This window comes from Ornithodoros turicata, chromosome 3 (genome assembly GCF_037126465.1).
Source record: "Ornithodoros turicata isolate Travis chromosome 3, ASM3712646v1, whole genome shotgun sequence".
NCBI classification, from domain to species: Eukaryota; Metazoa; Arthropoda; class Arachnida; order Ixodida; family Argasidae; genus Ornithodoros; species Ornithodoros turicata.
In genome coordinates this window covers 5,703,868-5,760,659 of record NC_088203.1, presented here as the reverse complement: position 1 = coordinate 5,760,659, position 56,792 = coordinate 5,703,868, and the positions used below count along the sequence as shown (strand labels likewise).

The 56,792-nt window shown below is 47.4% G+C and overlaps 1 protein-coding gene across 2 annotated transcripts; it reads left to right on the top strand.

Moving 5' to 3' along the window:
* Nucleotides 1-5,365: 5,365 nt before the first annotated feature.
* LOC135387886 (uncharacterized) lies at nt 5,366-56,276 on the top strand. Of its 2 annotated transcripts, none has more exons than XM_064617082.1 (14): nt 5,366-5,420; nt 7,464-7,581; nt 7,714-7,823; nt 13,232-13,261; nt 13,321-13,365; nt 14,432-14,470; nt 20,556-21,089; nt 21,153-21,173; nt 31,349-31,770; nt 33,305-33,402; nt 35,545-35,677; nt 50,475-50,648; nt 50,706-50,834; nt 56,020-56,276. In XM_064617082.1, exons 1-14 carry the CDS (start codon nt 5,414-5,416, stop codon nt 56,212-56,214), a joined length of 2,055 nt encoding a protein of 684 aa, XP_064473152.1. In that variant the 5' UTR covers nt 5,366-5,413; the 3' UTR covers nt 56,215-56,276. The 2 variants fall into 2 exon arrangements, with proteins under 2 accessions (XP_064473152.1, XP_064473151.1); XM_064617081.1 differs by having other exon boundaries at nt 33,293-33,402.
* Nucleotides 56,277-56,792: the final 516 nt, after the last annotated feature.

Sequence of the window (56,792 nt, the reverse complement as noted above, 5' to 3'; positions counted from 1 at the left end):
ATCATTTTACACCCATATTCGCTCAACATAGGCGTAGTAAAGCTGGCGTAGGGAAGCTCTGGTAAAGCTGTGCTGTAGAAGGTGCATTACTAAAGGTGCAATATCGAAGCCACTGAAAAGGTTAGCCAGCTGTAGGACTCGAACCCACATCTTCTGGATTACCGGGCCAGGGCTCTACCTTGGGAGGCCTTGTATGTGATTGTCCCTTCTATGTTGTTCCAGCCTCAGAACATCAGTTATCCCATGTTCAACAACGTTTTATCCCATGACGATCACCTCCCTCCCCGCACTCTATTGTTGTCCAGTCGTCAGCCGATCGCCGACGCCATATTGATGCAAAGCGTTGCTCACGATGCAAGCAGTAAGACACGTCCGTACCGCGTGCTTCGAAAACCCTTCGTCCTTGAATTCTTTCTGTTTGGTGACACACAGGTCCCCCAAGGTCGCCATTTTCCCATGTATTTGTTCCTATCCCGATGCGTGCAATGCCGGAGGCCGCCCTTAGATACCCCATTGTTACCAGACGTTGGCTTGCGTTTGATTGTAGCGCGCTAAAGATCCAGTTGAAGCACAATCCAAGCCAGGCCAAGTCACCGAAGGAGAAATGGACGACTGCGCCTGCGGCGCCTGGTGTACGACAGGTACGCTATGTGATGCACGCAGCCGTGCACTAGATCCTTCCGATCGCTCAACACGTTCAAAAACGGGACCAAAAAGTGAAACACGACACAGAAAGTTGTTATACGCGTTGTATTTGGACATATAAAGACTAGATTCATTCGCAGAAACAACAAAATCATTTTGCCGCTAAACTTAGCGCGCTGAAGTGATCCGGAACGGCAACAGTGGGGTATCTAGTGGCGGCCTTCTTCATTGCACGCTTTTCCGAGGTGAGTTTGGGGGACCTGGTGACACAGGCCCCCTTACCACAGGCGCCTGTGTGTCATAAGCCGGCGATTGTGTTACGTTCGTTGTGCACGACAAAAGCATCTGTCGACTAGCCGATGGACTGCATCAAAATGGCGCATATCTGCTAGCTGGTAAGCGGATTCGGCTTGAATTCAGGCTTTTTGGGGGTGAACATGATGGTAGCGCGCCAAACAGTAGACGTGGTACAGAACAACAGAAGGGGACAGAGCAACACTCAGCGCACTTCCTGGAGAGGGTGTTTGTAGGGGGCGCGGTTGTTCCTGTTCTTTTGTGTTCTGGTTTTCCTGGTTTATGCTCTTCATAAATAAAAGTGAGTTGTGAGCGTGCGCTGTCCCCTTCTGTTGTTCTGTTCCACGTCTACTCTTTGGCGCGCTACCACCATGTTTAGTACGTACAGCTTGGGACAAAAGTTTACGGAACACGGCAATGGCACATTTCTTCATCTGAGCGACCCCCTGTTAGATATTAGGAAGAGATCGAACAAGAAACGGGTGACCGGCTATTCTGTTAACCTTTCAGTATGTGTGTGTGCTCCTTTTGGATGCTAGGGTGTCGTCTCAACAGCGAAATGCGACACTCCGGTGTTCCGTAAACTTTTGTCCCAAGCTGTACCAACTAGTCTAACTTGCTGTTCTTGTTTTTGGAGGGTGCAACGGCGATTCTGACGTCAAAACAGGCTTCGATCGTGAAGCGACAACAGATCAAGGGATGGCCAAACTCTCTCTATACACGGCTCTGCCTTTTTACATTCGCGTCGTAACCTAGCGGCTCTCCAGCGAACCACACTCGGAGCGCGTCAAAACAAATCCACGTGTGTAGCACAAAGGACCCAAAAACCGGTCCGGAGTGGGACCGACGAGCTCGCGCCATTCGCGCGGTCTCCACTGGTCCCCACTTCTGCCGTCCGCAGACTGCGCCATCTAGTCATGACGAAGGTAACCCTCTCCGGAGCCTCAAGGTTATGCGCATGCGCATAAGCCGTTGTGAAAAAGTCCGTTACGTGCCTTTATTTGTCGGCGATAGTCGCGGCCCTGGCATTCTTACTTTTCGTGCTTCGAAATCGCCCTTATTTCCAACCAGAGAGCGAAGTAGCCCATAAGGGTTCCCACACTTGCTTACATAAAGCGCCGAGCTCGGAAACAAATCGATTCCGCAAAGCGCATGTGAAGAGACTTTCATGCGAGACCTAGCCTGTCCTCACGTGCAGTTTCACCTTGAGGTGGCTTACCTTCAAAGGCTGGCTTACCTCATCCCCCTTTCACTCTAACATTTTTCTGACTCAAGGTGTATGAGTGAGAGAGTGGTTGGTTGTCCCTTCAGATGACGCGCCCTTGGAAGTCGCTGGGGACGTGTGTTAGCCCTGGACCGGTAATCCAGAAGATGTGGGTTCGAGTCCTACAGCTGACTAACCTTTTCAGTGACTTCCATCTTTCATCTTTAATTTCTTAGGCACTTTGAGGCTTTGTGTGTATTTGTCCTCTCTATGTGTTCCAGCCTCAGAACATCAATTTCTCATGTTCAGCTAACGGATATTCAACGTAATTCGCATGCGGGCTAAACATAGATAGAACATGCTGTAACGTCGATGAGAGGTGAATATTTACACCAACAAAGTAAACGTTACTTTTACAATGCCATGAAGCATGAAATTTACGCTATTTTGCTGTTCCTTGAATTGTCACATCTGAGTTGCGTTTCCGCTACTGCAACTGCGCTTGGGTATCCTAGAGTCACTAAATAAGCTACGCTTCAGAGTATCGACACTGAGCTCCAAGAGCGAGCATGCGCCATCTTGTTTTGGCACCACGCTACCCACACGCACGCGCGATGCGCACTTTAGCGCACGATGCCATCTATCGTGCGCGAGTGAAATGTTCCTTTCGTTTGCAAGCACGAGTTCGCGGCCTTGAGGTCACCTTGACATCCTCGGGACGCTCTGGTTGACAATACATGAATTATCGCACAACAATCATACACGCTTCTCTGTCCCATGGGGAGCATAATGTTAGCCGTCTTTGATCCTCAAATGGGGATGATACCGGTGTGGTGCCGAAACAAGATGGCGGTCCTACTCTCCCTTGGACCTCAGTGTCGATACTCTGAAGCGAAGCTTATTCAGTGACTCTAGGGTATCCCGCTTGGCAGTACAGGTACTGTCATCAAGCACTAGCCTCTATTTGCGAACAGGATGGAGCACAGTCTATTAAAATGCAACCAGTTGAGGGCATGCTGATGAAGTGTAGTGGGGCGTACAACGTTTGTGACCAGGATCTGTCTTTGAAGTCAACCCTTGCATTTGCAAGAGTATAAAGTGTGCTCAACAACATCCCTGACATCCCTTCCTGTCATATATTGTGTTTCTAATTCAACCTTGCGTCTCTAACGTGATTTCCTGCTGAAACTAATTGTAAAACCAGCAGGTTTCTGCAGGTTTCTGTTGGTAGAAGAGTGTTACAGTGATGTTGAGTGTGTCACACAGTGTTATGTTTCTGGAGAGCACATGAACAATGTTTCGGAAATGTAGATCCGGAATGTTCCTGCAATGTTGCTCTGCAACGTCGCGCACCATCAACCATTCAAAATGCCGGACGCTTATACATCGATTTTGTTGTAATATCGGGAAGTTAGACGAATTCTAAACGTGTTGCCACTTGTCAATCCCAAGGTAGCCAGATCAAACGGTACCAAAAGCCCGCAATGCTGCATTTCATGTGCGCACTATGTTTTCAGTGTTGTATTGCTCCGCGAGGTCACCGAGATGATCCCGCAACTCCTTCCTTCTCGAGCTGCCGCTTGTCTCAGTGGGGCCTGTCATTGGCTGGGAGATCGAAATCTCCCCTATCTCCAGCACCTGGAGTGCCGTGTCGATATAAATGCTGTGTAAATGTCACGTCGAGACTGGGAGGTACCCGGGTTCGAATCCCGGTGCCGGCTGTGCTGTCTGGGGTTTTTCCTGGGTTTTCCTCAGACGCTTTCAGACATATGTCGGCACAGTTCCCTTAGAAGTCGGCCCAGGACGCACATTCCCCCAGGGCGTCAGTCGTGACGTTGCCCACCTACGTGAGGCCGACAACGGCAAGCCCTTTCACCACCCACCACGTGTCGATATACGCTAGAAACTGGTGACGTGTCCCCGTTCCAAGGATGAAGGAGATGCTCACGAGGATTATGAATGGCATTGTTTCGTGGTAAAGACGCTCCCTAGAAGTAAATGAATTTCATATTTTGATATCGTGAGCCACGTTTTTTCATAGAGCATAATAACTGGAGAAATGTTTGTCGAGCTGTTTAGTTAGCTGTAGTGAGCTGTTGTTGTGTCGACTGGCTGTTTTCCCGTATTCTTGACAAAACTGGTCCATGAAGACGACTGGGAGACAGTGACACATAAGGAGGGGGGGACGACAACGCTGTGTCCGTGTCTCCCGGTGTGCTCCATGGATCTATACCGGCTAGCCTGCACCCTTTCCCTTGTTTCATTGACAAGACTGGCCTCGTCGGCGATGCCCACGGTCATCGCGAGGTATGAGGACGACTGTTGACCAATGCGTAATGTAACACCAGCAATGCTGTGACTGTTCATTGAGGCAGGAGGTTCGCTCTTTCTAACGTAGAAAAGTTCCAAAACGATATTGAACAACACTCTCGTTGCAACAACCTGCGACTAACCCATCTGTGAAAACCACGTCTAAGAAGCCCTCATAATTCTGTCATAAAATTGTGTAAAGAATGAAAAACGAAATATATTGTGCCCCCCCCCCCTTTTTTTTTTTTTTCTTGTAAGAGTAGGGTTTACTGTCGAGGTCCATGAACAATGCCCGCATCCAACCGCATTGTATGGTATGGAACCATACAATGGTATGGTTCCATTACCATATATTGAATCTACAGGGTGAGTGTTCTAAAAGGTCAGTCACATTTTCGTGCAAGACGTGATACCGCCTTGACGCACAGACTTCCTCCGCCTCGGAGTAAAGAATATTATGACAGAGAAACCTACGAAAAAAATTTCGCAAACTTTCGCCTCCATACATCGGTATGGTGGATAGGAAATACATGTAGACGCAAGTTTTGCGTGGCCGTATTTATTTTGTTACGCAGTGACTGGTAACGACAATTTTTTTTCGTGCGTTTTCTCTCGCATAAAGTATTCACTATGTGGCACGAGAAATCTGTCTGTCAAGTAGGTAAAGTGTCATGCGCGAAAATGTGACTGACGTTTTATAACACCTACCCTGTACTTCCGAAAAAACCCACAATAATCTTTTGGTTGCTTGTTACTCACGTAATTTTGTCCTGAAAACATCTCCAATATTAACGACTTGAAACACAGGTTGTGATCGCACGCTGGCTGCATTTCTTGTCCGCCTTGATTACCGACGAAGAGGAAGCGACCACCTGCATTCTGCCCAACCTGCAGATTGGAAGAGGAAGAAGAAGAAGAACCTGCAGTTTGTCAGTTCTACAGGCTTCTCGAACCTTCGCCATGGGAGGTAGGTTGATTCACAACTTGTTGACAGATAGCATTTCTTTCGTTTTGGGTATTGTTCCGTACCGGGACCACTGGTAGGGTGTGGTTCGTTGCCAGGACCGTTGATTTTTCAAAATTTGTGAAAACGTTCTAAACGCGTGTATGGTATGAGAAAATGAGAGATGGTATGCAGATATGATAATGTAAACGCGGTACGAGAAAATATATTCTGCATTGCTAGCTGACGTGCGCTATATTTTATTGGGTGTAGTTCCGTATCGGGACCACTGGTTTTTAAAAATTAGTTAATAAGGGTTAGGAAGGCAAATATTGCATAAAAGCGGAAGAAGGTCATATACTGAATCTAAAAACGCAAGAATTATAAAATTCTGTGGACTAGAAGCCTTTTTATATGCATTTCAACAACCCCATCTGATCAGCTTTTAGCGCAGGAGAAATACGGGAATGCTAAGCCTAACGGATTCGAAACTTGCCATTTTGCAAGAGGTAGGGTCGTTGAATTGGGCTCGATCACCTCACTTTAGTAAGGTTAGTCTAGGTTAGGTTCTACAGATTGGGGGGGGGGGGGGTCCTCAGAAGGTCCTCAGTAAAGATGGCGGATCGCCTTCAAGGAACCGGCGATAAAATTCAATTTTTATACGTTTCGCGCAATATACGAGGGTCATTCCTGTTTAATTTCGTTACTAATTAGCTCCTCTTTCACGTAAAAGCGTTTGACTTTTGCTTTTATTCTTTTCCCGATACGGAACTACATTCATTTTATGTATGGAATATTTGAAAAAGTAAATTCGGAAAAGTGACACATATAGGGAAACGAGAACTTATGGCAGCTCTTAAGCTTTGCGCAGTAGGAAATCTCAATAAAAAAAAAGAGAAACAAGAAGATAATGTGTGTTTCTTTCTTGCACTTGGACGAGGAGGAAAATGCGGCAAGATACCGTGGTGCGGGATGTGATTGCCAGGTTGATATGTAGAGCATGGATTGTAGAATGTGTAGAATATATGCGTAGCGGAGACAGACCAAGGTTGGGTTAGGTGGGGTTTTTAGGTATTTCACATGTTGAAGAATCATTCAGTTCGCGTAGAATATGCACATGTGGAGACTGACCAATGTTGGGTGTGGTTGGCTTTTTACGTAGTTTACACGCTGGAGGGGTCAGTGAGTCACTGCAGAATATGGGTCAGTGTAACTGCGTTCACGTAGGATGTGCATCTGTAAATGTTTGCCTAGAGGCATCGTCAGTGATTGAAAGACTGCAAAAGAAAAATATGGCCAGTGTGGCACTTGACGGCTTATGGTGTACAATATATACAAGATTTCATACTGGCATGAGTGTGTTTGAAATGAAGTACTCCCTCTTGCTCTGGTATCGGGAAATGAAATGAGCAGGTTTTCAAGGTAGTGATTTTAGTCCAAACCTGAATATCCTTGCCATGTTTCTTACTCGTGATCAAACATGGCGGACTGTCTTAAGGAAACCAGCGACAAAAATTTTTATATGTTTCACTGGACAATACGCTTTTTTGTTCCTTATTTTTGTTCTTTGTGGTAAAAGCAGTTGTTTTTGTTGTTTTGTTTTTCTTTCAAAAAAGCCCGTGGTCCCGATACGGAACCAGGTTTGCTTCTACTCGTCTGGAGCAAACATACCCTCATTGGATCAGCGATAGAGGTTGAACACCCTTTTCCTCGCGCTGCGATGATGCATTGGTTAAGTAGACAGGTAAAAGTGGTGATGGACTCAACAATGGTGAACAATAGGTGAAAACAATGAAGGAAACGTTTGCAATGCCGGTGGTAACCATTTCCAAAAACAGTTCCTTTGCAGTGGATTAATGTACGACATTTAATGTGTATGAAATGGAAGTAAGGAATTGATACATGTATATTAAATGGAAGTAATGGAATGTAAAACATTTAATGTATATTAAATTGAAGTGAAATTGACAATCATTGCCCTTGACTTTGTTCTGGTCTAACAGTCAATTCCAACTGTCAATTGCGTCAGCGTGGGTAACAAGCCCATTGTGCATTAATTCTCTGCAGATTCCGAAGACGACCTCGCATCCGAAATGAGCACCATGCAGAGCAGCGTCCAGCAAAGCGGGTTTCAGAGCGGGTTTCAGAGCGGGTTTCAGAGCGGGATCGAGGATCCCAACAAACCGTAAGCCTTGGAAGGTTGAGGGACCGCCAAAGCTAGTGTGTGACTAGTGCGAATAGGATAAAATGATGACACTATCAAATCACTTTCAGTCCAATGTGGTGCACTGATTCCCCTGCATTCTCGATTTTTCAGCGACGAGGATAGCATTCCGGATTCCGTGGTCACCATCATCATCTGCACGATCATCGTCCTTTTCATTATCTTTATTATCCTTCTTATTCTGGTGCTGAACATCTACTTATGTAAGTAACATATCGCTCGATTTGAACGTTCAGCTGAATGGACCCACTCACGGAATGCCTCAAATGGTCTCACGGCCGTTAGCTGAACTCTTGTTAGCTGAACTCCTGTTAGCTGAACTCATGGGTGTAAAGTAAGTAAAGTCCTAGATATTCGAAAGTACCGGCACTTTTAGATCTTTGACGAAAACAGCGCAACCTTCTACTCTCGCCTCCTCGATCTCTCCATTCACCCGCGGTATTTTGAACGATTATTGGCTCTCCGCGTCGTATGGCCCAGGTAACGGGCGCGAAGCCCAAGTTTCACTCGCGTCTTCGTATTTCGTTGGCGCCATTTTTTCGCTTCCAATATGCTTGAATGCAGTTTCGCTGTGCATTTCGGTACAGCACCCGGTTCGAAATAAGATTTGCGCTAAAGGGGCGCTAAAATGCAAAAAAAAAAAAAGTTCACTTCAAATTACGTTACACGCTATGTTCATTGCGTACTTGTTATCGTAATCCAAAACTTACGGTTCCGTTACGAAGCTACAATCAAAATTAAATAACTCTTTCCCCCGTACGAAAATTCCAGATCGACCGGACACGAGCCCGGATTCAGGCCAGATCGGGTCAGATCTGAAAGCGAGCATGGTATATCCGGTTTTATCTGGTTTTAACCGACAGGTGCCGGACGCAGATCCGGAAACCAGTCTGTGTCAGTCCGGATTCATCAGTATTATCCGGACACCTGTCCAGATCAACTGGAACCAGATCCGACCAGACAAGGTCCGATCCGGATTGACGACCATATAAGGTCCGGACAGGCCGGATCCGGAACTCATCGGAATGATCGTGCTCTTTACGAGCATGTCCTGTGTGATGCAATTCACGTTGGACGAATCTTTCGTGATAATTAACCGTCGCAATTAATGTCCGGTGCGAACGACTAGTATCTAGAAAGAATAATGGAGAAGAGAGACAGACCCGGTCGTCAAACAGCAACGACAAATATCAGTGTACGACTGTTCACGTTTATTTTACATGCTAACCAGTAAAAGTGGAGTTCATTACAAATTCAGTTCTGTAAAGTTGGGCGATAAGCAGACACAGTCAAGGGCCCTCACACATTTCTTTAGATCCTGCGGCAAAGCAATTATTTCCAATGCACAAGTTCTGGCCCTTAATGCACAAGTTCATGTGTTAGCTGGTATGTCTCTCCAAATTAAATAATGAGGTATAAGAGAAAAGTACTGCGACCTACCACACAACTGCAATAACTATATAAGGCCAGATCTGGCCGCACACAGTGTGTCCTACTGAAATGCACAATGGTTTCAAAAAGTGGTACCACACTGCAAAAGTAGAAAACATACATATGCTGTTTTCTACCTTTGTGGTGTGATATCCATTTTCTTTACATCTTTGTGAATATTTTATGTGGGACACTGTTTGCAGTCAGATCTGGCCTGATATACAAGTAGATCTAGTCAGGCCAGATACCAGACAGATCAGGAATTGGGACATTTCCAGATCTGGCATATTAATCAGGCCAGATACCAGACAGATCAGGAATTGGGACATTTCCAGATCTGGCCTGACACACAACAGATCTGGCATATTAATCAGGCCAGATACCAGACAGATCAGGAATGGGGACATTTCCAGATCTGGCCTGACAAGAAAGCCAGATCTGGAAATGTCCCAATTCCTGATCAAAAACAGATCTGGAAGTTGTGATCAGGTCAGATAAAAATCAGACCTGACTTTTTCGTAAGGGTCGCTTCGATGAGGCTAAGCAGAGAACGTCTTTTTAACTCGTGCATCCGTGTTTTTAGTCCATGCTGCGCGTGCACCTGCGTGCCACGCGGTGAAAAGCATAGTGCGCAGTTGCGAAGCGAACTGGCGTTGCTCTCCGAAGGTCGTGAAGATAAATGTTGTAAGTGGAACATTCGCGCCAACTGTTATGGGCTACAATTCAGTGAATCGGTATTGGAAAACGCAGCAGTGTGCATCATGTTTATGAAGCGCAATCTGCAAGAAAGCTTTCTCGATGTCTTCCACCATGGCACGCATTCGATACCTTAAGAGCAGAGAAAGGGCGTCAGAGTTCAAATCTGGACCGGCATGCGGAACGTGGTTCAGGGATAGAAAACCCGGAGCTCTCGATGAGGCGTCGAATACAAGTCTGACTTTCACAGTCTGATAACTGCATCATGTGGCATTTAATATACTACTGGGCAACTACTGGGCAACTACTATACTACTAGGCAACAGGTACTGGTGACGCTACGTCAACACGCTCGGGATGACCGTTAATGAGATTCTGTCGTGTTACCTGATCGTATTCGTTCATGACCTCTTGATCCCTCAAAAGTGCACGGGTGGCGCTGCGTAAACGCTGCTCTGCTACAGCCTTGTTTCCCAGTCGCGAGACGAGGTCTTCATTTCAGGTCAGGCGCTCTGTATAACGATCATCTTCAAATCTGGTTGTGTCCTGAAACCTCTGGGAAACTTCTTGTCAGCAATGCCAAGGTGCTCCAACTCCCAGAAAGTCTGCAGCGCATTCGAGACATCGTCGTTGGTAACGCTGGACACCTGCACATGTTGGGCGTTAGCCTCGTAACCTGACTGCTTTCACGTAGGGCGTTGTAGCGTCCATCCGAAGGTGGTTTCCATGCCGATGAAATTGTCCCGAACACGCGCTTGTCTCCCTGCGACAACTGACCCATAGAGGTCGGCCCCTAGGAATATCAGTATTTCGGGTGACGCGTCAGCGAACGTAGCGTCATCTGCCAAAGGCATTCTTCGGACCGACATGAAGACCGATGATTCCCTCGGTCTTCAGCTGAGCGAGAGATTTCCGGTCAATATTAGGAAAATTGCCGATGCAGGTTTCTGGTATCTCAAGAACTTCAATGCAAACTTCCTCGGAAGTGTACTGCGAACGAAGCCTGACTTTCTCCCTACGATGCAACGATTCGATTCCTCCCTTGCCTACCGTATTGATTACGAAATGCTCTTTCTCAACAGCCGGTAATTGCAACTTCTTGGACAGTGCTCGTTTGACGAGACTTCTTTGATTGCCCCCATCTATGAGGATACGGACATACTTCTCTCTTCCTCCGGCCGCGCAAACGACTACGTGCGCAGTCCTCCGTAGGACTATGTCCTGTCGAACCTGTTCGTTGCCCTGTGCTACTTACGAGTACCCTTCCTCCAGACCTTGGTACCGTACTCTTCTGCTTGTACACAGCACAGTGTCGCCAGTTGCATTCGCTGCATTTGAGGCTACGAGATGATCGGCAAACCTTTGCTGTATGATATTGCTTGCAGCAGCGGAATCATGGCTGCTACGAAGTCTTTCTTCAAGCTCTGCCGCATCTGCAATTCAGAATCTCGTGATCTTTCCCGCAAAAGAAGCAAGGCTCCACCTTCTTGTCACGAGCTGCATTCGGTTTGCTGGCTTCGACGCCAAGCGCGGAGGTGGACAACATTCCTTCAGCAGAAGTTTGCGTTAATTTGCTCTGGTTCGTCGAAATAGTCCTCCTCGATTCATGGACCCTGTCTCCTGCAGCCCGCAGTTGCTCCCTGTAGTCAGCTTCCATCTTAATAAAGCGTAGCCACCTCGTGAGAAGTGTGTCATACCGATCCTCTGCCGATGCAGAACTAAGATTGTTCGACGCCGTGAAGCTTCCTTTGGAAGCTAAGAATCATATCCTCCGGGACAGCTTGTTGCAAAACAGGAAACACTAGAGAGCAGAACGACTTTGAGGTAGTACCCATCGCTTCTAGACTCCTCATGTGAGTGAGGCGTCTTGAGTCCGGGAACACTGCAGGAGGAGCGGACTGGCTGAGGACCTGGCAACCGCTTCAGGTGAAACTGCATCAGCGTGTTTAGATTTCCAAATCTACCCTTGGCCATCTTAGCCGTCATACATATCTCCCGTTAACTGTAGGCCCGTTATTGAAGCTGCAGCCTCGCCTGTAAGAACAGCCGTCAGGTAAGACATATTCTTGTTGTTGGCCAAGGAAGCATTGCTGTCTACCAGGGACTCGACCGAAATTCCTGCCACTGCTCTTGACTGCCATTATATTTAAGGAGTTCCAACTTCGGTAACTGCGGTCTGTGACGGCCATCTCCTGCAGTTCGGTGTTGATTTGGGTGACCCCGACTACGTTCTCCAGCGGCTCCAGCAGGAACCAACTCCAACCAGCTCCAATAGGAACCAGCTCTCGAAGACTTCGCGACGATGTGTTTCTTGGGCAAGCAGGTGATGGTCATTACTTGGTCTTGATAGTCGATCATTCTCTCAAGTTCTGCTTCAGCCTCCTCGATCGTAAAGATAGGCTCCAAATTGCAATTGCTCTTTCATCATCTTTCATCCAAATTGCTGTCCACGTCATCCAGACTGGCGGAGAATTTGACGACGCGCTCAAGCAGTACCTCACGACGAGTGGTTTGATCCTGAGAGCTGTGGACGACCTGCATCGCTTGTTCGGCTTCATTCAGTACCGTGGTCACTCTCTGTCGAAAAGACTTCCTCTTTCGCAGGAGGAAAACCCTCGAAGTCGATTCCTGTGACGTCTCCGTCATCGTGCTGGCCTGTGAATATCCTCCACTCTCGAGTCCCTAGCAGGGGTCCCCGGGTTTCGGCACCAAATTGTGTAGAGGATGCAGACGAACGGAGCCACAACAAAATGGCCACAAGCCCAAAAGAATAAGAATGCACGACCTCTTAGATCCGGGATAAGCACGAGCCAATCTGTTTATCCACATCTTCCTTAACATATGCCTTCCGAATTTTCATGAATGTACCTATGGAATCAATGTACGCCTGGTTATACACATATCAGTTGTATCAAGAGATGATTATATCACTCTTTTTATTGTTTGTTATCATTTTAATGATATCACCTGAGTTTTTTGAGCCCAAAAGGATGTTTCGATACTCAACCCAACCCAACCCAAATTTCCCAACAGCCGTGCGAAAGGAGTAACGTTCCTTATGCACCTCAAGAGAAAAAGTCATTTTTAGCACGTTTACACATGTTTCATGCCTATTTCCGGGATCCAATATCTTGCTCTTTCCTTTAGATTCCTATTAGCCCTTAGCGCAGTGCAATTAGCAGTACTCCAAAGACGAGGAACATTTTTAATAGCAAAGGGGGAGCGTTAAATTGTCGAAGGCACGAGATGATTTTCGTAAGAGCTTCGTGAGGCCCCCGATAAGGTGAAGGCATGCCAGACTGCGCGGCATTGAGCGATTTGCAGGTCATAAGGCTGCGAGGCCTAGGAGGTTCGTGCTAGGCGAGTGTGGACAATGAGCATCGCTTTGAGGGCGTCAGCTGCTGTGCGATTTGATAAAGTTTCACAAAGCGAACGTTTCATGACAGGAATGAAGTAACAATGAAACATTCTCTCTTCGTTGCAGTCAGTACAGAGACGGAAACGGAAGATGAGGGTAGGTACATCATTGTGATTATTTCTATTATGCAACTTACCAGTCCTTCTTCCCTGTAGACACATCCGCTGCGTTCGAGTACATGACTGGAAATATGAGTACAGGTGAGCCAATTTCAATAGCGTTTAAATGAGGTTGGATAAGTGGCACAGTAACGGTCGGGATACTTGCTACAGTTTGTCGGTTTTTATTTTATTTTATTTTTATTTTTTTGCGCATATGAAACATCAGCGGGAAACCGGCCAACTTTCTCACTGGCACGGCAACGCGATGAAGAAACGAACCGCATGCACATATTTCCACTACGTCGGACGGTGGCACCGTTGCGAGCGTTTCGTTACTCTGCGTGAAGTATTCACTTCAAATGAACTGAAATATTTTGCTACACATCGACACGTTGTTGTGGCAAACAGATGTAGTTATTGAGTTCGAAGCGTATTCGCAAAGCGAGCGCTACAAAAGCGCCCTAAGACGGCAGCCTCGGGCAACGGCATGCCTACTGGTTTGGTCATACGGTTTTTCGTCGAAAAATCGTCATATGCGGCTACCGCTTTACCATCAGGTGTGGTGGCAGTCAGACACATAAACACAAAAAAGGACATCAGCGAAAATGTATTTGAAACACAGTACAAATTACTTACGAATAAAAGTATTTAGAGTGAAATACTAAATATATACTTGAAAAAGTAATTAAGATACTCACGAGATACTTTCGTACTCGGCATAAAGAACAGACGCCACGATAGCCTCGTGGTGCATTTATTTGCTCTCCAACCTCTGAACCAAGCAATGACTGTTTTCGTGCTCGCCTGCATCTGGACCCCTAGACACATTCAGCCATCTATTCAAGTAGCGTACCTGACGGATACTCGTGAGAGGAAATTACTGTGGCGCAATGCCCCTTCTTTATTGATTTGCAAAGAGGGACGGTGCAGTGACACAGTGAAGTGTGACTTCAGAAATTGTCCAGCCCAAGTACACTCCACCATGCGAAACCACGCTGTCATGTGATCTGTCGTCTGCTCAGGGGTCAGTACAGAGCACCCCAAACACGCAGGGGCCAATCGGTGAAACGATTTCCGCGGCACTGGGGACGAGCGCGAGTGTTATGGGTCATGTCAGTGTATAGTGGGTCGTGGTTGTGACTTCTGGGTTCTTTTCGTCTTACAGAGCCGGCAGGAACGGGGATCACTCCAGCGAAATCATCATGTAAGCACATATCAATGTTGTGTGTGTCGACTTTCTCTCGGTGAAATTACATGACGGAATGTTCATTTCCACCATTCTGACCACTATATAAAGAACAAAATCTACCGAAGCTGCTGACATGCAAATTTCGTGGCCCCCAATCAGTGTAATGACTCACTGGATGGTCCCACTTACTGTGGAGGGTCCTAATTAGTTCTAATGGCTAATTAAATGGTGTTCAGACCACTGTGTATTGTGCCACAACCATATGCGATCAGTCCCAACTATACTCGGTCGCTCTCGTTTCTTCACGTTTATATGTGGCCACGCCCATTCTATTGATGCTATTCCTGCCTTAATCTTTTCCTCCTCTCGATAGCCTTCAGAAATTTCTTAGATGGTGAGCTTCTGCATATTGCTTGGCTCCTCGAAACTCTCTAGATTTTGTTCTCGCAGCTAGAGAATCAGCTTTTCTCCGCTGTGAGGAGACAGCAGTAGTATAGAATCGTGTCTAACAATCAAGAGTTTTCTCTAATGCAAGAGAAGCCTATTCTAATCAAATTCTAAGCCAAAATCCAGTTCTAATCCAACACAAGCCAATTCTAAGCCACCTGATGGGTCGCCATTAGCTCCTCCTACTTAACGTTGATTGGCCCATGCTAAACCTACTGATCGTTGATTGCTTGGCCGTAGCTCCGCCTCTTTATGCTAATTTTTTGCTCCACCCGCTGATTGGTGCATGCTGATCGCTAAGCACAGCTCCGCCCTTTATGCTAATTAACGGGTTCCACTGATTGGTCCATTCTAAGCCTACTGATCACTCTGCACATTTTCCAGACTTTCTAAGCCCTCTGATTGGCCGTTCCCAATCTAAGACTACCGATTGGCCCGTTCTAAGCCTACTGATTGGGTGGTGCCAGGTGAAAACTTTCTGCAATTCTTTTAGCACACATTTTGTGAGTGCTTCATTAACGCCGGAGGAGAGAAGATTAAAATCGAATTGATTGGGTTCCGGATTCAGTTTGGGTTCCAAGTGGACGGGTTCCAGAGGAGGAGGATGATATTGAGCGCGCTTCAGCAAGTAATAGAGGGCTTCCAGTATTTTGCCCACTTTTACATCGTCCGAATTGTTGGATTTCAGAACTTCACCTATTTCTATTCTATGAGCCATGACCAATGGCTTTCGATATCGCTCGCCCGGCGACTCCCACCACCACACTTGAGCCCTGAGAGCAGTAGTGGAAGTATGGGAATGAGACCACCTCGTTGTCCCCAATATATTCCTTCAAGTGCTGGGGGCACTTATGAAGTGACTTGCAAGTGAGGAAGCGGATGATTTTTTTGTGTTGTTTTTATGAAGTGCTGTCGAAAGTGGGATATTCCTGCTTAGAATGTTCAGACAGATTTCCGAAAGGATTCTAATGTCGTCGCAGCTGAGCTGCCATCGCAGTAACTGTGCACTGGTTTGCTGGTGACCAATACTTCGAGGAGCGTTATGTCTTCTATGATGGGTCGTTTCGCGGGCGTAGACAGGAAGTGACGCTCGTTAGGTAGAGTACCCGTTAGCAGGCTGCAGGACGCAGGTGTTTGCGAGTGAAGATCAACAATTAAATAACCGTGTGGCTTCCCCATTCCCTGGTTATATGCGTCGAGGAGATAGGAGAACCCCCGTTTCCCGAATACTTGACGTCCGAAGGTTTCAATCTGTTGTACGAACCGAGCGTTCCGGAAAAATACGATGTAACTGGCATTCAGGGATATCGTTTGGAAAGCGGCATTGTGATAGAACAAGGCTTGTGTGATCAAGGTCACTGGCATATTCTTATGGTGGGTACCATGCACAAACAGTGCCTCTACCTCCAATAGAACCCCCTTTTCTATAATTTGATTGTCAATAACTGTGAGAGTGGGATATTATTCATTCCAATCAGTGGGTATCCTGTCCATAAACTCCACGCTGTCGAAATCCTTTTCCCATCCAGCTGCATACTTTCGTACATAGAGTATCTTCTGCGGTGGAACGCTAAATAACTCTGGGTGTCTCATTATATTCTGCGTGAGCACTGTCATGCCACACATGGACGCGCCAGCGATGAAAATTTGAGCGGGGTGCTGCAACTGCATGCGCATCGTGGAATAACTTGAGGAGACTGTGAAGAGAAGTGTGGTGCATATTTTCATCCATAAGCTCCTAGCAGGATTGATGATCGCCTACAGGATTATTTCTTCCTTACATAGTTCCTGAAGCTCGCGCAATGACTGCTCCCTGTAAGCTAATAGGTACTGAGGCCCCGCACCTTGTTTGTGGTGAAATAGGAGCTCGACGAAGTTCTCTCGCTGGTGTGGTGTGTCGAAGTGCAACCACGTAGAGTTGCACCATCTGGTGGTGCACTAACGAGGTAAGCTAGGACATCTGTGATAAAGCCACAGCGGGGTCGCTGCCGAGCGCGCCATCTGGCGGGGGCTAGTGAAGGCTATGTTCAGTAGGCTTAGTCAGCCAATCAGTGGGCTTAGAACGGGCCAATCAGAGGATTTAGAAAGTCTGGAAAATGTGGAGAATGATTAATAGGCTTAGAATGGACCAATCAGTGGAACCGATTAGCATAAAGGGGCGGAGTGTGCCCAGCAATCAGCATGCGCCAATCAGCGTGAAGTGGGCGTAGCCAAAGATTAGCATAAAGGGGCGGAGCTACGGCCAAGCAATCAACGATTAGTAGGCTTAGCATGGGCCAATCAACGTGAAGTGGGCAGAGCTAATGGCGACCAATGGCTTACAATTGGTTTGTGTTGGATTAGAACTGGACTTTGGCTTAGAATTGGATTAGCATAAGCTTCTCTTGGATTAGAGAAAACCCTTGGTTGTTAGCCACTATTCTATGCTACAGACAGCTGCTCTCTGAGGTTGACTCGTTCACTTCCTCATGCACCTTTTTGTGCCGTAGAGTTCGATCCATCTCTCCCTCTAATTCCCGAGATAGGCGATACAGGCTGCTGTGTAGTTTCGGCGTCTTTCAACGCTGAACCACAGAATCCGTCATCTGTTAATCTAAACTGGTGCGATAAGGGCTGTTTTATTTTGCAGCAGTGAACGCTATCGGCTATCGGCCATATAGTACTAAAGCTTTGCTCATTAAACAGACACTAAGGGCGCTATCCCATTTGACTTTGGCCCATTTTTGCCCTCGCAGCAAGGGCGCAGGGGCCCTTGCCCCCCCGAAACATGAACTAGGGGGGGCGCCGCCTCCCCCGGGAAGTCCCACTAAGAGACTGACACCAACCTTTAGGGCTCGGCGCGCCCGGGTCAAAAGAGCGAAGAGGCACCAACCCCAAAAATGCATCTTGCAATTTGTAAAATATGTATCCGCCCACCATACTAATTATCACAGTAGGTGAGGCGAAGAAACATGGATGACACAACACTTAGCCTGAATTTCGCCCAAAGCAATCAGATCAATGAAACGTAGCAATCGAAAAGGTACCAGCAGCTGCCAGTGGGGTGTAACGGTAGGATCTTCGGAACACATATCCGTTGCAAACGGGTTCAACTCCCGCTGCTCCATTTCATTGACCATATTCATTATATTGCGCGCATTTCGGGTCAAACACCGAGGATTCAATGCGTTTTGTTCCTTTTGCACTCAGTTTTCAAAGGCGTAATGCCTTCAGTTGTACACATGTTCACTGTTTACCGTTCTCCCTGTTTTTTCTTTTTTTTTCTGTTCTTCCTTCCTCTTATTTCTATACCAGTTCTGCATACACCATAGGATCCCGCAAGAGTGTGTGATTCTTCAGCTTTAGTTTTGTGTTCTTCATTTTTATTTTCCTTTTCTTTCCTTCTTTTTGTTGTCTTTTGCTTTCTTCTTTTCTTTGCCTTTTTTGTCTTCCCCATTTCACTTTATTTTTTGAATAACAAGCAGACTACCGTCTGGCTTACCTTTCCTTTCTTTTCTTTTTCTTAATAAACATATCCCCCCGCCAGAGTACTTACTTCGCGGTGCACCCTTGCCCCCCCCCCCCCCCCCGGGAAACTCTCCGCCTCAAGCTTGCGCGATTCAAGAAACGCTCCGGTATCTGTAGCTTTACTTTGCATGGAGAGGCTGCATCCGACTCTTCTTCAGGCTTGGACCAGCACGCACCCTTGGGACGGTGGTCTGGGCAGGAACAAAGAAGAGCAAGGACGGATTTCAGTCGCCTTTTTCGTGAACGCGAATGGCTCAGACAAGCGGAAACCTGCGATTATTGGCAAGGCAGTGCGACCGAGGTCGTTCAGAAAGGTATTCGACCCGAGCTTCTATTATGACTACTTTTACAACAAGAAGGCCTGGATGACCAGTGGCATCTTCAGTGACATCCTACGGAAGTTCGACCAGTCGCTTCAAGCTGAAAACAAGCGTGCTCTGCTACTTGTGGACAATGCTGGTTGTCACGTGGTGGACCGCGAGAACCTTAAGAACTTCAGTGTCGAGTTTCTGCCCGCGAACAGCACAGCTATAGGCTGCAGCCTCTGGATGCTGGCATCATTCGAGCAGCGAAAACATCTTACAGAACTAAACTTGTTCGCCACTACCTCGCCTGTGCCGAAGACTAAATGCTGCAGTCTGCTTGTTCTGCGTTGGAGTCTACTTGCCATCGCTCGCGCGATCGTGGGACAAGGTGGCCTGTGATACTATTAAGAACTATTGGCGGCACACTGGGATTCTCCCTTAAGTCATAGAGCCTGGCGATGAGTATCCCCTTGGTGTCATTCCACTTGCCGAACTCAAGGGCCTGCTGGCCAAAGGCAGGTTTCCGAGCAGCTACTGTGCAGCTCAAGCATATGTTGATGTCGGCAGCGCTGAAGACGTCGCAGAGGTACTTTCTGATGATGATATTTTGGAGCTTGTCACTCCTACAGATCAAAACAAATAGGGCTGCTCCGCCGGACGAGGGCTCCGAAGAGGTATGTGAGCCGATACCCGTTAATGCGAAGGACGCCGATGACGCGCTCAGAGTGGCTCTTCGGTTCTTCGAGCAACACAAGGACGCCCAGAATGCATTTGCCATTGCCTGTGCAATTGAGCCGGCGGAAAAAGCTTCAATTTTCCTACGCAGACGCTTTTGACGGATATCTTTCGTCAACAACTTGTAAATAAAGTGTAAGGTTGTAAATACTTCATAAACTGTGTCGGTAAAATAAAATAAATTGCATTGAAAATACTGTTCCTGCAATATCTGCGCCTTCAATGAACTAGACAGAGGCAAACAGACTTCTTTTATGAAGGGCTTGCGTGGATCATCATCCATGTTCCTCGTTAATATGACAATTCGGTTTATTGACCAAAATCTGTGGGAACGGCCTTGGTCACATTAACGAGGGTTGAATGTAAATGAAATACCGTGCCTGTAACGTCTGCGCCGTGATCAGTGAATCACTGTAATCAGTCTTAGCTGTTTAGATTGTCACCCTTCGTAGATCAGTCAGTACTCCCATAGCTCACCACACCGATACGGATAGACAATCTCTGAGAACTTCTATGGATGCCGGTGCCGTGACGCTGGACTCGTAGTTATGTGTGTGACGTACTGTCCCGAAAGAGGGGTTCCTGGGAACTTTTTTTCGGCGTCGGCTGCTGCTGACACCTTTGTTGTCGCCGACGCCGCGCACATGTGGTGCTCATCACAAATAGAATATAATAAGCCCATCACTGTTCGCAGGAGTTGTGGGGCAAACTGGTACACAACACCGCGGTGGGAAAGCGTGGGCCCTACGGCAGACATCTGTTCAGAAATTTAAGGGGTCCAGAGAGCCCAACATGTATTTTTCATGTACCTACAGAATCTTTCAGCATTCTGGTGTCATGCAAGACTAGGGCGATATACTGATGAGACCAGTGATAGTTTCGCAGCAAAAACAACGGAAGGCGTCATTTCCGATAATGTAAGGCGAAATTTGGACATTTCCACCCCGGAAAGCCATGATCCCTGCTTACCAGTTACTCTCTTGAATGCCAACAGCCATTCAATCGTATGTAGAATGGGAGATAGCATTTCTAAATAGTGCTTTATATGTGGATTGCCGACTGCCGTATTGAGCTTCTTTGTTCAGTCGGGTAACTTGGTTTTTCAGCGTCATCTTCACGACCACCAGGACCTCCAGGACCTCCAGGACCACCAGGACCACCAGGACCTCCACGACCACCAGGACCACCAGGACCACCACGACCTCCACGACCTCCACGACCTCCAGGACCACCAGGACCACCACGACCTCCACGACCTCCAGGACCACCAGGACCACCAGGACCTCCAAAACCCCCGGGACCTCCAAAACCCCCGGGACCTCCAAAACCCCCGGGACCTCCACGACCCCCGGGACCTCCACGACCCCCGGGACCTCCACGACCACCAGGACCACCGGGACCTCCAGGTCCGCCTCTAATTGAGACCACAACGACGACCACGACCACTACAACGACGACCACGACCACTACAACGACGACCACGACTACTACGACGACCACGACTACTACGACAACCACGACTACTACAACGACGACCACAACTACTACAACGACGACCACAACTACTACAACGACGACGACAACTACAACGACGACGACGACCACGACTACAACGTCGTTCCCTTGGCCAGTTCGCCCAGGTAACATTTCGTTTTGTGTGTGTGTGTGTGCTAACAAGTCTCCTTATTGATTGATATTCTTAGGTCAACGAGTGACCCCAGGACGTAAGTAACAAAAGGCGTCAAAGCCTCTTATATATAATTTCATATAGATCTCGCCATATACGTACGTTGTAGGTCACTGGCTTCTGGTGGTGTACGACGGTAAGGTATGTTTAGGTGTGGGGAAAACACGGCTGAGCGCGGGGCTGATTTACAAGTACGGCAATCGAGAGAGATTGTTTGCCAAATGTGTTTGCGGAAGTTCTCGTTTTATTGTTGCCGTAACGTTTCATCAGTGCCCTTAGGAGTCCAAGAAGCTCAGTGACGTCTTTATTTGAAATGTACAGAAGGAGGGCATTACACGAAAGCTTTCACTTTAGTGCGTCTTGCTGCGTAGAGGGCCTACGATATCTCCTACATCGTGACAAACTGCCTTCTGTATCGTGTGGGTTGGTGGGTTGGTTGTGGGTGGGTTGGGGCGAAAAAGTTTGGTGGGGTAACTTCGCCAATAGCGCTGGTGGTTACCGCGGTACAGGGAGACTCCAATGAATAACACTGAGGGATGCCCGGATATTTTCTGTGGTGTGTAGTTCTCTTGGACTACCCAATCCCAAAAGCAAGAGAGTGCCTCTCCTGTGCCACCAGCATCTCTACCCTCCCTCGCTCACCCTCCCCTCTTATCGCTCCCCTGAGTGCACCGATGACCGATCCGCGACTACAGAGCAGGCTGACCACACCGTCCCCCTACCATCACCCCTCCCTCCCCACCCAAAAAAAGGTTTCGTTGACTTCCGCATACGTTCAGCATGTGTCGATGTTGCAACATGCAGCAAATACATTTTTATACTCTTCGTATGACTTGGACACAGTGGTCTTTCATACTTACATTATTCCGAGCGGTTTTCTTTTCAAGACAGAGTAATAGCCATCATTTTAAAGTGTTACCCTAAGCCACCCTCGCATTAAATTATTTTCTTATTCCTTTACTCGTTTTTTACACCAAATGATGGATGCTCTTGAAAGCACATTTTGCTCAAGTGTATTGAGTAGGAAACATCCTTAGGAACAAGCATAATATGCTTGTCCTCAGAGCAGCATTCCGACGAATGAACAAAAAATGACATTGATCTTAATTTTCTTTAGAAATAACTTTGTACGCGCTCACCCTGTTTCCCACCGTGGTTTCTCCGAGTAAGAATCCCTGAGACAAGTTTGCGTAACGCTGCTCTTAATATTGTGTATGACATTCCCTTGGCTTGTGGGTTCTCGTATATTGGACAGAGCAAGCGATTGCATGTGTGAGCATGCTTTCGAAGTAAAGGATTTTTCTTCATAACTTGTTAAACATTTAAATGGCTGTTTAATCTGTGTTTCTCCATCCACCCCCAACTAGAAACTGAGGTGTTAGAAAGGGAAAGGGCACCCTACCAATTACGCGTCCTCCCCTGACCTTCAGCCCCCTCTTTAGGGACGTTGCTGTCGGTTTCCTTCTCCCCCACTTGACGCTTCAAATGCCGGATTGTGGCCCTTTTTCCCTTGTCCCTCGTCTCGGGGTTTCTTCAGTGTGGATGTGGAGGTGCCTTCACCGAAGAAGCGGCTTTACTTGTGAGGACGACCCAGATTTCATTATCTCAGGTACACGCCGCCGTAAACAACTGGTGATTAAGATATTCACGTATGAACGTCTGTGTTTTTAAAATCGCTGTTTAACTCGGATGATACCACGCATTAAAAAGAAGTTAGCGCACCACGGACTGAAACACCATTTTCAAGTCATTATGATGAATTCAAATGTGGTGAAAATGTGTAACAAACATGAACGTCTTTTTCAAAACGTAACTTTATACGTTTAACTTCACCTTTAGTAACGCTGTTTTACGGCCCCAGCCTGCGGTATATGCAACGCGTCTGTACAGAAACACCTATGTTTTCGTCGGTTAGCGATGCAAATTAATGCTGCCTGATTAGCTGGCAGCTGTGACGACGTCTTTTGCCAACCGCAAGGAGATCATAGCAAGACAACTCGTATCAGGACAACTCATACCACACTCAACTAATACCGGCACAACTTATACCGAGATGACTCATAATACGAAGAGACATACTGGGACAGCTCATGCCACTACTTTTGGGCGAGCCTCAATAACTGCTATTGCAACCTTTCTGTATTTTCTTCAGCGTATTTCCTCACGTCACATCGACTTACACGATTCGAGACCGGTATGAGCTGAGGTGCGGCTCGAGTCTTTGCTTGCAAGAGGGCGGCTAAATCTTAATCTAAAATTAAAAAGGCATCACGTAAACAACGTCTGCAAAGGTGCTCCAGTGGGTACCTTCCGAATAGTATTGTGCTGAATTGGGATAAAAGGTGAACGCTCTGATTAAATGATTACTCCACGCTGTAAGAAATGCTAGCAAGACTCTGACTGGTGATGAAGGCATGTTTACTGGACAAGCGTTGAACATGGAATGAAAAGAAAGCTCATGAGCAGGTGAATGCTCCTGCACACGGAGATGAACGCGCTATGATGCACTTCGCCCTCTACTTTCCGCAACATATAGTGCGGGGCCAGACTGGACGCGACACGCTAGAGCTCCAGCTTGTGGAGTCGCTGCTGTACTGGACGTCGCAGAATGCCTCCGTCGGGTATAGTTTATGTTGCAAGCTCGTACAGGGACATCTCCGCCAGGGGAATGTGCCACCACGAGCAAGAGCCCAGGTGTCACTTGATTCACCGGACGATACCAAGAGCACCAGACCAACAGTGTCAGGTGCAGTGCACAGTAGACAATGAGCTGAAGTTAGTTCCACAATGTATTCGCGCTGACACTTCATTTCTGGGATCCTCGTTCGGCTACACCGTCGTTTCTTGCGAACAGTCTCTTTGGTCTCGACGACCTTTTCTGTAGATGATTGTTCTCTACCGAGAGCGTGGTGATCCCTGCCAACGGCGGCCCATCCACTTTCCTTTTGCCTCGACAAACCCGACCGAGGTCTTGGACGCGGCCTGCATGACGGCCTCTTCATGGATCCCGTCCTCCTATTCTGCAGACGTGGTTCGTTATCCTTGTAGCTCTTTATGTCGTTATCTTCGCCCATTGACCGTCTGGGATGACGGCTGAAGTACTTCCCTTTGTACAATCGTGGTCGTCGTCGTCGTGGTCACCTGCGTACACATAGGCCCTGCGTGCTAGACCTCTTAGACGACGGTAGAACCCATCTTTAGAAGATCTACGTATGGATTCTTGACGCTGCAGTAGGAAACTCCAGGAGTCTGAAAGGTCTTCCGCCTCATGTGGTGGTGACCCTCTGCGGGACATCTAGCGATGTGGTCTGGGGAACCATCGTCCACTAAAACGACGTCGTTTTAGTAAGCGCTCGTGACGCAGGCCGGCGTACGCCGCCTGCAGCATATGGATACCTTGGAACAGCTTCTCAATCGGCCGCAGTCACGTTGGCCGATTTTCAGGCCGATTCAGCCGATTTCAACCGATTCACGTTGGACGTCGTTTTCTTTTCGAAAATGACGTTAAGCTTGACCACCCCTCGCTCACCTACGCTGCGCATTACTATATGTGGCTTGTTGCGGGTGATGGCCGTCCGAGGAACGAAGACGTCCTCGTGGGTGTCGTTCCGGTAGATGTACCAATAGCCGTTTTTCACGCTGAACCATTTTACAGGTGCGAGCACGCAGTTGGCGAGCACAGGCTTTTGATCGTGTGGCTCATGTTATATCGCTTCGGTACTCTGCGCTTAGTCGGTTGCTGCTGGCCCCTCTGTACAGCAGCATGTTTTGGGAGGGTATCATAGGGAAGGTGATCGAACTTGATCTTCGCTCCTTGTGCTTGCACCCTTGGCGTCTCCGACATAACGAGGGATATGCTGCCGACCGTTGTCAAGTTGAGAGAGGCGAGGGATATGCTGCCGACCGTTGTCAAGTTGAGAGAGGAAGATGTAGAAGGTTGCTAAAAGTCGGTACTCGGAATCTGTCAGCTCGGAAGACGTAGCTGGCAGCATTGGAAATTCTGGCGTCAGAAAATCTTGGTAAAATCTCGGTTGGTAGTAGTAGTTTACAGAGGTCGGAGTCTTGCAAAATAAGATAGTGAGGTGCTTTCCGCCGCATGTGCCACAAGTTAATCTAGATCATGGCCGCCAGATCTTCGCTACGTGCCACCTCTTGCTGCATCTGAAACAGCATTCCGACTTCAGCAGCTCTCGGCAGGTGACAGCACAGCGAAGCGCAGGCCCACAAAGGGCTGCTGCGAGCCGCACAGAAGCAGCTTATCTCGTTACCATCAGTTCCTTCAGAGAGAGCCACAGCAGAACGTGTGCGTACAGAAGATTCCTGGAGATGCACCGATGGAGATTGTGCAGATTCCTTCACAGTACGTCCTAGAAGGTGTTCCTTGTCAGTCAACTTCCTTCCGCAGACACCTCAGAGCTGCAGCTCGCAAGAGTCAGATCCGGATGGTTGTATGGTGTGACCTTCTGCACGCTGGAGATTCGTTTGGGATGCACTGTGGCGGTAAAGTTCAACCTCGAGGTCGTGTGGAAATCCTCTTGAGCAGCGCTGTTTTAAGGACAATAGTGTCAGAGCTTTCAAGGACCGAAAGGCTCTTCAAGTTACGCATCCGTACGGTAAGGGCACCATAGAGCTGCCTCAGCTTCCCCACGTCTTCGGAAGACGGATGGTCGGCAACTCAAGCAAGGGGCTCAGATGTTCAGAGAATAATTTATCCCTGTTCCCGAACTGATCCTTAAGAATCTCAAGCGCTGCGGCATATTACCATTAAGCCCTTGATGGCCAACTCCGCTTTGCCCTTGACCAGCGAGTGGCGATACTGGAACCTCAACACGTTCCATAGATTCGTGTTGCTGTGGGCCGCTGCGTTGAACTGGTCCCAAAAGGACAGCCACAAGGACAGGCCCAATACGTAATTTTGGTATACTCATGGCAGTACTATATGGTATACTATATAGCAATACTATATATAGATATACTATATAGCAATAATATATAGCAGCAGGTATACTATATGGCAAGCTGTGCCCCGAGGGTCCAACTTGAGGCAGGCGTGCTGGTCGAGTCTTCTCGTGTTCTGTTGAGCGCTGAGCGGCAAGTAGCAATCGCATTCAGCAGCCTCTGCCTCCGCTTCGGCTTCATCGATGATCGCAGAAATATCTCATGTTCATGTCATTGAGAACTGAAGTGTTCGTGTCAACTTTCGCTTCTAACTCTTCTCCAAATGGAGGGGAGCGCTAAAGAATGGAGCTTAGCTCGCCGGCAAGTCTGGTAATTCTGGCACGAATTGGTGCGCGTTGCTTAATCAGGAACTGAGCAGTCTTCTTCCCGGGTTTCGGCACCAAGACAAAGTGTAAGAAATGCTAGCAAGACTCTAGCTTGCAGACTATAGTGGTGAAAACGTGCTTATTGGGCAAGCAATGAACACCGGAGATGAACGCCAACATGCGCTTAGCCTTTTACTTTCCATGATTTAGTACTCTAAACACGAAAAGTGGTACAATCCCGATACGGTTTCTTTTCCAAATTCCCTTCTTTTTTTCTCTTTTTTTTTTCAAATAACCATTGTAGAGCGGTCTGAATATCCTTCGGTGCGCTTGCACCATGTGTAAATACCATTTGTGGAATTCTTACATTTCCTTTAGAATAAGTGAAATTGTGACATTTTCTTCCTGATATGGCATTTCCGGCGTTGAGTGCAATGTGAGTTCTTGGTATGAGCTGCGCCGGTCGCGTGCATGGTGCGTGCCATATCATGGGCGTACCGAGAGAAAGGGCGAAGTGGGGGAGGGGGTCGTGACATCACTTGGAGCTTCAAGGTCCCTTGAGAATATGTGCGCTCGTCATCCATAGGCCGTTGTGGTTTTTCTCTGACTTCATCATAGTACATCATAATACACGCGTTGTTCCTCCCCACCCTTGGAGAACCCTGGGAACGCCCATTAGTTTGACACCTTTACTCATCACCGGCGATTTTGGACTAGCGTTACAACCCTGTCACACGTGCAGTCCTCAATGACCATTGAAGCCAACGACCATTGAAAATGCGCATAGCACCACCAAGCGTTTACCGCGTCAATTTTTCAGTAGCATTGGATCCAATGTCTCCTGATAGGTTGACACATTACACGCTGGGTGGTGCTACATGCATTTTCAATGATCATTGATCTCAATGGTCGTTGAACACTGTCAGTGTGGCAGTGGTATTAATGTGCTACCCACTTCACCTTCGTTGCCCTGTTTGCGCGTTGTAGCCTGAGGTCGGCACTTGGGACTCCTGCTCATTTGTGCTCACTCATCTCCAGCTCAGCTCCTTGTTTTCTCACTCACTTTTGCGCACGCACGATCAACTCATTCGCACTATAGGAACAATCCGGGATAGTTGCACTTAACTCATCGGTTGACGCAGAGCAGCAAAAAGACAAGGAGTTAGCATGAAATGAACAGGGCGACTGCAACTCATTCGCCTGTAGCGGGCCATGGACAACGGCGACGGTGGCCTCGAGCCTAGCGTGGGGCCACGCACGTCTGCCCCCTGGCGCATTCCACCAACGCCAGTCAGGACTCCACCGGAGGGACACCACCCGGCCCTTCACCATCCGAAATTTCTGACACCATCAACGAGCATTACCAAGGCAAGCTATCCCTGGCAGCCACCGCCATCACTCGACGCATAACGACCGAATCACCACCACATCATGGCCGGCCTTCGCCTCTCGACCGACAAGCCAACCGGGGCTACCGACCCGACTGGCCATGCAACTTCCCTAGTAGCGCACATTGTTGCCGTATAACGTTGAAGCAACATTCCAAATGTTCAATGTGGAGCAACGTTTTGCAACCTCCTTAACGTTATTATAATATTACCAAAAGTGAACCAATGTTACTATCCATTTCATGATGTTCGTGCAACGTGGCAGAGCAATGTTTCTCCGATGTTGCTAGGGAACGGTATTGGAACGTTCCTCACCTATGGGCAACATTACCCATCCCAACACATGACCGTACCCTATAGTTGCGCAATATTTTGCAAGACAGTTGTGAAAATGCTATCTCAAACATTATGCGAACGTAGGTAATGTTCCCTTTAATATTTTTTTGTCGGTAACTATGCTGGAGAACATTTCCGTAACATTGAGACACCGTCCCAGTTACATTTGTAGCGGTTGGCAGGAAAGGAGACGGAGAACTGGTTGCTGTTCTGTCGGAAGCCAGAACCGGATTTATTTCTCGCGCCCCGTGCGCCAGAGGCGCTGGCGGTGTCGCTGGCAGTGTGACTGCTACACATTCCTTCAACACACATAAAATATGGAGAACATTTGTGTTATGCTCCTGCAACATTGAGGCAGCGTTACAGCAATTTTTTCTTCAACACAAATACATCATTAAGTCGACAGTTGTGGTCTTTTGCTGCAACACAGACAGCATTACAGGCATATTTTTCCAGCACAAATACTATATTTAGGCAACATTTGTGTTGTATTTTTGCAACAGTGAGACGGCATCACAGCCACATTACAGCCACATTGTTCAATGAAATGCAATGTGAAGGCTACATTTGTCTACATTTCTGCACCGTAGAGACAGCGTTGCACCCATATTTCTCCAACACAAATACAATGTGAAAGCAACATCAGGCAACATATTCAAAATGCGTGCAGGGTTTTTAGGGTTCTCCCGCAATACTCTCAGTTAATATCCCATGCAGCACAAGCCTGACTTAAAAAAATGGTACTTGACAGGAAGGGAATGTTGTTGGCTAAACTTGACTCGTTATAGATACACGAGTTCATTGCAAATATGCATCATCATCACCGTTACAATGTTTTACGCCCGCTACACTTAATGGAAGTACCCAAACAGTTTGTGTTTCAGTATATGCTCCATCCAGTAGGACGTCCAAGTGGTTTCCCCAGCAGTCCACTTCCATAGGTAGCTCTCCTGCTTGATGACACCGTCAGGCAGGAGGAGACGGCGCCTATGTCGTCACGCTTTGAAAAATGTGCACGTACTGTGCGCAATGTTGCTGCAGTGTTGTTTACATTATGTTGCTCAGTGTTATAAATGAATGTTGCAAGTGACGTTAAAGTCTTGGACATTAGCGGCGTTTGGGCAACGTCGCAGAATGACATTGATGATACGTTGCAATACCATTGTTCTGTGTTCAACAAATATGGATGCAACGCTTTACAATGTTGCGGGAACGTTGCAGAACTGTTGTATTGTGTTAAAGAAATGTGGCTGTAACACTGTCATAATATAGCGGAAACGTTACCCAAATGTTGCTACAATATTGTGTGTGCGTTGTAGGATATTGCAGTAACGGTGTCACAATATCGTGGAAACATGATGGAAACAATGCCTCAATATTGTATTTGTGTTGCGGAAACATGGTTGTAATGCTGCCACAATGTTGCAGAAATGTTTTCCAGCAACGTCGCTGCAACTGATTTTCGAAAGGACATTAGCCACGTTTCTGCAACGTTTGAGTAAAACATTAGCACAACGATTCCGGCAACAAATTGTGCTACTACGGGGTTGCTGACCGCTCACTGATCATCCGATCCGCCCACCGACCATCGTTCACGGCTTCCAGAGACTGACCTACGCTAGCCACGGCGTCCGGCACACTTACGACGTACCGCTTCACTTCTTGCACCTCGACGCTCATCTGTAACCAGCGACACTTGAGCAACGTGCTTGCCTGCCGGTTTCGGCAGTCGCGCCAGCGGACGCCACGGCACGTTTTCAGCCGGCGTCTCGGCAGCCAACACGGCTAACGCAGCCTCGCTCTTCCTGGGATCGGCCCTACGAGCTTTCGCTCCCGTGCCGGTTGCGGCGCCCCAGGCCACGACTCCGACGACTTCATCGATCATATTTCCCCCGCTCATCGAACGTCTCATGCATCGTGTGATGTCCAACAGTGCGCATCATCCACGGTCGCTCTTTGTCTCTCCCTCCGATGTGGACGTGCTTTGTTCTTTCTCTCCGCTCCGTGTCTGAGGGCCGAGGACTGTACATGGAGCCATGGACAATGGCGACGATGGCCATGCGCCTGGAGCACCTGCTTCAGCTCCACCGGCGCCGCAAGTCGCGATATCGCGGTCATGGCCTCTCCGTGACATGCCATCACCGCCGGTCGGGACCCGTGTAGGTGGACATCACCTGCTCTACACGCCTCCATTGAACATGAGTGGGCAGGAATGAATATGCTCATCATGAGTTACTTTTGCTGGTGAATGGCACAGGGGAACAACAGTATATTCTGTGAACGTGGCCAAGACGCATCTACCAAACATTGATCTACAGCGTTGTCTTTTTTTCCTATCCAGGCTCGTTAAAAATAAAAATTCGTTATCTCCCTCGCATCGCGGTACTGGTACGTAGATCGCGTTTCGTATGCATACTATAGCTGAGTCTCACCAAAGTAGGAGCTTTGTTCGGCGCCCCACTTTATCGAGGAGATCTACCTGACCAACGGTCCTACCAGCTCGCGTTCCGCAGCGGTTACGATGGTTTCGCTTTCCGTGCAACGACTGCATGGTGTTGCTGGTTCGAATCCCGCTGAGCAACGTGGAATTTCCAGACGAGTGTCGGCACAGTGCCCCCCAAATTGCAACGGGAACCGCTATCCTCCTTCCTTCTCTCCATCTGTCCAAGTCTGCACGCCATTCATAGCCTCACATAGCTAACACGGAATCAAAAATACGACATAGGTAACCCTGTTTCTGCATGGCAGGTCATGGCTGCGCTTTGAATCAACGACAGACTGTTCCAAATATCGGGGCTTCCAGACGAGGAGCTCCAATTTACCTTCCCTTACGCGTTGTTTTTTTTTTTTTCTTCTAAGTTGTGCTAAGCATTTCTGAGCGTGATGTTGATGTGCGGCCACAATTAATGCCCATTTGTTAGTATTTTTATCTCTCTGGTAAGACATGGCAATGTATGGCAACGCCTCGCTAGCCGCCATATAGACAGTGGACTCTTAAGCAGACAGATGTCTCTTGCAGGAAAATCTGACTGCAAACTGAGTAGGTTATTTTCAGACTTCATGTACCTCGTTACTGATTTAGCGGAACGTTGATGTCTGAAAATAATCTACCCAGTTTGAAGCCAGATTTTATTGCAACAGGCGTCTCTATAACATTGCACTGTTTATATGGGTGTACACACACAAAAAAAAGTGTACAACACAAAAAGTGTAAATTTTTGCAGGTACCTTCTCGCTTATCTGCGCTTACCGAGATCCAATAACGAGCACAGAGTTGCTGCGCGAAGGCTTTTCGACGTCGTTCACCTGCACAGACTTCGTGTACCTAAGGTTGTCTGGTGATAGGTCTACTCCAAACAAGGTGCTGGTTGATTTGGACGAGAACCTTGATGACGAAGGTGATGAACTCCGACGAGATGACCTTATGAACAGCACCTGGTATGCTGGCATAGAAGGTTCCCTCTTCTGGAGAATGGTCGGTGAGCAAGACTGGACTAAGGATGAAGTAAAACAGAAATTCCGCGCGAAACTCGAAACAACCACTTACACGGACAGATATGATGGATTTGCCATTATCAACACCATACTCCAAAGCCAAAGGGTCGCTGGACCTCCTGCTAAAGGTGTGATGGGTGATCTGTCCGACGTGAGTACGTTTGGTGATAGGGATACATGGAAAAACATTCGCACACGTGGTTAGTCCGTTGTAGTAGTCCGTTGTAGTAGTCCGTTGTAGTAGTCCGTAGTAGTCCGTTGACAAGCGTCGGTCTCGTTGTCGGAATGCGAATAGTCGCAGGTTTTCAAGCGCCGCTTATTGTGCTGTACTGTGTCGTAATGTCGTCGGGCACACATTTCAGCTCGGGGCAAAATTTCATGGATAGAGGTGTGAAGCGTTGATTTGAGCGGGAAGGTTGAAAGGCAACTGTGCATTCAACATGGCGTTAAGCATGGTTCACGCGCGTATGCGTGCGTTGTAAGCAATCGTTCCGCTGTTCACATACCTGCGTCCGTCACCAATTGGCGTATATATGGCGTATATATGGCCGAGCGGGATTTCCACTCCGGTGGCCGCCATGTGGAAAACAGTCTCGTAGAAAGAAACCTGCTGCGCATGCTCGGAAGGCGGCAGACGGTAACCAGCGCCCTCACGCATCCGCACGCAGCAGAATGCACTAGTGTGAACCATGCTTTATGAACGATGCGCATAGACACACAGACTTTGATGAAACCGCATGTGATTAACAACATTGGAGACATCAGTCTATCTGTGGACGTGACTCTGCTTATCGAAATCACGACATATTTTGGCTCAGCTGACTAATGTGTTCGTTCTGCCATCTGTGCATTCAAACCGTACTAACCGCGCATATCTGGGGAGATACTTGCAAATGCGTTTGAGCGTCATATATTGCCTCAGGACACATCATTGCACACAATCCTAATGCCCTAACCCCACAAACCTATTTTCCAACATGATGTAGTGAAGGGAAATAGTGCGGAGTACAGAGCAGGTCGACTAAATTTATGCGGCGTTTGGGACTTTAGTTGCGACGGTTTTTATCGTAGATTGAGAAGTTACCCGTCAAAAAAGAACTCGTTACGAGTTAAGTTACCGTGTGAAAAACCTTACCAAGTTAATAACTTAAGTTCTTCAGCCTGAAATGTAACACTCCAGCTACGGAGTTACTTCCTAGTTACTCCTCACACAAAATAGCACTACACAGGTGCAGCGCGCGTGAGTAGTAGAGATTGACCTTCAGTTGCCTGCGGAGGGGTACACGCTTCGATCGTTTTCGTTTATTTACAACAATTTGAACGCTTTGCATCTTACTCCCTGTGGGCGCACGATGGTTCTTCTTCATTTCAATGGCAGCGGTTCTTACTTCCTGAATAGAATACTGTCATTGATTGAATATCACGTTCAACGGCATAAAATGCCACGAAAGAACCGGAGAGAAAGCAAGAAAATAAGTGGACGTGAGTGAAACGCGAATTAAAAGGAACTTGGAACTTAAGTTACTTTGCCCAAGTTACCTGAAAAAGTAACGGGATCCTCAATAAGTTACCAAGGCGCAAAATTACAGTTACAGTTACAAAAAAAAAGGAACTTCCTTGCAGTAACGAGTTACCTCGAACTGTGGTTTTTATATCCGTGAGATGCTATGCAGTGTTTATTGCAGGTATGGAGAACCGATATGGTGCCATCCAACATGAGCTTCATGCACTTTGCAGCTGCTTGGTCAGATGTCAACCGGGATACTGCTGTCGCTTTCCTCAGGTGAGACATATTACACTTTTCTCTGCTGTGGGGAAACGAAGGGAACAAAGGAAAGCAAACAGGGAAAAGGGGAACACAGGGGAAACAAGGAAAGGACACGAGCATGGCCTCCAAATGCTTGCGAATTTCACGTGGTTGGGGAAACAACAGTGCGCATTGGGTTTCCAAGGTTACAGGAAAAATCGGAACACTCGTTCCTACTAACGGTGTTTGCATAGTTTTCTCGTGTTCTTGCTGAAATGCGGAAGAAACAAAAGTGAATCTTGCACAGGCTGCTCATTTGAACAGTGTGCGCTTTGTCTTCCTGTTTCATAGGAAGTTTATCGTAATCCATTTTTCGGTGCTTTGCGCTGATCCTTGCCGTCAGAAAACTTCACACCGAGCCAGTGTTGTGCGTAGCGCCGCTACTTGTAATCGCGACTTTTTTCAGTAGCGGAGATGTAACTCCGGTACATTTGGTATTTGTAGCGGGAAATTACTTTCCCGCTACAATTTTGAGTAGCGGAACTGCCTCCGCTACCGCTACTTTTGACGGAGAAAATAAAATAAATTGGACACGAAAGTACGTCCAGTGAACTCGTTGTCAGATCATGTAAGCCCGACTCAAATAAGTCGAGCCGCGGCCGTCGCTCAGCCCGGAATCTGGCTGGCGTTATATACGGCACATAATCATAGGCCATCGGCGAGAAAGTAGCGGAAGGGTAATTGCGCTACATTCGTAAATTTTTAGCGCCGCTAGTATCGCGCTACATAAATTGAATAGCGGGCACAACACTGCACCGAGCGCGGCTTGTCCGGGCGTGTTTGAAACCTGCAAAGACATCTGAAGTGCAAACTGCTGGTGTGCAGTATACATCAAAGTTTTCTTCACAGTTGATCTCCTTTCATTCGGTCGAGTCTCGGTGCAGGGTAAAAGGTGAATACCGAAAAACTTTCCGTTGAACTGGGCCTCTAACAGTACACTCTACTCTGCAACACTCACATGGTCGGTTACCACGAAAGCAATTTCTAGAATAAGAGTCCAGGGTTTGAGACACCCTCGGAATGCACACTAAGAAGTCTCAGCACCGCAACCACTGGTCACGGGAAACGAAGTACACAGAATGGGCACACAAGGTGTCCCGTTTCCTTTCTATGCCGGAAGTGTCCTACGGTGCCTGCCTCCCTGCCGATTGTGAATGTTCACCGCATACGGTATTGGAACAACAGGGTTTCTGCAAACGCGACAAAGATTCACGGCATTCCTTCGTACTCGTGTTGGGGGTACGGTATGATATATCCCAGCGTTCAGAAATGCCAGGGCCTCGAGTTTCAATGTTTACGCAGTCAGTCGTTATCGTTACATTTATATGGTTTGCGCGCTCCATAGTCTCTCTGATTGGCTCGAGCAAGAGCTCGTGGCCAATCACCGGCCGAAGTGACGCCATTTAACGAGCGGTATGGGCTCCTGGGGGTGAGACGATTTTGGGCTTCTGTTTAGAGCTAGGAAATACAGAGAATGGTTCGACTGACTGATGGTTTACACATCAGAGATGGGATTCAAGCGCAGTGACGTGACGAGTCTCGATGGTTTTCTCGCTAAAGAACAAATGCTTTTGTAAAGTGCATTCTTTTCGTTTGCACCTCTTGCACCAGAACTCTAAGGGGTTATTTGCGTGCTGCACTTTCCTGTTGAAAAGAAAGGCATTACTAATAAAGTTCCTTTCAGCTGGAAAGTGCAGCTCCCGAAAACCCGTCTTGCATGGAGTCCAAGGTAGTGCAGTCCAGTGCAAGTGAAAAGAATGCGCTTCAGTGCCTCGTTTCACAAGAGAGGCTCGCAAGGGCACCACCTTTTACTTCCCATACGCGACCCCAAATGAATGTTGGCTGATAACGCCTAACACGCTGACGTGATTGCCCTGCCAATCTTGTTTAGCTAAGCAGCATTACCTCCAGGGTAGTATAACTCGGGGGTTGTGGAATATGCTAAATGTGGAGTGAAACTTGTAGCGTTATATACAACAGGCAGGCAATTGAGCGTAACCTGTTCACGTGAAAACGTTAATAGCGTGTGCTCTACTTCATAGTGCAATCAGGGTTACTAATAACGATTATCGACATTACTAAAAAAAATTGGTGTTAACGGTCTGGCTCTCCCTCTAGGAATGTGGACATCACCGGACTGTCATCGCACAACACTACTGGTGATACAAGCAAGACACTTGATAAAACCGACCTGAAAGAATATTTCAATGCACCGAACCCAATCCGGAGCATTCCTGGATTTAAAGACATGGTACGGTTCCGACTCACCTACGCTGACTCTAGAATGTGCGCGCTGCATCGAGAAAAAAAAATCCACTTCTACTGGAATATCCGACGACATTATTAGGTAGACACACTCGTCAATTGGGGAATGAAACAGAAAAGTGTATAATTGCACAGTCAAGTCGAGTGGTACTGAAGAAGAGAATGAGCAAGATGAATCAGGGGCACAAGCAGGCTACTGGTCCATAGGGGCGCTTCTAGACCGTTTGCGCAGGATCCACATGCAAGCTTGTGCTTGTTAAAGATCAATCGTCCGGAGTGCTTAATTCCTCGTGTTCACGATTCTTCACGTATGGGGGCCTCTAACTATACGGGCGTGCGCTGTCAATGTTAGTTGTGAAGTTGTCAATAGATGCATAATGTAAAATCCCGAGACTAAGGAACACGAAGGGACAGACACAACACGAAGAGACTTCGTGTTGTGTCTGTCCAATCGTGTTCCCTAGTCTCGAGGTTTTACATTATGCATCATCTTACCAAAATAATACCAGCTCGGTTGCTTCCTAGCGATTTTTTTCTTTTTTTCATCGTCAAAGGAGTTACACGCAAATTACGTGGCCTGCACAACAATGGACGTGCCATAAGCGGGCCTCGAGAACTACTTGAATTAATTAACTAGCGTAAACGCAGTCTAGGTGGTGGACGAAACACATGACGGAAACAAGCTTGAGTATGAGCAACACGAACATACGTGTATGTTCGTGTAAATCCTTGCTCAGGTTATTATTATCCATGAACGAAGTGATGCAAATAAACCACGTCCAGCCACGACCAGGCCACTTGCCTGTCTAGCGTCAAACAGTACCGTGATTACGTTAGAGGTACCGCGCAACTGCAAATTCAAGTGGCACATCTTCGAAACAATGTAAAGGCGCAGATATAGTCCAAACATTTTTGGCGTCCCCAGCAAACCAGATACATCCAGCAAATATCCGTAAGATATCTCGTCCAGGACGTTTGGATATCCAGTGGAGTTTGCCACAGATCCGTTTTACATCCATGCGATATCCCTGCGACTAGCATTTCTGCCATGTTTGTAGATCCACTGAAAGTCCCTGCGACGTCTGTCACGGATATTTGGATATATACGGGAGATTACGAATATCGTACATACTTTGCTTTTAACAATTTTGTGCATAAGATATTTAGTGTTTCTAGAGTGCGTAGAGACCACTGCAACTGTGTTCCACCAAATAATATTTATTGTGTGTTTTAACCCATTTGATACTATTGGAAACAAAAACATTACCTTAGCCTAACAGGATTCATCACAGTACAGCAACACCGTGGGACACGCCAGCATAAGTGCCGAACCCAATCCGCCTCACTTGGAGCACTTGGAAAAACCCGCAGTATACCTCTATTTGCGAGCTGGATGGAACATATATTGAAATACAAATCGTTACACACACGTTCGTTAGGGGTAGCGTGGCATAAACCATTTGTAACGGTGACGAGGATGTATCTTCGCAATCCCTGTGTTTCTGCATCAACCCACAGTATACCCAACAACATTTCTGACATCCCTTCCTATCAACTACTGTGTTTTTAATTCAGGTGAACATCTCTATAAGGACAAACAAATATTTCCTGGATCTCCCATAGATATCCCTAGGATCTGCAGGCTGCTTGTCATGGGACATTCAAACATCCAGAGCGCGATATCCTTCCAACATACCAGGGACATCTGTTGTTTACTGGAGTAAGCCCAAAACCCAATGAAATTGTGCGATATCGCATAGATATCCTATGGATCTCGAGATATTCAGGACGTTCGCGACCTTGTAGGGATGTCCCATGGATATTAATGGTTTGCTGGGTCGCAGTCAGCGACAGCTGAAGTCAGACACTGAGTGTAGCGATCCGGAAAGTTTATAGTCAGACGTGCGTCAGCAGTGACCTGCGACCGTCGGCGAAAAATGGCACATGTTCTACTCTGCGCAGGCGACGTCCTAGCGCGTTGTATGCCGCCGGCCGCGCTAGCCACTAAACTATAGTAGAGGGTATGATTCTCTCTGATAATCTCGCACTCTCTGCACTCGGTTTGCAGTTTGAATTGTGTGTGTGTGCTGTTGTATATGATGAGTACTAAGAAGCCCAAGGATTTGCTCCCTTGATGCCATTCCTTTGTACAGATGGAGTGCAACGACGAAGATCAGAGAGAGAGGGTGAATTACTGAGAAATACGGGGTTCGCCCAGATAAACTGCGGGGTTTGTAACGAAGATAAAACACATAGGAACAGTGTCGGAAAGCAAAAGTAGATGTTAGAGGACGTATTATGCCCCAAAATTTTATGTTGACACTGCCATTTGGTCCCTTTCTCTGTGGGATAAATAGTGAAAGTTAGAAAACCGCCGCTGCCTAATCGGCTATACCTGTGTTTCACCTCCTTTCCGTCAGTTGTAGTACTCGTCATTAACTTAATGAATTCTACACATCGAAAACAGCTTACTAGTACATGGCTATAGGTTGAACTCAATGATTGATAAGGAGACGAATGAATGGAATCAGCGCTGACAATTTTTACGCGACTACACTCCATACAAAATCGACGTCCGAAGGAAGAATCGCTAATTGGAATTTAGAGGCATGTTACATCAATCTTTGTTTACAAAGGAGGGCCACTAATCTTTTGCGAAAGCTTATTTTACTAATTAAATTTTCACACTCTACATATTTCTCAAACAGTTGGACAGGTGACAGTATACAGAGTGTCCCAGAAAACGTGTCATTGAATTATAACAAAAAAACTACACCACCTAGAGTCATGCGGTCAATGGCGTTTGTTCTTACTGGGTTTTTGACACTTCCACGTGTGAATGTCGTGTAACGTCGCCTAAGTCGGAAATTTGCCTAGTAAATGTCACTTTTTTACCCCACCAATGTGAAGAGCGTGTCTAATTTAGTCAAATTAATGATAATTGACAGGGATATTCAGGGGCTATCCCATCGGAAAAAATAGCCGAACATCATGCTCTACGGAGGTCGCACAGAATAGCGCACGACGAATTTTTCAGCGTAATCTTCGTCAGTCCGACGAAAGGAGGTTGGAAACCCAGCCCTCCCCAACATCGCAGAAAGAGATAAAACAGGCACGGCTTATCACGTCCGACTTTCGCTGGGATAATACTTTCCCTCCCCCCATTTTAGGAACTGTTACTTTTTCTACTATCACTCTGTGGGCTGGCTTCGGAACCTCCTTTCGTCGCACTGAGAGCGATTGCGCTCAAAAAGTCATCGCGCGCTATGGTCCGGTGCTCCGAAAAGCATGATATTCGGCTATTTATTCCGATGGGATAGCTCGTGAATATCACTGAATTATCACGAATTTGAGTGAATTCGGCACGCTCTTCATATTGGTGGGGTAAAAAAGTGACCTTTACTTGGCAAATTTCCGAGTTCATTTCGCAAATATTTACATAATTAAACTTGGAGTACATGACATTCACATTAGGGGGTGGCAAAAACCTAATAAGAACAAATGCCGTTGACCGCATGATTCTAGGTGGCGTAGTTTTTTTATTATAATTCAATGACACGTTTTCTGGGACACCCTGTATGTTGAAATGAATCTATTATCAAATGACGCAATGCAAGTGAAGGATTTTACAAGCATGACGCGCAGACGGAGTCTACATTTCTAATCATCGTAACACGCGGCGCACAAATTCAATCATTTTGGGAGAATCGGATCACACAACTGTCATCAGAAATGTTTAACCGCTACACTATGAGCACGATGCATAAACAAAATGGAAGATATGTAATCTTAATTATAATAAGCAAATATTCCTTTTGCAAACTTAACCAAAGCACACAGCACAGATCACACATAGACGTAGATCCAATTCACAAAATGTACCTGAGGTTTTCCTTAGCCATACTGAAAAACTATCATCCTATTCGCAATGTCATAGCATAAGGGTCACTACAAATGGAATGGAATGGAATGGAGTTTTTAGCTCATAATGAGGCTCGACCCGGGTGACCATTTCTTCAAGTTTTAAGTAAATTTCGTTCGAAAAATATTGGTAACTTTTAATATCAACGACATAGAGAATTCGTATTACGTTATAGTGTATATAGAAAATATCAATCCATTCGATTAAATTCAAACCTTCGCGTGTCAAAGTGAGCGAGCTAAAGCTTGCGTATTGTGAAATTAGTTTCTACAAGTCAGTCCGTAAATTGCGGCACCCGTTCAAATTTTAATTCAGCACTTACTGAATAAATTTTAGCAGTTATGTGCAAACAAATATCTTGTATAGAATGTGCGACTACTATATGGACAGCTTTTTAATCTATATCTTTAAAAAATTGTAAGAAAGAGTGTATTGTTTTGACATTGAAAATTTAAACAAGAAAATGATCTTTTGGTGTGGAGTTCGCGTTTTGCTCATCATGAGCTAAAAACTTCTAAAATATCTCCTTTCCATTTGTAGTGACCCTTATGCTAGTGACTCCGTCTGCGCATCATGCTTGTAAAATCCTTCACTTGCATTGCGTCATTTGATAATAGATTCCTTTCAACATGTATTGTCAACTGTCCAACTGTTGAGAAATATGTAGAGTGTGCAAATTTAATTCGTAAAATAAGCTTTCGCAAAAGATTAGTGATCCTCTTTTGTAAAGAAAGATTGATGTAGCATGCCTCTAAATTCCAATGACCGATTCCTCTTCGATTCCGATTCTGTCCTTCGGACGTCGATGTTGTATGGAGTGTAGTCGTGTAAAACATCTTTGATTGTCAGCGCTGATTCCATTCATCCGTCTCCTTATCAATCATTGTCCCATCTAGCCATGTACTAATAAGCTGTTTTCGATGTGTAGAATTCATCAAGTGAATGGCGAGTATTACAATTATTGTATTTATTCTTATTGTTTAATTCGATAAATTACAGTTGTTCTATTCCAAACTGTTTTTCGTTGTCTTGATTGACGAACTCAGAAGACATCAAGTAGTAGTAGTCTTATTATAGGGCGCTTGAATCCAGCGTTGATTAATGCAGGCGATATCGCTGTCGCCATTTTTGTATTGCTTCAGTAACTTGCGCTTTGTTGCGATGAATTTGCACAGCCTCTTATTGATGTTTCCTTTCCTTGTATTAAGATTCTTGAATGGCGTACAAGAGAGATGGCGTATTAGATGAAAATCGTCCGGTGGTCCACCGCAATTGATACGTTGGTTGAGTTTCAATAAGTGATGATACATCAGACCTTGTGCGACAATATTGAGCTTCTGCTCATTCGACATCATTGCAAGAACTGGTAGAAGAAAATAATTGTGCACACGCTGTAGTGGAACATGTCACGTGATAAGATATTTTATGTACTTTCCATTTCAACTGTTGTAATTTCAACAAATCCGTAATGAATCGGGCGATATAGACTGCTTGTATATGTGATAATTCGATCTGATTGCTTTCTTAATGCTGCAAACGTGGCTGCAAACGTGGAAAAGAGCATGAAGAGCATGAACGTCAGATGGCCCATCACATGGGAAGGTGATTCGTCATCCTCGTTGTTACCACAACAGGTGATATATTTATCTCTCCCGTTCGGTGGCAAGCTACGCGTGGCCAGCACGACAGCAGCCACTGTTTCGGCTCTGGCTTGGCTCTGGCCATGGCTCCGTCATATATTAAAGGCTATATCCTCTACAGATTTGTTGTCGCCTCAGAAACAACACTGTCGACGTCACCCACAGTTGGCTTTCTTGGATTGCGTCACACATGCGAACACAGCCGTGTTGCAAGAGCTGTTCTTTCTACACATCGTGTGATTGACTGAAAGTCCTGAACGTGCTACGTCGTGTGTCGTGCTCTGCTTAGGTCGTGGCATATGTTGCGCGCAGCAGAGTCGCACTCTACTCTACGGCTCGCAATCGCCTATGGGAGTGCCGGGTCGTGGGATAGTGGGTAGTGGCCACTGCAAGCGCCACATAGCATTGTTGGGGAGAGGGAATGACACTGTCACCCTTGCCACCGTCTCTCGTGCTACACAGGTTGTTGCTTAGCACGCGCTATTCTCTCTTTCTCTCTCTCTCCCTCTCTCTCACTGCTTCGTCGTTGTCAACGCAGTCCACTCTACTATAGTTTAGTGGCCCTCACTCGCCCTCACCCTCACCACCCTCCCGAGCGCAGGCCCTCACCCTCACGGCACTCACAAACGAAAGACCTCACCCATGAGGGTCTTACCCTCATAAGGTCTCCTGTGAGTGCACTCATGAGGTCTGAGGGGCGCCAGGTCTCTGACTGAAGTCACTGGTGAGGCCTGAGGTGTGTGAGGTCAGTATGAGGGCATTCAGAAATGAGGTCAAATGACGCATACCAGAAGTGCGCAAATTAGGAGGCATTGATGATATGGTTCCAGCGACACAACTACCGGCAGGGTACACTTTAAAGGGCTTTAAAGGGCTGGTGTGCCAGTTTTTAGCAATTTCGTCTACGTCTCGCTGGGAACACAGCAAAGCATACTGAGCTGACTGGTTACTTGGTGATATGGTTCCAGTGACCCAACTACCGGCTGTGTGCACTTTAGAGGGCTGGTGTGCCGTTTTTTAGCAATTTCGTCCACGTCTCGCTGGGAACACAGCAAAGCGTCCTGAGCTGACTGATTACTTGGTGATATGGTTCCAGTGACCCAACTACCGGCTGTGTGCACTTTAGAGGGCTGGTGTGCCGGTTTTTAGCAATTTCGTCTACGTCTCGCTGGGAACACAGCAAATCGTCCTGAGCTGACTGATTACTTGGTGATATGGTTCCAGTGACCCAACTACCGGCTGTGTGCACTTTAGAGGGCTGGTGTGCCGTTTTTTAGCAATTTCGTCCACGTCTCGCTGGGAACACAGCAAATCGTCCTGAGCTGACTGATTACTTGGTGATATGGTTCCAGTGACCCAACTACCGGCTGTGTGCACTTTAGAGGGCTGGTGTGCCGTTTTTTAGCAATTTCGTCTACGTCTCGCTGGGAACACAGCAAAGCATACTGAGCTGACTGATTACTTGGTGATATGGTTCCAGTGACCCAACTACCGGCTGTGTGCACTTTAGAGGGCTGGTGTGCCGTTTTTTAGCAATTTCGTCTACGTCTCGCTGGGAACACAGCAAAGCATACTGAGCTGACTGATTACTTGGTGATATGGTTCCAGTGACCCAACTACCGGCTGTGTGCACTTTAGAGGGCTGGTGTGCCGTTTTTTAGCAATTTCGTCCACGTCTCGCTGGGAACACAGCAAAGCATACTGAGCTGACTGATTACTTGGTGATATGGTTCCAGTGACCCAACTACCGGCTGTGTGCACTTTAGAGGGCTGGTGTGCCGTTTTTTAGCAATTTCGTCTACGTCTCGCTGGGAACACAGCAAAGCATACTGAGCTGACTGATTACTTGGTGATATGGTTCCAGTGACCCAACTACCGGCTGTGTGCACTTTAGAGGGCTGGTGTGCCGTTTTTTAGCAATTTCGTCCACGTCTCGCTGGGAACACAGCAAAGCATACTGAGCTGACTGATTACTTGGTGATATGGTTCCAGTGACCCAACTACCGGCTGTGTGCACTTTAGAGGGCTGGTGTGCCGGTTTTTAGCAATTTCGTCTACGTCTCGCTGGGAACACAGCAAAGCATACTGAGCTGACTGATTACTTGGTGATATGGTTCCAGTGACCCAACTACCGGCTGTGTGCACTTTAGAGGGCTGGTGTGCCGGTTTTTAGCAATTTCGTCTACGTCTCGCTGGGAACACAGCAAAGCGTCCTGAGCTGACTGATTTCTTGGTGATATGGTTCCAGGACCCAGCTACCGGCTGTGTGCACTTTAGAGGGCTGGTGTGCCGGTTTTTAGCAATTTCGTCTACGTCTCGCTGGGAACACAGCAAAGCGTCCTGAGCTGACTGATTTCTTGGTGATATGGTTCCAGGACCCAGCTACCGGCTGTGTGCACTTTAGAGGGCTGGTGTGCCGGTTTTTAGCAATTTCGTCCACGTCTCGCTGGGAACACAGCAAAGCGTCCTGAGCTGACTGATTTCTTGGTGATATGGTTCCAGGACCCAGCTACCGGCTGTGTGCACTTTAGAGGACTGGTGTGCCGGTTTTTAGCAATTTCGTCTACGTCTCGCTGGGAACACAGCAAAGCGTCCTGAGCTGACTGATTTCTTGGTGATATGGTTCCAGGACCCAGCTACCGGCTGTGTGCACTTTAGAGGGCTGGTGTGCCGGTTTTTAGCAATTTCGTCCACGTCTCGCTGGGAACACAGCAAAGCGTCCTGAGCTGACTGATTTCTTGGTGATATGGTTCCAGGACCCAACTACCGGCTGTGTGCACTTTAGAGGGCTGGTGTGCCGTTTTTTAGCAATTTCGTCCACGTCTCGCTGGGAACACAGCAAAGCATACTGAGCTGACTGATTACTTGGTGATATGGTTCCAGTGACCCAACTACCGGCTGTGTGCACTTTAGAGGGCTGGTGTGCCGGTTTTTAGCAATTTCGTCTACGTCTCGCTGGGAACACAGCAAAGCGTCCTGAGCTGACTGATTTCTTGGTGATATGGTTCCAGGACCCAGCTACCGGCTGTGTGCACTTTAGAGGGCTGGTGTGCCGGTTTTTAGCAATTTCGTCTACGTCTCGCTGGGAACACAGCAAAGCGTCCTGAGCTGACTGATTTCTTGGTGATATGGTTCCAGGACCCAGCTACCGGCTGTGTGCACTTTAGAGGGCTGGTGTGCCGGTTTTTAGCAATTTCGTCCACGTCTCGCTGGGAACACAGCAAAGCGTCCTGAGCTGACTGATTTCTTGGTGATATGGTTCCAGGACCCAGCTACCGGCTGTGTGCACTTTAGAGGGCTGGTGTGCCGGTTTTTAGCAATTTCGTCTACGTCTCGCTGGGAACACAGCAAAGCGTCCTGAGCTGACTGATTTCTTGGTGATATGGTTCCAGGACCCAGCTACCGGCTGTGTGCACTTTAGAGGGCTGGTGTGCCGGTTTTTAGCAATTTCGTCCACGTCTCGCTGGGAACACAGCAAAGCGTCCTGAGCTGACTGATTTCTTGGTGATATGGTTCCAGGACCCAGCTACCGGCTGTGTGCACTTTAGAGGGCTGGTGTGCCGGTTTTTAGCAATTTCGTCCACGTCTCGCTGGGAACACAGCAAAGCGTCCTGAGCTGACTGATTTCTTGGTGATATGGTTCCAGGACCCAGCTACCGGCTGTGTGCACTTTAGAGGGCTGGTGTGCCGGTTTTTAGCAATTTCGTCTACGTCTCGCTGGGAACACAGCAAAGCGTCCTGAGCTGACTGATTTCTTGGTGATATGCTTCCAGGACCCAGCTACCGGCTGTGTGCACTTTAGAGGGCTGGTGTGCCGGTTTTTAGCAATTTCGTCTACGTCTCGCTGGGAACACAGCAAATCGTCCTAAGCTGACTGATTACTTGGTGATATGGTTCCAGTGACCCAACTACCGGCTGTGTGCACTTTAGAGGGCTGGTGTGCCGTTTTTTAGCAATTTCGTCTACGTCTCGCTGGGAACACAGCAAAGCATACTGAGCTGACTGATTACTTGGTGATATGGTTCCAGTGACCCAACTACCGGCTGTGTGCACTTTAGAGGGCTGGTGTGCCGTTTTTTAGCAATTTCGTCCACGTCTCGCTGGGAACACAGCAAAGCATACTGAGCTGACTGATTACTTGGTGATATGGTTCCAGTGACCCAACTACCGGCTGTGTGCACTTTAGAGGGCTGGTGTGCCGGTTTTTAGCAATTTCGTCTACGTCTCGCTGGGAACACAGCAAAGCGTCCTGAGCTGACTGATTTCTTGGTGATATGGTTCCAGGACCCAGCTACCGGCTGTGTGCACTTTAGAGGGCTGGTGTGCCGGTTTTTAGCAATTTCGTCTACGTCTCGCTGGGAACACAGCAAAGCGTCCTGAGCTGACTGATTTCTTGGTGATATGGTTCCAGGACCCAGCTACCGGCTGTGTGCACTTTAGAGGGCTGGTGTGCCGGTTTTTAGCAATTTCGTCCACGTCTCGCTGGGAACACAGCAAATCGTCCTGAGCTGACTGATTACTTGGTGATATGGTTTTAACGACCCAACTGCCGGCAGGGTGCACTTTAAAGGGCTCGTAGTGTACGTTTTTAGCAATTTCGTCTATGTCGCGCTGGGAACACAGCAAAGCCCAGGACACTTGGCAGTCAGCTCAGGAGGCTTTGCTGTGTTCCCAGCGTGACGTATACTAAATTGGTAAAAACGTGCACACCATGGAGCCCTTTAAAGTGCACCCTGCCTGTAGTTGAGTCACTGGACCCATATAACCAAGTCATCAGACAGATCAGCACGCTTTGCTGTGTTCCCAGCGCGACATAGACGAAATTGCTAAAAACGTGCACTACGAGCCCTTTAAAGTGCACCATGCCTGTAGTTGGGTCGCTGGAATCATATCTCGAAGTAATGAGTCACCTCGGGACACGTGGCTGTGTCCCCAGGGCGACGTAGACGAAATTGCTAAAAGCGGGCACACCAGCCCTTTAAAGTGTACCCTGCCGGTAGATGGGTCACTGAAACCATATCAGCAACTAATCCGTCAGCTCAGGACGCTTGGCTGTGTTTCCAGCGCGACGTAGACGAAATTGCTGAAAACGGGCACACCAGCCCTTTAAAGTGCACCCTGCCGGTAGATGGGTCACTGGAACCATATCACCAACTAATCCGTCAGCTCAGGACTCTTGACTGTGTTTCCTGCGCGACGTAGACGAAATTTCTAAGAACGGGCACACCAGCCCTTTAAAGTGCACCCTGCCGGTAGATGGGTCACTGGAACCATATCAGCAACTAATCCGTCAGCTCAGGACGCTTGGCTGTGTTTCCTGCGCGACGTAGACGAAATTTCTAAGAACGGGCACACCAGCCCTTTAAAGTGTACCCTGCCGGTAGATGGGTCACTGGAACCATATCAGCAACTAATCCGTCAGCTCAGGACTCTTGACTGTGTTTCCTGCGCGACGTAGACGAAATTTCTAAGAACGGGCACACCAGCCCTTTAAAGTGTACCCTGCCGGTAGATGGGTCACTGGAACCATATCAGCAACTAATCCGTCAGCTCAGGACGCTTGGTTGTGTTTCCAGCGCGACGTAGACGAAATTGCTGAAAACGGGCACACCAGCCCTTTAAAGTGCACCCTGCCGGTAGATGGGTCACTGGAACCATATCACCAACTAATCCGTCAGCTCAGGACTCTTGACTGTGTTTCCTGCGCGACGTAGACGAAATTTCTAAGAACGGGCACACCAGCCCTTTAAAGTGCACCCTGCCGGTAGATGGGTCACTGGAACCATATCACCAACTAATCCGTGAGCTTAGGACGCTTGGCTGTGTTTCCAGCGCGACGTAGATGAAATTGCTAAAAACGGGCACACCAGCCCTTTAAAGTGCACCCTGCCGGTAGATGGGTCACTGGAACCATATCACCAACTAATCCGTCAGCTCAGGACTCTTGACTGTGTTTCCTGCGCGACGTAGACGAAATTTCTAAGAACGGGCACACCAGCCCTTGAAAGTGCACCCTGCCGGTAGATGGGTCACTGGAACCATATCACCAACTAATCCGTGAGCTTAGGACGCTTGGCTGTGTTTCCAGCGCGACGTAGATGAAATTGCTAAAAACGGGCACACCAGCCCTTTAAAGTGCACCCTGCCGGTAGATGGGTCACTGGAACCATATCAGCAACTAATCCGTCAGCTCAGGACTCTTGACTGTGTTTCCTGCGCGACGTAGACGAAATTTCTAAGAACGGGCACACCAGCCCTTTAAAGTGCACCCTGCCGGTAGATGGGTCACTGGAACCATATCACCAACTAATCCGTCAGCTCAGGACTCTTGACTGTGTTTCCTGCGCGACGTAGACGAAATTTCTAAGAACGGGCACACCAGCCCTTGAAAGTGCACCCTGCCGGTAGATGGGTCACTGGAACCATATCACCAACTAATCCGTGAGCTTAGGACGCTTGGCTGTGTTTCCAGCGCGACGTAGATGAAATTGCTAAAAACGGGCACACCAGCCCTTTAAAGTGCACCCTGCCGGTAGATGGGTCACTGGAACCATATCACCAACTAATCCGTCAGCTCAGGACTCTTGACTGTGTTTCCTGCGCGACGTAGACGAAATTTCTAAGAACGGGCACACCAGCCCTTGAAAGTGCACCCTGCCGGTAGATGGGTCACTGGAACCATATCACCAACTAATCCGTCAGCTCAGGACTCTTGACTGTGTTTCCTGCGCGACGTAGACGAAATTTCTAAGAACGGGCACACCAGCCCTTGAAAGTGCACCCTGCCGGTAGATGGGTCACTGGAACCATATCACCAACTAATCCGTCAGCTCAGGACTCTTGACTGTGTTTCCTGCGCGACGTAGACGAAATTTCTAAGAACGGGCACACCAGCCCTTGAAAGTGCACCCTGCCGGTAGATGGGTCACTGGAACCATATCACCAACTAATCCGTGAGCTTAGGACGCTTGGCTGTGTTTCCAGCGCGACGTAGATGAAATTGCTAAAAACGGGCACACCAGCCCTTTAAAGTGCACCCTGCCGGTAGATGGGTCACTGGAACCATATCACCAACTAATCCGTCAGCTTAGGATGCTTTGCTCTGTTCCCAGCGCGACATAGACGAAATTGCTAAAAACGGGAAAACCAGCCCTTTAAAGTGCACACTGCGTGTAGGTGGTTCGATGGAACCATATCGCCAAGTAAGGCTCAGGTCAGGACGCTTTGCTGTCTTCCCAGCGCGACGTAAACGAAGTTGCTAAAAACGGGGCACACCAACCCTTTACAGTGCATACTTCTGGTAGCTGGATCGCTGGAACCATATCACTAGGGCCTTCATAGTTTGCCCACGTCCCGTAAGCGTCATTTGACCTCATTTCTGAATGCACTCATACTGACCTCGCACCCATCAGGCCTCACCAGTGACTTCACTCACACAGACCTGGCGCCCCTCAGACCTCATGAATGCACTCACAGGAGGTCTCATGAGGGGCAAAACCTCATGAGTGCACTCACAGGAGACTTCGTGAGGGTAAGACCTCATGAGCGCACTCACAGGAGACCTCATGAGGGTAAGAACCTCATGAGTGCACTCACGGATGGCCTGATCGCGGGCTTGCCCTCACTCACCCTCACCTCAAAGGCGTGAGGTGAGGGCGAGGGGCACTCATGAGGGCCCTCATGAGTGAGTTCGCCCATCTATGGCCAGAACTACTACCCCGGTGTTGGGAGCTTTGCGGATGTCTCTAGTATAGTAGTAGGTCGTGGCCCTGTCATGGATCGATGGTTACAGTGGCGAACTAATGGCTTCTCGTACATGCGGTTCACCAGAAGGCAGTGTAACACCCGTTGTTCAAATAATCCCCATAATCTAAGGGACACCAACACAACATTTAGTTTCGTATATGCCGACATTCTAACGAAATCTAGATACTCCAAATTTTCAAGTTTATTAAATTTTGGTTATTGTAGTTGAAGCTGATATAATGCTAAGGGTTCAGATAAAACCTCTCCAGCGCTTGCCAACGGTACCTCGTTTGTGAGGTGGACTACCCGCAAGGTACGTGTACCCCGCACGCACCCGCAACACACGATTGCGTCAGTCGCTGCAATGACCTCGTTAGCCAGAATCTTACACGTGCAAGCTACCTGGATTTGGTCAGTCAAACCGAACTTACGGACGTTTTCACGTCAAAAGGACAGACACGGCGCCTCAAAGTAGAGCCCTGCACGGGCACGGGCCCCCGACCCGGCCCGCGGGCCGGGCCGGGCTTGTTATTGGCTGTGTGCTCCGGGCCGGGCCGAGCCCGGGCCGACAAATTACGCCAGCACCGCGGGCCGGGCCGGGCCCGGGCCGACAAATATGTTCCCGAGAGTCAGGCCCGGCCGGGCCACGCAGCTAATTCCACACAATGGAGATGCATTAGTTCATATCATCATGCGCTTGCGTCATTCCTGTGCATATTTTGCAAAGACAAGCAAAGGATACTGCATTATGCATATGATTCGACCCTCTAGAACATTCTCAAAGCCACTTTACATTGCTCCTCACTCCTCACGTATTTCACAATCACTTTGGCAAAGCATGGTGAGAGGGGTAGGGACTGGGAGAAGCAGTTTGTCGACAGCATGCTCTACCTCCGCAAAATCTTGACAGTGTAACGATAACGCCCATGCGTTCTAGATTTATTTTGGTCTCGTGCGGTTACGGTGTTAAACCGCCATCACTTGTATGTTTGTCTTCTCTCCTTATAAATTTACTTATAAATTTGTTTGATAATCGCCAGAAACGCGTACGTCGCGGCTGGAAATACTAGGCCGGGATCTACTCGCCGGGTCACCGGGCCTGCCGGGCCGGGCTCTAGTCACTGGGTCACCGGGCCGGGCCGGGCCGGGCCGCATAAAAATATGAAGGTCCGGGCCCTGGTCGGGCCGGGCCATTTTTCGATGCGCACGGGCGGGTTGGGCCCGGAAAAGTCGGCCCGTGCAGGGCTCTACCTCAAAGTACTGAACTTTATCCAATCGTACGTTTATTAACGCATGTATTTATATCGTGCTTGGTCGTCGTGCCGGTCCGTTTTTAAGTCATATTCTTCTACACAGCACTGTGAGCTTGAAAGTTATGTATCAAGCAGAACACAATACATGACGTTCTACAGTATAACGTTCCTTGTCTATACCGACATGCACCCAACGTTTCTTATTACGTTATTTCTCCCCAGAGATACATTGTGCAGACACAGATGCCGAACTACCGACAACAAGGGAACATGAATCCGACTTGTTTCTCAGTGTCTGCTGCAGTCAACAGCGCAGTACTTTTCAACATTGGTGGCTTGGCAGACTACCTGACTGCGGCAATCATCGGTGATGCGAAGCGTTTGCGTCGAAAAGATGTAAGAGAAAGCCAACGCAGACAGCAGGATCCTTAGAGGTCTTTTCTCGTTTCCTAGCTCTGTGACGGAACCCGGCTGAAGGGGCACGAGTACGAGTTCGAAACAACGACACAAACTCACGTGTACAAGCACCCTCTGATGAAGTCAGTGTACATGTTCGACACAACGGACACATTGAAAAAAAAGGTGAGAACACAAAGCCCACAAGATCTATATTTCGCGCTTCAATCATATATCGGTCTCGCTGCACGGTCAGAACTTCATACAAGTGCCTTCAGATTGCGGAACAACTTGCATCAAAGATTGCGCTGGAGGGGCAATATTGCCAACATTTTTGCAGATGCAGTGTTGATCTACAGTGGCGCGCAGACTTGCCTTGAACGGCTGGCGCTGATGGACACCTGGGAACGAGATTGGGATGCTCCACTGCCCCCTTGAAGGGAGGGTCGGTACGCACAACGGATGCGTTCGCCACACCGCACCGGTTCTCTGATCACGCGTTGTGCGTGCCGGCCCTCTTTTCAACGAACCAGTGGACCATCATAATCTCGTTTCCAGATACCTATCAGCGCCCGATGACACGCGCGCCACTGTAGCGCTGCATTATTATTAGGGTACGATTATCGGTATCCAAGTGGTTGTGTGAGCTGATTCAGCACGTGTGTGCTGAACTTTAGAACATACAAGCTAGTCAACGCACCCTCTGCTCAAATAAATCGTTTGAGAATCCACGTTCATAAAATCCAGCGGGAGAACTCTAGCGTATGTTTGTGTATTGGGAACACAATGCCCTGTCAACGAAATGCCCAGTAGTGACGCTCTGTTTTCTTCCACAGTTAGTTATATTTAAACCGCTGAAACAGTTTCCGCTGCAGTTACTGTTTCTAGCACGGTTTTAGCGATTTTATTATGTAAGACCAACAGGCCCAAATTGGTGCGTTATCTAACTATGTTTCTTCCAATTAACAGTTGAAAACCGATATATTCAATTTGAGAGTTGGACGACTGATGACAACGTGTATGAATACAATAACTACACACACATTCCTGAGTTGAGCTAATGCAAAATTCCCATTCTCATATTCAATTCACTTCCAAGTGAATTCATTTAGGCTCGGTTTCACCAACGCTGGTGGTGGTTGGTGACGTGATGAATGTTCCAGTAACCGTGTATTCACACGAGCGACATCCTCACGGAATATTCTAGCGGAAGAAAAAGCAAAAGCACCGCTTACACAGACGAAGTACCGTCCCGTGTTATGTTGAGCATTCACACGGTGAGGAATATTGGGAGTGGCGTACTGCACACTTAGCAGACGACACCGTCATCGTGTTTCTCTGTCGTCTGCTACGGAATATCTTGTGGCCGTGTAGCAGGATATCCCCCACGGTTAGCAGTGTACGTGAAGGCCCGACGTCACGTGACAGCAGAAAGCTATGACGCTTTTGGCATCTTCCGCTTCTGGGGGAATGTCGCTCGAGTGAATACACGGTAGCTGCCTTTTGTTAAGGGACCGCTGATCTCGGTTCACGTGTTAATCGGCGTCGGTGAAACCTGACCTTACATTGTTTCCATAGTGTGGTGGAGACGGAGCAAAAAGCCACCGTGTAGCTTGGCGAAGGCCCGCCCCGATCTCCTACAGTACAGCTGCACTATAATCACACAGAGCAGTACCCATTCTAACTACATCATTAACTAGCAATACCAACAAATAAGAATGTAATCATAATATATAATGAGCACATAACAAATCTGCACAAATCTCCGTACTGTCAGCAAAACAATGATTTTAAGTGTTTGTTCGAGGGCACGCTGACATTAGTAAAAAAAAAGCCAAATGCAACACCGCAGTTGGATGGACAAACTCTGTTCGTCGTAAGCACGCCCACGCGGCATCTCTCAACAACACAACAGCGACCCAACACCAGCACACAGAACAGTAGTATAGGCGTGGGTCAGTAGACGCCCGTCGCCGCTCACCGGCTCGTCTGGGCAGACTTCGTGGCGCGTGGGCTGTGTACATGCAAGCATAGACATGCACGCTGGCAACCCCGCCAAGCGTTCCCACCATTGCATCTGGGCAGGTCCCCCAAACTCACCTCGGAAAAGCGTGCAACGAAGAAGGCCCCCACTAGATACCCCACTGTTGCCGTTCCGGATCACTTCGGCGCGCTAAGTTTAGCGGCAAAATGTTTTTGTTGTTTCTGCGAATGAATCTAGTCGTTATGTCCAAATAAAACGCGTATAACAACTTTCTCTGTCGTGTTTCACTTTTTGGTCCCGTTTTTAAACGTGTTGAGCGGTCGGAAGGATCTAGTGCACGGCTGCGTGCACCACGTAGCGTACCTGTCGTACCAGGCGCCGCAGGCGCTGCAGTCGTCCATTTCTCCTTCGGTGACTTGGCCTGGCTTGGATTGTGCTTCAACTGGATCTTTAGCGCGCTACAATCCACGCAAGCCAACGTCTGGTAACAATGGGGTATCTAAGGGCGGCCTCCGGCATTGCACGCATCGGGATACGAACAAATACATGGGAAAATGGCGACCTTGGGGGACCTGCATCTGGGCGCAATTCTTCCGGCCGTGCCGACTTCAATCGTAAATTTTCTTGCACAACAAGAGCTGTGCAGTGGGGGATTTACATGCAAGTATAGACATGCAAAGGACAGTCATGTACAGAAGTACGAGTGGAAATATATTTATAAATGCCAATGGTGTGAAGGCGAAAAATCCAGCCAAAAACAAAACAAAAGAAACTCAATACAATTCACATAATAAAGAACACACTTACTTATTACAGGCACGATGCAATAGCATTGAAGAGGTATCACACAAAGAATGAAACAATATATTTTATTAAGGGTAATCGTACAAGTTTTCAATGAATCAAAATTATAATGGAATAGCGCATTTAATCGAGGATATACCTAATATTCCTATATGCGAACACCATCATTGCAAATCGTGGAGTTTAAATTTCAACTAAATTATTTCGAGCACAATAGAGAAGCTAATTTGAAAATAGCTTATTTCAACATCACACAAATTTAATTAATCAGTTTCTTATTAAGTGAATAGCATAGATGTAAGGAAATAACTTGAATCATCACAACAAACAACAAAACAACAAAAACAAAACTGACGCATCCTGCAACAAGCAAACAGTACTTACATGTAGGGAAATAATAGCAAAACAATGTTCTATCAAAACGAGAAACGGACGTGACTTTTAATCAAAGACATCATTCTTAATCAATATGATAACAATCAAAATTGACCACCATCATTGCGACACTAACAATAGCAGGGCTTTAATTTCAATTACAAGTTCTGATGATTAATTGTGCACAACAGAGACCATGAAAGACCACATGTACACAGAGGGACGACACGACATTTTATTTCCTCTTGTGTTTACAAGAGGAAATAAAATGTATAACAAAGGACACTACGGGGTTAGTTGAAGAAGACAATCTTTAATTAAAACAATTACAAAATTGTGTTATTATAAAAAGCCTGAGACGTGATCACCATTATTACGACACTAATAATTTCATCATTATCACGTAGCTGGGACTTGGGGGTGTTGTAAGGATTTTCAAGTGCAACATGGAATCGTTGCATATGTTTTGTCTCCCAATAGCTAGCACTAATAGAGAGCCGAACCTGCACATCATCGAACACAAAAACGTCAGATATACGCAGGAAAATAATAGCAAAACAATCTATCAAAACCGAGAAGAATTACAAATTTAATATCTCCGAAATGTGACTACCACAGACCTAACGCCGAAGAACAGAACACTCTGTGGGGTGCAGTCTCCAACACGTAAACAATAGGGGAAAATGATCTATCATTTGAACCATCATAAAATCTTCTTAATCTTAATTAAAAATATATAAATAAATAATTACAAGCTTAATCTAATCGAATACTATACAGTTTTCATTCTAACAGACACTGGAAGCCTTACATCGACGGCGATCGGTTTGGCCAACAACGACGTCGTATATCTACCGCCAAAAGCACTTCAAATATGGCAGAAATGCAAATTGTCAGCGATGGAGGAAGAGATTATGCGGCGCACACAGCGTCTATTGATAGTTCGGTAGTCAGCAGCTCGTAAAATGTCACCGACGGAGGTGTGTTCTGACAAAGTAGTAGTTCAAAGAGGAAAACGGGCTCCGGTAACCATGCTGACAGTCAATGACTATATTCCATTTCTCGTAGGATTCTGTGTCAACGGTTAGATACAATCTTGTCTCCTGGTGAAGATATATTTCACGGCGAAGTGTGCAAGCTTGTTTGCAAATTTTGCAGTTCGCTCGCAAATGTCCGTCCACGAATCCACAACATGTTCTGTGTATGATGTCACGGCCAGTTCGCCTCGGGGGCCGGCCGCTGCGGCTGGCGTTCACGCCCTTGGTTAATATAGAATATCTTCGCTATATTTGAACCATTTTCAACTTCGTATTTCACAGAGTCAATGCTTTAGTACAGGGGAACAAATTGAAAATGATCGGGGCTTGTAAAATATCCTTTCATGGTCCCTTTAATTCATAGTGGTCCGCAAATAATTACCAACAGAGTGAAATGATGCACCGAGCATTGGTAGTGCGCGACACTCTTTGTGACTGGTTTACATTCTGTACATCACCAAAAGGGAACACAGCCGATATCGTCTCACCTTAATAGACCTCTACCTGGTGAAAAAATTTGGAACCCGAGAAAGGGACAGAGGAGGGACGACACGACACGTCACGACCCTCCTCTGTCTCTTCCTCGGGTTCCAAATTTTTTCACCATGTACCAGCTGGCCTGCACCCTTGCCCTTTTGCCAAGACCTCTACCTGTTTGTAAACAAATGACGTCATAGTGTTCTACAGCGCCACCAATTTGGTAGAGTTGAACTACGTTCAAAGCTAGTGGCGAACAAGGTCGCGCCCGAAAGCCACGGTCTTGAGGGGATTACGAAGGTCTCTGAAAAGGACGCGACCTTCGGTCCTACTTATCTTTCAATAGGAGGCAGCGAACAATTGCCCATTCGTGGAACCCAGCTCTCCCCCTTTCGGTTTCGGTGTGTCTACCAACGTCATGATGACGTTTCTCGGGTAGAGATCTATTGAGTGTCAGCCATTATGAACCTGTCATTCCGTTCGTCGGAGTGCTGCGGTGCCAATGCATTTCATTTCGCTCATACAACATGTACCACGGATGAGCCAATCGTCGACAAAACCTGAGTCTGGGTAAAGCGGAGCCTTGCCCACCGGCTCGCCCGCATTTATTATTACTGTTAGAGAGGTCCGCAGTATTGACTGGGATCTTTTTGGATTACCTTCTGGGATTACCTTCTTATAAATTCCTTTGCAGGTAGAGGAACTGTTGGATCTGTATCCCGATGGCCGGTGCATTCTCATGGATAGCTTCGAATCTGACTGGATTGACAATGGGACTACTTGCAATCTCCAGGCGGGCAGCAAGACGATCACATTCGTACACGGGGAGTTAACGAAGGTTGTACACGACGTCATGCGTGACCGCTACGGGGGACCATTCGTCTATTAAAAATAATGCCCCAATAAACTCCGTGTAGCCGTGTGAGCTGGAAACGGATCGATTACGCTCTTGATAGATCTTGATCTCTTCGTCCCTATTTGCGGCTTTCACTGGTGCTTTCTTGTGGAAAGTTTGGAAAGTTTCACGTGGAATGTTCCTGGTCAGGTATTACTCCGATATTTTTGTCAGTTTCGAACAACCACCATGATACAGCCGTAGTATAGTGACCGCGAACACCAGCCCCTTTTTGACTTGGTTTGAGAAGGTGGTACAGGAAATGTGGACGCCAAAGTGATCAGTGGTAATTTCCCTGTTTTTAGTTTTAGGAGCTGACCCCTTATGACAGCGAGTTTTGAATTCCTATGAACATCTTGTTGTCTCTCTTTACAATGTCTGAAACGAAGCCTCCGACAACCATACCCAGATGCGGTAACATCCGTTTTCCTTCTCTATTCGGTACGATATTGACCCCCCCAGAGCCCCGTTTTACGCCCATTCCTATGTTATCCTTGTCGCGTCTTGCCGGTAAAACAATTACATTAACTTGTCTGTTCCATGACGTTCAGTGCTCCGTTCCTCACTATTCC

Bases quoted from the DNA above. Each gene is read 5' to 3' on its own strand.
- LOC135387886 (XM_064617081.1), top strand. The intron at 7,824-13,231 runs GTAAGTAACATA...TCTTCGTTGCAG, and splicing joins GGTGCTGAACATCTACTTAT to TCAGTACAGAGACGGAAACG. The intron at 50,649-50,705 runs GTAAGAGAAAGC...CTCGTTTCCTAG, and splicing joins AGCGTTTGCGTCGAAAAGAT to CTCTGTGACGGAACCCGGCT.